This window comes from Caloenas nicobarica, chromosome 2 (assembly GCF_036013445.1).
Source record: "Caloenas nicobarica isolate bCalNic1 chromosome 2, bCalNic1.hap1, whole genome shotgun sequence".
Lineage (NCBI taxonomy): Eukaryota > Metazoa > Chordata > Aves > Columbiformes > Columbidae > Caloenas > Caloenas nicobarica.
The window spans coordinates 104,166,337-104,234,388 of NC_088246.1; the positions used below are offsets into that span (position 1 = coordinate 104,166,337).

The 68,052-nt window shown below is 43.4% G+C and overlaps 2 protein-coding genes across 2 annotated transcripts; one reads left to right on the forward strand and one right to left on the reverse strand.

The window, feature by feature from the left end:
- Positions 1-1,995: 1,995 nt before the first annotated feature.
- CNDP2 (carnosine dipeptidase 2) lies at positions 1,996-17,740 on the reverse strand. The gene is made up of 12 exons (XM_065628425.1): positions 17,672-17,740; positions 14,988-15,077; positions 13,883-14,026; positions 10,989-11,151; positions 9,324-9,412; positions 8,110-8,310; positions 7,488-7,572; positions 6,753-6,913; positions 4,626-4,790; positions 3,930-4,071; positions 3,141-3,288; positions 1,996-2,700 (listed from the first exon to the last, which is right to left on the reverse strand). Exons 2-12 carry the CDS (start codon positions 15,045-15,047, stop codon positions 2,631-2,633), a joined length of 1,428 nt encoding a protein of 475 aa, XP_065484497.1. The 5' UTR covers positions 15,048-15,077; positions 17,672-17,740; the 3' UTR covers positions 1,996-2,630.
- Positions 17,741-30,894: 13,154 nt separating this feature from the next.
- On the forward strand, positions 30,895-43,321 carry DIPK1C (divergent protein kinase domain 1C). Its single transcript, XM_065629589.1, has 4 exons — positions 30,895-31,077; positions 36,713-37,390; positions 41,870-42,034; positions 43,106-43,321. The coding sequence occupies exons 1-4, from the start codon at positions 30,895-30,897 to the stop codon at positions 43,319-43,321; spliced, it is 1,242 nt and encodes a 413-aa protein (XP_065485661.1).
- Positions 43,322-68,052: the final 24,731 nt, after the last annotated feature.

Consider the following 68,052-nt stretch of genomic DNA (forward strand, 5'->3'; position numbering starts at 1 on the left):
TGCACCCAGCAGATGGTGCTGTCAAGTTCTGTGCTTCACTGATGTATTTTGGTTTTCATGTTTAGCTGACATTTTAGGCTATGTCAGAAACTTCTGTATTGTATGATAGAGCTGTTATTCAAGCAACTTCAAAGCAAACTCTTCATACAATGCTTGAGCATTTGAAGATGTAGCAAATGAGATCTCTGCAGCAGATACTAGTTTTCTAAGTCTCCAAGGAGTTGGGTCTGAAGCAGGCAGACTACAGAGACCAAGAGTACTGGTAGTTCATTTTGCCTGCATTGTTCATTCGGTCCAAGCACTCCTGTTTTCATCACCTTCGGCAGGGACAAGAGAGGTTACAGCTAAAGCAAGCTCTACTGTAGCAAGGTTACAGATACCGATGATTTGCAGCTCTGAAATTATACATCTAAACAAAGCCAAATCTCATATTTCCGTTGTCTATCCAAAAGGATTTGCTTCCCAGTCTCTTCTACAAACTCCTTAACACACTTTCTTCTGCTTTTGGCATCCTTCACAATTCTGCCACACTGTACTTATTCAGGAAGTGTAGGATCTAATGCAGTGTCTTCAGTGAAGAACTTGAGCCAATTAAGTAACTCTCAAGCAATTAGTTACAAATGAGATAGGACAACTGCAGACATCCTCACTTTCTTAACACAGTTGATGACATTATCAGCTTCTCTACTGCTCAAATAAGACTTTTTTTCTTTACACGTTGTGAGAAACTAGTATTTCCTCAGTCCAGGAAGTAGATTTTTAAATTATTTTTTAGTTTGGATGCCTTTCAAATTGATAGGTAAAAAATAAGGAATGTAAACTCACCAAAAGCAAGGGAATTGTCTTTTCAAGTAAGCTACCCCAATTTAGACAACTCTGAGGTGTCAGTTCAGTAACCGAGGAACCTGCTTTAAACATAGACCCCCTAGGAGCAGTTACCCTGCATAACTAACTGATCTCAGAATGCAGGTGACCTTCATATCTTTAGGCACGCCAGTCTTGTCCTACATAGAGACTGCATGTTGTAGCAGAGCAGTTCTACTGTCACAGAAAGGTGAGAACCAAGCATCCCACTACCAAGTGTTTGTACAGATACTTGGTGCTAACAAGTACTAACCCAGGCATATGACCCAGGTCTCAGCCTGTATCCCAGCTACAAGTACAAGTGCAAAGTTCAATGGTACCAGATTATCTCTGGCCAGCAACTTCCACACCAACCCATTACAACAAAATGAACAAGGCAGAGAAGCTTTGAAGTCTTCACAGTGAGAAGACTACTCCTAGCCCTGACAGCCATCCACTATTAATATTAGGATTCCAGATCAAGCAACAGTGAAAACCAGATAGACAAGACATTCCTGCCTTCTGCCCTCCAAGGGAGGAAGCATCATATGCTGCTCGCCTACTTGTCAAGCTACAGGACTGTACCATGTTCTCAGAGCAAAGCACCACTGAAATACATACCTAGCCTGTTAGTGCTGGGCAGGGAATTCAGAAATAGTGAGCCAAATCCAGTTCAGATGAGCACATATTAAAAAAAAAAAAACAACCAACCAAAAAACGCTTAAAACATAACAGTGGTGTTAGAGTTGAATGTTTCCACAGGACAGCTTGAAGTTGGATATCAGTCAGTAGTTACCAGGAGTTGAACCAGGAGTTGAACCAACTCTTCTCTCCCCACTTATGCCTACAAATTCCCCACGCTCCCTTGCACTACCAGTCATACTACAGTGTGATGACCTGGCTTACAGACCCATTTTTGGAGCTTGTTTTCCTCCAGGAGAACAGGATTTAGCAACATCTGCCTCAAGTCAACAAGCTGTTATGGAGCCAGAGCCTAAGGAATAAAGATTTGGATTCCCAGGAAGTACAGTCTGTGTAGCCATGTTGCTCATGTGCCTCTACAGCCATAGAAGAGTTCCTCCCAAGTTACCTGAAGTTGCTTTTCCCTCCTAAGTCATTGTTTAATCCTTGGAGACCAAAAGCCAGACTCTCAAGCATGATTATTTATTGTTCTTTTCAGGGAGTACAAAGGCAGTTTTACAAAAAGATGGCCAGTAGTCATTACCACAGTGAATTTTGTTATAACATAACTCACTGTAAATGGAAACCTGCAGGCAGGTATAAACTGTAAGAGACAAACTGCTCTTCCAAATCGCTCAGCAAGACAGATGCCTCACTACAGCTTGAACACATTCCAGTACAGGCCCATAATCTGTCACTTTGACTACTTCCAGGACATCTCCAGGAATAAGAACCTTAAACTTGGCTGGCAGTTCTGCAACTGATGTGGCTGCTTAAACAGTCAAGAGCAAACCATTCCTCCTGCTTTACAGGAAAAGTAGATGAATACAGCAAACCACAACTTTGACATGATAAAGGGGACAAAGATGCAGTTCAGAACTGCTGGCCAGCTAAAGAGCAGTCTGTGCCATTTGAAGTAAGCATTTAGAGAAATATTTTTGGTATACAGTGTTCTTTGTCCAGTGGAACTGCATGCTTCCCTCTCCCCCATCAAAGCAATGGAATGTTGGTAGAAGAGTGAAGCCATAGAAGACTTAGTAATTTATGACATTTTGTAAGAAAATTCAGACTCCTTGATCCACGAGCCAGAAAGTAAGGTGTCTAACTTAGTCTTTCAGCTGGGAAACTTCATAGAGGTATGCACCAAGCATCTTCATCCCCTGGACGTAGTTGTACCTGGAAAGAATATAGTTTCCATTAGCATTGTCTTAGAGCTGTATTCCTATAGCACATGTGCATCTTGCAATATCAGTCCTATGCAGGCAAGAGATGCTACAAGTACAGCTGCTGCAGGCAACAGGTTCTACTCCCAACATCCCTGGCATCTCTTATGGTGAGAGAAATGCCACCCTTGGAGTAAGGGAAAGTAACCAAGCTTTTGGAGCAAAGTATAAAAACTGCTTTTGGTTTCAACTGTATAAAACTAGGAGCAGTACTGGGATCAAGATTCAGCTACAGAGCAGTTATCCCAGTTATCCTCTGCTGGGGAGAAATTGTACTTTGCTTTCCAGAGACTTGACGAAAAGCAAAAGCCCAATTCTTCTTGGTCCTTTTTATAATACATGCCAAGATCCACAGCACCACTCAGCCTGGCCCAGAGATAAATATTCTCTTACCTATTTAGCTTCTCATTTTGAGAATGGGCACCATCATCTGCAGCTCCAACAGGAAGCAACATGACATTCTTGCCTGTTGCTTCTTGAAAAGTAAGGGTAACAGGAATGCTTCCTCCCTCCCTCGTCAGGTCTGGTTCAACTCCAAAAACTAGAACAAAGTGATACTCTAGTCAGTTTGGAACTGTATTTGTTTTTCTAACACAGATCCTTACTGCTGCTTAAGCAATCAAGTACCAACCACTCCTGTACCATGTGCTGGACAAATCTTGCTGTTTTAATCAGCCAGACTGCAGAGGTTGCAGAAATGTGGCATTTCCCTCCCCGTGATGTAGTGCTGGGGCACTGTCACTTTCAGAGTTCAGTTCAAGCATTTACACAAATAATATTTCATCTGAAAGCCTGTTTGTACTCCAACACAGAAGTTAAAGTTACTCTAGTTGCCCCAGCATAACTGATTAAGAAGGATGCTAGGATGACTGAGCTTTGAGGGCTTTGGCTAAGCCAGTGATCTGAACTACTGACAGTCTCAACCTTCCATAAAAGCAGCACCATACCAATGGACTTGTTCCAATATGGTCAGAATAAGCTTGATATCAAGTTTCTTTCCTTCCTCTACCTCAGAATTGAGTTTAAGGATTGCACAACATGGTTCATTACTTAGAGAGCCAAGTTTATTACGTAAGTGCAAAAACTGTAAATATCCTGCGAACACCATCTCCTCAGTATTTCTTGAGGTACTGGAACAAGAGCTCTTTAGTCCTCCCAAAGCCAAGTGGAAAAGCCACTAACCTGTCTTCATGGCCCTTCTGCCAGCCATGTAGTGGGGATGGTCAAAGTCTGACACCCAGGGCTTTCCACCATGGCCTAAGTATACTCTGAATTTGTTGGGGCTCTGCAGCTCTGCAAACTTTTTGCTCAAGTAGCCTTCAACCTATAAGAAAGATTGAAGAGTCTTATCCACAGTTTGCATTTGTATGAACACTGATAAAGACAGTATAGAAGAGCATCTTAGGGACTTGAAGGTCACCACTACTGTGCAGCAATAATTTTCCTATTACAATTACTCCATATTATTCCTATGTACCTCTGCTCTGAAGTCAGAATATCTTTTACATGCAAATTAACAGTATACTGTAGAACTTTTAGCCAAAATGTCAAAAATCTTATGTTTTTGAATACACACTTTGAATACACACTTTTTGAATACACAATCCAAATGGCCTAAGATTAAATCAGCATTTACGCCTGAGCCCTTTCTTTGAGTTAGTTGAGAGAAACTGAACAGCCAGGCCACAACAGTACAGTGTGGGACCATACAGCAATTCCTTTGATTATCTGAGTTGAGCTGCAGAACAGGGAAGATGGTATTATAGCAAAGTAAATAAAGGGAACTGCTTTAGAAACCAGAAATACTCTCCCCCGACGCATGGAAAACAGCAGTTTCAAGACAACTTGTTTTGATACCATCATTTCATCTCAACATACGTGCTTTGTGACTTCTTCAGGAGTCATGTTTGGGACAAGCCTGATTGAGAACTTGCCAATCACTTTCCTAGGAATCACAGTCTTGGCTCCAGAGCCTGAGAAGGCCCCTTCAATTCCATGGAGAGACAAGGAAGGGTATCTCCACCTGTGCATAAGGATATCCTTCTGCAGAGGCAAAGGGAAAAATGCAAGGTTACATACAGTTTGACAAAGTTCCCCAAAGTAATAGTTTCTTCAATCTAATAAAGACTTTGCAGGAAACAGTGCTTTCTCCCATGGAGAAATGCAGCTTATTCAAGACCAATCAGTTGCAAACAGAAATTGTTAATCCCATTAAGCACACATTTTGATACAACAGCTGAGTTTTCAGCACCTTTAGAAATTCAGTAGCTCTAGTTTGACCCTGTTCAAGTTCTATGGAACTTACAGGACACGACCAGTCTGCTTCTGACAAGGACAAATACACCATTTACAAGATGCTGAAGCACAGTGTGTGGGAAGTACATTGGAAGCTCTGGTCCCCACTGCTTCAAGTCAGGCAGGTGCTTTCATCACTGAATCACATGCTTATGATCACAAGTTTTCTAAAAGCCTCACCACTGTGCAGACTGAGGCATAGTGTGCTCCTGCTATTTATATCAGTTGCATTAAATCAACTGAACTCTGGGTTGATTAGAGTCAGCACTATTGCCTTTTTCAGAAACACTTCTGCATTTCCTCATTTTCACCACAGTTGCTCAGTACACTGGATATAGAACTCAGCACATTTGTGTCCTGTGAGCTACAGTATCTCAAATTTGAACTTCACTGCAGAGATTCAGGAGACTTAGAAATTTTGTGGCCTTTATGTTATAGTCTGGTTTGTTCCAGGTACAACCTGCCTCTAATCTCCTCTCAAACACAATTAAACTATCACTCTTCAAATCTTTCAAGCACATTGTTTCTCACCTGGAGATTACAGCATTCTCTCCCATCTCTCCTTAGCCCTGAGACCCTTCTTGCATGAATGCAGCTTAGTTAGAACTCTCTTGGTAAGTTAAGCTAGGATTTCAGTCTAGCTAAGACTGAACAGCTTTAGTTCAGTATCATATATGAAGAGCATCTAGCCAGCTCTTCCTTACATACAAGCTATATTTCATCCACTACTTTATAGGACAAGGCTAAACAAGGAAGTTGTGTGCTCCCAGTTGATATAAACCTGAGCATGTAAAGACAAGGTTGAAGATATAATATTTACACCTATTTGAGTCCGAAGTCTCCATGTGACAGTACAAGGACAGAAGACAGACCTGCACATGTAAACTTGTCTTCTACAACACTTGTTTCTGCTTTTTATGATAGGAGATGTATTTACATCCAGGGTTTAATGCTTCAAAATTATAATGTAATACCTATACCTTCCAAGACACAATGCTGTTAAAAGCATTAATTTGGAGAGCTCCCAGGATGAAGATTTGAGAAGTTCAGGCATGAGTTTATTGAACTTGAGCCTGTTCAAAGATTTGGGTGACTGCCTAGTTCACGGCTACTAAATAGTCCTTGCTTGCCAGGTCTAGGCATATGTTCAGTATGTCAAGCCTTAAGTTCATTACAGCTAGATTGATCTCAAGCTGTTTTCTCACCTAATGAGAAGTCATTGCTATGAGCAACTACTTTATTTCTGATAACCCATTGAACTTCTACAGATTTAGAAATCAGATGCTTCATGTAGATGTGGTATCTGAGCTCTGGAAAAGTGCTAGCAGCTCTTATCTAGCTCTTATTAGGAGAACAGCACTAGATAAAGTAAGTTCTGTACAAGTTTGGAATGCTACTTATACATAGACTTAGGAGCCAAATTAAAGTTGCCTAGACTGCTTGTCTTAAACATGGGATAATCCAGAGTAAGTTTCCAAGCACCTAACACTTTGCAGAGGAACTGCTAATGTTAAGTACACAATCAACCATACAGCAGGTGAAATTATCTTCAAGGCAATCTCAGCATTTTAAAGACAGATGAATTCTCTGCCTCCTGAATTACTTGGTAACTACACAAGTATCCACAGAAGCTTGTTTCTGTCTTCTACCAATACAGACAGCTTGAACTAACACAGCTAACCAGTGTAGAGAGGGAGTAGGACAGCGTACCTTTGCATCATGCAATAGTTTTATTGCTCCTACATCTTTTGCATATTCTGCCAGGTCAAAATCAATCTTCTCATACAGTGCCAGCTCCTCATCAGTAACAGGTGCCACTGCTTCATTAATGCCTGGGATGAGGATTTTCCCTTTCTTGTCTATAAGTGATCCTGTAAACAAGAAGCACCTAATATCAGAATTCAACCAGAAGAAACAAGATGTCATTGCTGGGAACACTTTCCATGGGAAATAAAAGTCATTGCTTTCTGAAAACTCTTTGTAAATGTAATTAAATTCTGACCTCTACCTCCCAGAGTCTGTTCCACTGAGTCTGGAAGGCACTTCTGAAATTTGCAGCTATCCAAAATGTGCACTTCCTTGCAACTACATTTAATTCTACTGCTACATGTTTGACTGGCTGCTTAAAGGCAAGATTCCCAAGGTGTTCAATAAGGCATCTGTAGAAGAATTTGCAGAAGAGAGCTGATTTAATTAATATATGAGCCTGTAGGAAGATTTTAGGGGAAGCTAAAGTAGACAGACAACTTCTTGGCAAGAACTTTGCATATTTCTGTATTCAAGGCATCAGCCAGTTTTATGCATACCTGGCAAGCACCATTTAATTGGTCATTGTTTTGTTAGTGTAAGCAGCCCTTAGGGATGCTCCTCAGTGCAAACTCAGTCATGCTTTAATGGCTCTGACTCCCATTTTAGATGCATCCAGTGAAACCTGCTCTTTCTTACCCATTAGAGTAATGAGATCTGTCATGGCCTCATATACCGAACCACCATAAACTCCAGAGTGAAGGTCTTTGTCACTACATTCCACCTGGTTTGAAGTGAATTAAGATTCAGGTTAATTTTAGCATGAATCTACTGTCAAATACACAGAACAGACTTTTACAGCTTTTTGCTGCACATACTTTGAGAATGCATCTGTTTTTGAAACCAGACCACTCAGTTGTAGTACATTAAAGCAGATCTGCTTTTTATCGCTCTGTGGAGTACAAGCCCTTAGTACTGGCTGTCCCAACCTTGAGGACTTCAGGAGCAACATCTCTTCCTGCACTCAAAGAAATACCTGGATTAAGATATCTATGCTATGAGATAACCCTCCAGTGAAGGTACTGGCTTATCTTGCTTCACACATCTAAAAGCTGCCCCTCCCACCCAATTATCATATAGGAGAGTAAAAGGAAAATAGTAAAAGGAAGATAGAGAGTTAGTAGAAACTGTTCTATTTAAGCAGCCAGTTTCAGCTTTTCTGAAGAAAAGCTATTGGCATGAGAAAGTCAGAGCTACCTCTCTCCTCCAGTAGAAAATTTAGTTTAGTAATACTGGTTTTGCAGGGTATTTCAACACTTACCTCTATGAAGTAGTAGCAGATACCCCTCAAGCCATAGGTGATACAAGGCTTATCCTTGCCCAGCCAGTAGTTGTCAGAAATGCAAACAAAATCCACATCTTTGAAGAAAGTGTCTCGCTGAGCAAAAATCAGTTCATCAAGTCCTTCAGATCCCGATTCTTCCATACCCTCTAGGCAGAACTTAACATTTACTGGAAATTCCTTTGAAAATTAAAAACAAGAACAGATTAAGTATGTGAAAACACTAGACTCCTTCAGCAATCAGTAATTTTTATGTCATGTCCAAAGCAGAAAATTAAACATGGGTAAATTAGTCCTATGACAGTAAAATTTGTTAATTATACATAAAGTATTACAAAGTTTGGACTGTGCTTATGTTGAGGACACTTGCACCACCCTTCATTCGATGGAATTCAAACTCCAAAAGAAGTTTTAACTAAGCTCTAGAACAACTTGTTCACTGTGGGAATGCAGCAGAAGTCTCTTGCCAAAGGTTAAGTCACAGGGCTAGAAAAATTAATATTAACCACAGAAATTGCATGCCACAGCAGGAGAATCAGAGCTACTCTATCCAGTCTACCATATCCTATGCCTAGGTAGCACTTGAGAACACCCACATCTGTTCCTACTCTTCTTCCCTCTTTCAATCAAGGGTACAACTTTAGAACAGTTGAGAAATACCACACTTTTTAAATAAGTGCTCATCAGTTGGGAAGTCCACCAGTCTTACCTTCTCACAAGCAATAACAACTTGTCTTGCAAGATAAAGCAGACATCCTGAGCTATTTCTGATTGCACTTTTTCTTGAACAGAAACAGCAAGTCTCTCAGTTTAGTGTCACTAAGTTAATCTCTTAGAGTTCAGTGGCAGTAAGACATTAAGTTTCATTAAAGGCCAAGCTAGTTTTACATCCTTACATGAAAGTAATCACATTTGATTATTTCTCCTGCTCCAGATACTTGCATATGTATTTTACTTCCCACAAATTGCATTAAAGCAAAAATGTTTGAAGTGCAATCCAAGCATCTACAAGACTAAATTGTCAGCAAGTCAGCTCAACCCTACTGAGGCAGCAGGGAATTTACAGGACTATTGCATCATTCCTCCCATCAGCTGAATAAGCAGCTTTGCCTCACAAGGATTTGTGGCTTGGGTAACATTTATCGCTAGACTCAGCTGTATGCAAAAAAGCAGGATTCATTTTGGGCACATACCTGGTTAGTTTGTTGATAAGCCTCCAAGGCATTCAGCCAGGCAAGCACTGGACCTTTGTCATCTGTTGATCCTCGCCCATACAGCTTTCCTGTAGAAACAAGATACAAATTAACCAGTGTAGAGAAAAATTAGGACAAAGTTTCAGTCATCTCTTGCCTGCTGAAGAAAACATCCTTTTGGATAAACTTTTTAGTCCTGCTTATATTAACTTTTCATTTCTGATTCTTCTGAAGTAGCAGTTTTACATCCTGCTTCATACACCCATGCAGGTGGGGCAGATGCAGGACTGCGATAGTTCTCTCACTTTAGAGCTACAGCTGCTCCCTGGATAGGAGTTGAACATAAGCCTGGAAAAGATGCAACTGCCTTGGGCTGAGTCATTCCCATATCCTTCACAACAATATTTTCTACAAAGACAGCAATAAGGGAGTAGAAACAAGATACCTTATCTGAACAGAAACTTATCCAGTATTAGCCTCAGTTCAATAATTGTTTGAATAGTATGACTTCAGTAGCTAGTGACCAACCACTTCTCTGGATGCTCTAGATAAAAGTGAATCTCACCAGAAAGGGTTTTAGTTAAACACCAGTTTTACAGGCTACAGGGAAGTCCCAGGAAATGTAGCACATGGGATCACAATAAAGGCAGATATTGCTGCAACTCAGAGCTGTGGCTGCAACCCCTAAGCACAGGGTGTAACCAGAGTGACAGAACAGCCCGGACAGTCTGCAAGGTAAGGAGCCATTGGTAAACATGTCTCCTACACTGCCAGGCTGCACAGAGATAAGCCACAGCCTAAGGCAAGTCTAGCTCTTGCTATCAGACGAGATAATCCAGCTTAGGAACTTGGGTTCTCCTGCCTATGGCCAAGTGCCCAGGTAGAAATACTAGTTACTACAGACACTTATTTTCTTGGCAATGATTAACACTTATGCAACAAGAATGTTTGATGCCCTATTCAGATGACCTTTTAACACTCAACACTGAGCAAACGAAACAATGAAGAGGCTGCTGGTAGCACCAGCTTTAAATAGAAAAGAAAGTTTTACTCTCCTCTTGGCTACTGGCAGTGTGTTGTTTCAACAGGACTTGCTATATGATTTCTTCATCCTCATTTACAGGAGAGAGACACTTGTCTGGAAACCAGCTCTCTCAAACACAGCTTCTGCAGTGCTCAGTGCAGGTCAGTATGCACACCCAAGGAAACCCAGGCAGGCTGTTGTACTACTCCTGTCTCCAGGCACAAAGCAGCTGTGTTGGGTGTTTGTCCTCTGTAGTGGTTCAGAGTCCCTGCAGTCTGACATGACCTTACACACTGCCAGTTGTGAACAGGTCAAGAAATTAGCTCTAGAAAGCCTTCTGACAACAAATTGTATCATGGAAGGCAGCATTTAAGACTTTGCTGTAGCTACAAGGAACATAACACACTCCGAAAGTCTGGACTATCAGAAAAGGAAACAAGTCCTTGGAGCAGCTGAGATTTTGCAGCCCTACTTGTTTACCATTTCCCCTTCTGCGTCTTATCTCAACTGTATTAAATAAACACCCACATCTGTTCCTACTCTTCTTCCCTTTTTCAATCAAGGGTACAACTTTAGAACAGTTGAGAAATACCACACTTTTTAAATAAGTGCTCATCAGTTGGGAAGTCCACCAGTCTTACCTTCTCTTTCTACCAGCGTGAAGGGCTCGCTATCCCAGCCATCCTCCAGTGCTGCTGGCTGAACATCCAGGTGACCATACACACACACCGTCTTTTTGCGTGGATCTGAGCCCAGTATTCCCAGAATAATTGGTGGTAGAGGGATCTCTGATCCATCAGGCAGCTAGAAATAGAAGGCAAGAAGTTTTATGTGAATGTAGAATGTCAAAGCAGCACATTTTTATCTGATGAATTAATTACTTTAACATTACAGAGGTTATGAGATTAGGAGCAGAGAAAGCTAAACAAAATTAAGCTACTTAAACTGATTGCCAGAAGCAGTGTGCCAATGAAGGCATGATGGCACTATGCCAATAAAAGTTCCCTGACAAGTCCCAGTGATAGTCAAAATGCTTCAAGCTGCTTGGAACCGTTAGCTTTAAACTAACAATCCCACATCAGATTTTAGCAGAACAAGCTCTCTGCCTGCCAAACTGCCATATCAAATGCGGACTTAACTGCAAGTGATAAACTCCTTTCAATACTGCATTCTGCATTGCTTGTCACTGCCCTTTCATCCTGTCTACAGTGCAGCTCTCTAGACAAATTTCCTGACAGTGGTATCAGCAAATATAACACGTGCCTACACCCAAATAAAGTCAGTGTAACAGTTATATTTCACTATACCAGCCGACGCTGTTAAGCAAAGGGCAGGGTAGTGCTGATGAACTTAAATCAAGAGTTCAAGAGTTGAACTTTGCTTACAGGGTATTCCAAGGGATTAAGCCATTATCATATGCCATTCCCAGTCAGCATATATTTCCCTTCCAGTGAACACATACTCCTAGACACTGTTCAACAGATCAAGATCAGCTTTAACTTTTTGCTCATATGGGCTCCAAGCTCTGATTTTTTTTTTTAAATTAACAGGTTACATTGCTCTTGGCCAGCTGCAGCTCTAAGTGATTAACGCATTATTGCAAGAGTTTGCATTTACAGTAATCAGTATGCAGCACAAACTGCAGCGCAGCAGTAAACCAAGTTTGATCAAACAAGTTCACCAGTTGCTTTACATTGTCCTTTATTGATACACCAGCAACGTCCGTAATACACTGACTAGTTTTGTCTATACTTAATATAAAACTTAACACTAAAGGTAACTTTAATGCAGCTGCCTGAGTTTTCTACATAGAAATAGTACTTTTAATAAACTCTGTAAAATCAGTTCTTGCTCCCCAAAAGTTACACTGATGAAAGGAATAAGTTTGTCTCTGAATTAATTGAAAGACTTTTGACAGGATTTTAAGCTGTAGGTAGCAGCAGAGCCAGAATTATCCGACAGATTGCCTCTCAAGAGGGCACATGAAGTCAACTGCTTCCCTGCTGGAACCTGCAGTGCTACAAACAAGTGTATTCCAGTTGCTAAAAGCAAGAACTGCTCAGAGGGTCTTGATACACACAGATTTCACCCAACAGTCATTAGCACCAATTACAACGACAATCTTCTAAAACTAGCAAACACTCCAGTACAACAGGATTTGGAATGCCACTACACAAATGCTAGTCTAACAATTTTGGTATGAGTCTTATTCTGTGATATGTAGTGACTAGGTACTAGGAGCATATTAAGTAGATGGTTCCCTATGATGAGATTATCATTATTGTTCTCACAAGGACATACATTTCTCAGGTGAAGAAAAGCAGTCCAGCTAGATAAAAATAAGGAGGGGACTCATCCTATGAAGGATCCTTCTGTATCTGGTAAAGGATCCTTCTGTATCTGGTAAAGGATCCTTCTGTATCTGGTAAAGGATCCTTCTGTATCTGGTAAAGGATCCTTCTGTATCTGGTAAAGGATCCTTCTGTATCTGGTAAAGGATCCTTCTGTATCTGGTAAAGGATCCTTCTGTATCTGGTAAAGGATCCTTCTGTATCTGGTAAAGGATCCTTCTGTATCTGGTAAAGGATCAGCGTAATCTTGTGACAAATGCAACACTTCTGGAAGAGCTTGAAAGTCTTCTGGAAGACTTACTGAAACTTCAGTCAGTATCTTTACAGTCTATGGGTCTAAGGTCCAACACCAGCCTGCTATTAAAAATGTGTAACACTTTTGTTTGCAGGTGCTCTGTTCATGTTCAGTCAGAAAATTATTTAAAATACATTTAATATACAGTCCAAAATATAATACAACATGCTTAACTGATTTGGATCCTAAGGTTTACTATAAACAAAGGTTTTAATGGGAAGCTCATCAGACTGTGTGGCAGGAAAGGCATTATCCAACACCCCAACAGGCTACTGCCTTTCTAGGCCACTACCCACAGGACCCTTGTGTGGTAATCCTGACCAGAAGACCAGACATCAAGGAATTCGTGATCCCCATTAGCCTGAGTGCACCCTAGCCTGTGCTGCACACTCAGCTTTGCCTCCTGCCTGTGTTGTGCTGTGGATGTCCTTGGGCTGCAGGATAAACTTGGCAAGTTGACTGTAGCACACAGGCAGCTCCCACTTGGTACCAGCAATTACACCACCTGCATGTCCTTGTCTTTATCTAAAAATGCAGCAAGAAGTTCTCATGTGAATATCCCCTTTGTTTGGCAGTGGAATCAAATAACTTTATTAAATAAAATGCGATAACATTTCCATGAATGAGATCTACACAGTGTGCTGCATGCTGATTAGACGCCTCCTAGATGCTGCACAGCTTGGGGTTCCCAGTATCTGAAGGGACATAAGATTATAATATCCTCTCCCTTTATAGTAGTAGCTCTAATAAACAGCATTTTAAGTTATACTTTCTGGAGTCTAAACATCTTTCTTACTGGGATCATAAGAAGTCAGCACCTCATAGTGCAAAACACCTTATCTCCTAAAGAGACTTTTTCTACTAAGCTGACATGGAGATGCTCACATACCTTTTGTTTCCCAATATCCACAAGTTGAGTTGTGCCTCCCAGTCGCTCAATATCCCTTGCAGCAACCTCCATCATGCGCCTGACTTCGGCCCTCTTATCCGGCCATGCTGACACACTCTGGATTGCCACCCATTGAGCCAGGCGCTATAGAAAGACAGAAAAGCTGAAGGCTTTACTACACATGAATTATGGCACGGGAGGCACTACACAAATACAACACCTTGCAATTCAACTAATACTGTTTTAGACAAGCTTAAACTTGAGGCAAATCAGCTCTGTCCTCTACTCAAAAGTGTACTCTAACAATTAATATTAGATTCAAAAGCTCTCTGAAACCTCACTTCCTACAGCTGCCCCTGTAGTGTAACAAATTCTATGGATAAATATATGACGGCTTGTGCATATTGTGCCTTTCTAGTCACCACTCTTTAAGTATCCAGAACTAGCTAATGTCTTTCAGGCTTCTCAGGTCACCTTAGCTTTTTCTCTCCCATGTGAGAGCTGTGAGAGTAACTGGCACAAGTCAAGTTGAACACTTAGCATAGTTCTTGCCTGGCAGTTTACAATGCTATGCCACTGATTCCTTCATAGGCAAAACAGATCGCAAGACAATGTGCAGTTAAACAGCAGGTTAAACAACAAAGTAGAGAAACACTCTCCCTCTGTACCCCAACATGAACAGTTTAATATGTGAAAGCTTCATTCCAGCCTTGCTTATATTTTTCCTCTCACATCTCAAAAGGGAAGAGAGAGTATAAACCCAGTTTGGCATTCAGGAACCAGCGTCAAACTGCTTGTGCCTCTCAATAAGTCACTGCTTGCACTATACAGTAATACAGCATTTCCTAATAAATCTACCATAGAGATTTAGGTCTTTGAACAGAAATATGCCTAAACTTGAGAAAGAAGGTTTTCTGGCTTGACTCAAATCAGCCACACCTGCTGCTTGCTCTCCCCTCTCCCCAGTTACTTGGCATTACTCTACTATTGGCCATATACATAGGTGCAACAATAAGCTTGAAGGTGACCACCTAACTTTTAATATCCCATAGCTGTCTGCGCTGCAGGACAACACTCAAAAAAAAAAAAAAAAACAAACACTTACCTGAACATAGAGGTCCTGGTGTTCATCAATGTATTTGAAGAGGGCTTCAAGAGCAGACATTTTCTGACCAGAACAGTGCTGCTGAAGAATCTGTGACAGAAAAAGAATTTAGCCTTTACAGGTTTCAGATATAACAGTCAGTACTCAAGCAGTCACAGAAGACTTTCACCCTTCAGTTGTTAACACCACACACCAAGCCACATGAATATAACACTTGGGGCCACTCCCTCTCAGAAAAATCAGAGCCAAGTGACTACACAAAAGCATATTTAATCTCAACACCACTGTTTCTGCCTCTTCCCCCAGAATAACTCTGGAAGTTAAACTGAACAGGCTTGTCTGTGGAGATACTTCAATCAAGTTATGTAGGATTATAGGCAGAATTCAAGTGAAATCTACTCTTTGAAGTTGCATTTTATTATAAGAGCTCAACTAATAGTGTGCCATAGGCTTGAACGCTAGTAGCTAGGTCCAAGAAAGCACACTTTTACTTTGTGCTCTACGAAAGAGGTTAAAAGCAGGCAGTTTAAGAACTATGTTTTCTTCAGCTTTGAAGTCCCAATCTGCCACTCGGATTCCCCAAAGGAGGTCAGGGAAGCCATGGAAAGAGAAACCAGCCCCAGCAGGCCATAAGCAAGTAGTCAGTGACTAGTTCTGTGCTACCACTTCCTTGTTTGGTTTTAGTTTCAACTGAAGTTCATGTGAGAAAATCCAAGACCTCACCACTCCTCAGTTTTCTGTCTTCCTTACTAGTCTAAAGTTCACACTAAAAAGACATACTTGGCCACTCAACCAACACAACAAACAAGCTCAAGCTTAGTTCTCATTATAACTCAAGACACAGCACCTCCTCTAAGCCAGGAAAATAATGAGCTTTACAAACACACCTCTTAAATCCAAATGTGACAACCATGAGAAAAACTCCAGTGTCCATGTAATACACGGAATATGCATGTTCAGCAACACCAGATGCTGTGATTCAGTATTCAGTCAGCTTTATGCCAGATGCTTTAAACTTGTCTTCCACTTTATGTGGAAGTCACAAGACAAGTATGACAGTTGTTAAAACACTTGACTTTTTGTCTTAGGATTTCTTAAACAGCTGACTAGTCTACATAGCTGAAATGAATACCTTCAAGCTGCAGGTTGTCCCACAGAACGTATTGTGATATAAGCACATCCCACCACCTCAAACCTACAAAAGACTTGCAGAATGCATTTTCTTTCAAGCAGGGTTGTACTTACGCAGATTACTGATGTTTGACATACGAAAAGGCTTTCACTCACTGCAGATGGCCTCTATTTAATTTACAGCATCTATCAAGTTTAAGTTTGGACAATGAGTTTTAAGCACCAATTAGAACAACCCCAAAGCACTAGACAGCTCAAGCATTCTCTTCAATAGCCATGGATAGTGAAAACTGAGCACCTTCAAAAGTACTACAGAGACATAACCAACTTAAAGGAATGATTCTCACTAGAGCCTGGTTTCCCTACCAAAGCCAGCATCCTCACATGCAGGCAGCACTCAGGCATGATTCATCTGGAGCTTTTCAGAGAAACCAGCACATGGGCATCAGTCCTGCACATCTGACCCTCCCCTTCACTCAACCAGTTCCTATAGCAACATCAAGGATTTAGCTTCACAGCACAAAGTGCAACATATTACATGGAAGACTGATGATATTCTGCCCAACACAAACAAGATCTGAACTACTGGCCAAGTCAGGGGCTACTTTATGCACTGCCTTAAACATTGTTAAATATACTTAAAAATTAGTGAGGCATTGAGTCAGTCAAGTCTCACTGTAGAGCTGCAAAATAGTCTTCCCCAGAAAGCTTCACACTTGGAAAAGTAAATGCTGCTTACTGCACAGCACAAGGCTGGATGTTATTTCCCCTCCTCTCTTAAAAACCAGGCCTAGAATTTCTTGTAGGTCCCTTAGACCAGAGAACTGAATCCGCCCTACCTCTACGGAAGAGGCTTCACAGTTCTACCTGTTCACAGCACTACAACAGTTGCATTATCAGATAACCCACTATCAGTGCACAATGACAACGTTGCCCTCCTTCCCCACGGGCAAGGTGAGCACCCCAGATAAGAGCGTTCAACCAGCTTAGGGAAGGTCTGTGGGCACCACGGAGCACTCGACACCTCCAAAAGCCACTGAAAGCAGCAGCTGGCAACCCCACGTCCACATTACAGGCCCCGCTCTCCGGGCTGAGGTTGACTTAGGGGTCAAATTCGGGAGTCAATGCGGTTTTGCAGCAAAAGGGAAAGTTCACCGTGGCCCCCAGCCCCGCGACCGCACGGAGGGAACCTTCGGGGCGGGGGGGACACGTCGCAGGTCCCCTAAGGCCAGAGGAGGCTCAGGGGGAGAGAGAACGAGCGCGGGGACAGAGGAGCAGCCGCGGCTTCCCTATGAGGTATGAGCAGCAGCCAGGCGCTGCTGTGGCCCGGGGGACTCGGCCGGGCCGAGACACGAGGCCGGGCAGGCGCCTCCTCCCGCGGGACACCGGGCAAGGCCCGGCAGGGACGCCGCGCACCCAGCACCCGCCCCCCGCAAGGCCGCGGAACGGCCAGGCGTGGCCCTGCGCGCCGGGACACGGCGCCGCTACGCGAAGGAGCCGAGCCGAGCCGAGCCGAGCCGAGCCCCCCCAGACCCGCCTGCGACCCCACTCACCCTCCCCACGCCGGCCCAGCCCCCAGTGGCAATCACTGCCGGTAGCCACGGCGCTTTAACTGCCCCCGCCGGCCCCGCCCACTCCGCAGGCGGCGGTGGCCAATCCGCGGGCGAAGAGAGGGCGGCCCGGCGGCCTCGCGCGGCCTCGGGGCGGGGCTTGCTGCAAATCGGGGCGGGGCCTTCCCGCCTGGCAGGAGCGGCGCTCTCCAGCGCCCCCAGCGGCCGCGCCGATGTACTGCGGGGCGGCGGGGGGGCCGGCGGGATGAGCCGGGGCGGCACGGCCGGGAGGCCTGGGCTCTGCGGGGGGAGCGAAACGCGCCTGCCCGGAGGAAGAGTTTCGGCTTGTGGTTCACTCCTCGGTTTAGCACAGCGTAGATCTCATCCCCATGCAGAATATTGTGTTCCAGATCTTTTTCCATCCTTTATGCATCACCTCTTCCTCGTGTACGTGTCTAATAGCATCAGATATATCCTTGTGAAGATGCACCTGGTTAAACTCAATGCCATGAGTTATGAAGTGATCAACGACTGAAGAGAGCAGTGTCATTTCAGGAAGAGAAAAAACGTCCATAAACTGCTTATAGTGCAGGACCCTTGCCATGGAAGTCACTCATCTGGTACGGGGGGACGTGCTGCGCACCACCGCGGCGTTCGATTACCTCTCCATCAGGCACTGGTCTCAGCCCTATATATCCTGTCCCCAGCTGGGCATAATCGAAAGCATCAGCCTTCATCAGAAGACTCTTTCGTACATCACAGTGGTGTGCATGTATGGCAAACTCTGGAACGTAGTCATACTTCCCAAGCCCTTCCGGGTGCTTGAATTGTTCTATGAGGATGTCTCTGGAAGCGTTGAAATTCATAGAGTGTAGTAAATTAGAATAATGGGCTAACATGTAGTCGTAGTCAAAGACGTATATCTCAATATCTCCCAGGTTGGTCTCATTGTTAGCGTAGATAGTGGCCGGGTTGAGGAGGTTGCAGACTCCTGGTGGAAGGAGGTCGTGGACCAGCTTTTTCATCTCGTGGTATGTGTGTGTCCAGAGTGTCACAGCAAGCCACCTGCGTCTTGCCAAAAAAGTACATCAAGTGCACGTCATAGCTGTGGAAAGAAATACACCGTGTCTGGTCGGCTTCAGCGCCTTTGCCTCAAACGAACAGGGACATAAATAATATGAGAGAAATTTGAGAAATAATAGGGCAGATAATAAGGGGGAATGTAATATAGGCAAACATAATATTGACAAATATAATATGGGAGAAATTTTGGAGATTTTGGCCAGAGTCTGACAGGACAACTGAATTATTCTGGCCAAAGATGGGAGCATCCTTATGACATTCCTACATTTGTGGCTTAGATTAGATAGATTTAGATAGATTTACATGTGGTTTTATAGATTAGATAAGGAAAGTGTAGTATGAACAGTAAGATGCAAAAATGAAGTAAGATCACCTGGTAAAGAGTTTTCTCAGCTCCTAGTAATGGCAGAAAGACATAAAGTCATTCCACGCAAAGAAAAATAAAAGTTCAGGTGAGACTTGCTATTACCCTGCACCTGCCTTAAATGAAGTAAGACCTTATAAGATGGGCACTGCTGAAGCTGCGTCTGTTCATGAGTAATTGAATAGCTCTGATACTATAGCTGTTAACCACGTGTGGATATAATAACTTGATAACTAATACTTTTTTATGGACATTCTTAAAAGAACTGTAAAAACGATGGTTGGCCCCAGGCTACAGTAAAATTATTTTTTTACCTGAATTGCTGAGGGAGGTTCACCAGTCAAACCTATTGGGCAATGTGGTCCTCAGTGCTACAAATATTAGTAAATGTGCTGGTAATGCTCTGGGAACAGAGCACGCTACTATTTGTATTGGACTCAGCAGAAGAGGATAAATTTTATGGGCCAAATCCAACGATGGAATCAAACCCACTTCTGCCAGGTTTGTCTTTGTTGACTAAATGTGAACAGAGCTGCTTACGTCTGGAAATTTCCTGGCCATTGACATTCCAGATATGTGAACATTGACTATTACCTCTGGCTTTCCAAACCAAGTGGTAGGAAGAATGTGGCCTCAGAGGCCAAACTCATTTATAGGAGTAGCACTAAACTAAAACATCAAGGTATCATTTACTGTCTCTCTTTTCCAGTCAGCACTATGGCTCCAGAAGTAACCCTGCTCCGACCTCCAAAATAAGCAGGGCTGCTTATGTGACACATGTGATTTCAGGGTGCTGAATATTTAGGTATGCTCACAGCCTTCCTGATCTACATGTATGCCATATAGTAATTAATGAGTTTGATCCTCACAAGCATCCTCCAACAAAAGATATTCTGTTTTCGTTTTTTTAATAGGTAATTAATCAAAGTACAGGGCAGATTACAATTAACCTGGGTAGCAAGTGTTGATGTTTACATGAGAGAGCACAGTGTGGGGTGCCTGTGTCCCTGGTCAGAATCCTGTTGGAGTATGCCATGTGCTACATTGGACTATGCGCCCAGCTTTTGCTGTTGTGGACAAAGATGTGGAGCCAGGGGAATGCTGCAATTGAAACAAGAACTGAATCTCAGTCTAGAGTCCTGTTCCTATGATCCTTCTTCCCATTCTTGCACAACAGGGCTCCAGTAGCAAATGGGGCCCACGTGGCTCAGCAGCTCACATAATAATAAACACTGAAGGACCCTTCTCCCTCTCCCTGCTCCTTCCCTTCCTCTGCCTCACCACTTGCTGGCTGCTCTTTTTGTCATCTCTAGTGTCCTCTCACTATACTGATCCTGGCAAGCGAAGGTTTATACTCCCAGGGCACGTATCACACTGTGGCTCCACACAATCCAACTCAGAACAGACATCTGCATTTATCCCCCATGAGTCCTGCAGGTCGGGCCACTGTGCAGCAGAGCGCTGCTGCAGGGTGGCTCTGGGCTGCGGTGCTGGGTTGAATTTCTGGCATGGTTGGCACAAGCTTGAGGAGCTCTGCTCTGTGCCAAGCAAGGGCGGGTTGGATGCTCAGGATGGTCAGGGTTCTCAGGGCTCTTCTCCTTCCTCACTGATCCCTACAAACGTCTTCCTGCCTCCAGCCTCTTGGCTCAGTGGTTGATGCATTGAACCTTTCTGCAACTCCGGTAGCCTCTATATCAATAAGGGTGTAACTTTCTATTAGAAATCACACTCTAAAGCTTGTCGTGACTTCAAATCCTCCAGTGTCTTCACAAAGTACCAAAACTTAATTACTCTAAGCCTTAAGTAGTCACTAGCTGCTTAACTAAGCCAATTCAGGACACCATAGATCTTGAAGTCTCTTCTCTTAGGCACTAGATTTACCTGCAAACCATTAAAACACAAAGTAGAATATAAGGGTCTTGCTATGCACTGCTGGATAACTCTTCACTCCTTTTTCCCTGTCTTTATACAAGGTGGCTTGCTTTGCCCTTCCCTGTACATGCTATTTTGCTGAGTCTGCACACTATATTGCAATCTCTGTTTTCTGTGTCCTCTTGTCAGGATGCAGCAGCAACACGTTGGAAATGTCACTGTCAGGAACCTAAAATAAACCTGAAGACCGGCTAACCTGTCTAGAGGGCTGGAGAGACTGGCTCTAATTAGAGAGAGTGGCAGAGAGCCAGACAAAAAGAAACTCTTGAAAATTTAATGTGCAGATAGCCCAAATATTAATGTGCTTTTGGCAGCGCGCTCTCCATTGCGCTGCCCTAACGTTGCCCAGGAACAGGCAGTCTTTCTATTTTGGGGATCTGAGGCTCAGAGAGGGCAAGTACTGTTCCCGCTTCTGATTTTGAGGCACAGATGGGAGGGAGAGGCTGCTAGTAAATTGTTCTTGCCCAGCACCTTGGAGGACTGGCTGGCAAACTGTGGAGCCAAAATCTCTTGGAAAGTCACGGAATGGGAATGCCAATTGATTCCTTGTTTGCTGAAGTGTTAGGCCAGCTGTGCCAGTGCTCTAAAAGGAGTGAAAAATGCACCTACGTCCCTTTCTTCAGTATCTGCTCCTCTGCCTAAGAGTCACCAAACCACTCTGTGTTTCTGCCAGCTTGTCCTCATACTCTGCATTAATACAACAAGGCAATGGCTAAAATGGGAAGGGTAAGACTTGTGTCATGTAACAAGCAGGTGTAACAGACAGGCAAGCAAAGGGTCAACAGCCCAGCTAGATGCGGCCTGACTGCAAGTGAGAACCACAGCCCTTGGAAACGGCTTCAATACAGCACTTTTCTTTGGAATGACCACAGAGCCCAAATGCCAAAGCCTTTACCCTTTTGCAATTTAATCTCAGCTGCTCTGTATTTCATCCCAACTTTTCAGCCCAACACCGTGCACGCTTTGTCCACGCTGAAAGCACATGGAAGGTGTTGTGTGTGTGAATAGATGTAATTTCCAGTTTCTCCTTGAATATATTTTGGAGTGTTTGGAGACTTTATTTCAGTCTTTTACAAGTTGTTGATTTGCCAAAGTGAAAGAGAAATATTAAAGAGACTTGGCCAGCGCTGTATGATCTCCTGGAGGAAATGGAGCTTAAGTGCTTCCCCAGCTGGAATTTTTCTCCAGGGTTGCAGCTCTGCAGGACAGCTCTTCAGTGTCCGTTGTGGTTCCACCATGGTTCCTTTCCCCATCCTTTTGTGGATCTCTTCTCTTCCCAGATTGAGGACCATGTCCAGAATAATGCAATCCATGTTTTTAATTTTGAGAGACTTGCTACGAGTTTGTTTGCTAAGACTATATGTGTGTGCATCTCTACAGCAAGAGCTGGAAACACTAGTGATATGCAGGAAACAGGGAGTCGCAAAAGCAAGGAATATTGAATATTGTCTGGCAATGGCATCTCTGTGTGTTCCTCCTTTTGTATAAGGTAGTGTAAATCAAAAGTAATTCCACTGATATTGGGTTAGAATTAGACCTCTCCTTGTCTGAAGAAGCCACTTGCTAAGGATGTAGGAGAAGGACTTCCCTCTGCAACACACCAAGTCCTCTGAGCAGAAAGATGGCTGACAAATGCTGTTAGTGGTAGATAACTAAGGGCTAAGTAGGCTGGAAAGGGTAAATAATCGGATAATAAAGAGAACTGAAAAAACCATAAGTGAGGAGGATAATGGGATCGTACTGAAGAAAAATGAATGTCAGACAGAAGGATGACAACACATCACGTCAGAAAAAAACTAAGAATACTAATGCCAATTTAATCATAAAAAGTTCTGGAACAAAAGCTTCATTACACAAAGGCATTTTCAAGCTTCCGTGAAGTTCTGCTTTAAGGAAAAAAGGCAAAAGTTTTACTATCCATTGCACAAGTGCAGATAGGGACAACTGGGTAGCTAACTTAAATGGGAATTTTTGTTATCACACATCCTTAAAGCTGAAAGACACTTACACTGCCACAGCCAACTGAAAAGCGTAGGATGACTCTCACTAACTGCAGTGGCCATTGGCTCCAGCTTATATCAAATTAAGTTGGTTCAAAAGATAAGTTATTGCCTTATAAAGTATTTCTCAGTCAATTGAGTTTCTCATCAAAAGACAGCTCACAAAAACCAATGTGGCCTGGCAGGAAGAGCTGACTCAATGCCAGATTTTAAAACGGAATAGGGAGCGATGGAGAGGTATCTTACATCTCCTGAAAGACACATCCATGAGTAAACTCTACACACCAGCTTGACTTTGATGAGGAGCAAATTTTTCCCTGTCTGTTCTTTTTGTGTGAGGAAGCGCATTGCAAGTAGGGTGCAAAGACTGTGCCTGAGGAAGAAGCTATGGAAATCAGCTCGTGAGGTTTCCCAGCTACAGACAACTCTGCTCGAAGCAGGAGGCAGCACTGTGGCACTCCTGGTTTATTATACTGGCTTCGGATGCCCGTGTGGCAATGACCCCCTCGGAAACAGGCCTGACCACCAGAACTACTGAGGTTCCTGGAGGATGCTTCTATGTAACAGGAGGAATGTCACACAGCAGTGGCTCTGCCGCTGCTCAGGCAGCTGGACAGGATCGCACACGCAGATTTTTTGCTCAGGAGGAATACAGAGGAGTCACTCGCACTAATGGATATTTAACCTTGGTATAATTATGAGCTGTATGTTGGAAACAGTACAGCAACTAAGTTGTCTACTCTTCCCTAAACGAATGTCATACAACATTGGATGCGTGCAAACTAACAATACATTACCTAAAGAAAAGCTAATTACTTGCAAAGACTGATGGAAAATTGAATTCCACTAATGGATTGTTTTGCAGTTTGTTCCATGCCCAGCCATTCATCATTCAGAAAGAAACTGCAAAGAACAGCTTCAAGGAAATAACTGAAAGTAATTAAGTTTTTCAGAACTGACACAGAAAGTCATCCATGGTCTTACTAAATCCTCTTTTTCTTTTAATATATATTTCAGGTTTGGATTTTTAGAATAGGAATCTAGAAATGGACATACCTACTTGTAAATGAGCTATGATCGATCATATGCAATGGCTACATTTAATTTGTTTTTTCAACATAGAGTACTATAGTACACAGCACTTTAGCCAAAAGAACAAACCAAAACAATCACAGAAATGCTATAAATTCAGATTTGCTTATGTAAATGGAGAAAAGCAAGACAGATTCTCTCTAGAATGTCTGTTTACAGTTTACAAAACCTTTCATGTGCAATATCAAAACTATCCACTTGGTGGTCACTTGTGCCTACGATGGAGATGCCTTTTTCCATCTCCAAGAATCAGTTATTTGCTTTCCACTTCTCTTCTAGCAATAGAGAGCATGCAGACCTCTGGAAACAGCTGGGCTGCATTTTAAACACCATGGCATAACAAGATGCAAGATCAGGCTGCCAGTGAAAGAAATTTAAAATCAGCCTGGTGCAAATTCCTAACATAAACTAATTTCAGAGAGTCTGCAGCCATTAGAGCCGGACCGCTTTTAATCTATATGACAACATGGTAACTTTTCTGACAGTATCAGCCATAGAAACATCTTCTTAGTCAATACACTGGAATGTATAATCTAATCACTGAACTAGAAGATATGACACTTAACTCACTCTTTTGAGCTATCATGTCTAAAGAACCATAGCCCTGTGAAAGTATGTTGCATAAAATAATCTGCCTGTTTAAATGACTTCAGATCACTCGTGTAAATAAAAGTACAATGGAAGAGGCCACAGGGAATTAGTTTATGAGATGATGGGGGGTTTTTTTCTTTCTACATAACTTTATTGCAACTTCAAAATACTTCTGGAATTGCTTCAGACTCTCATAAAGGGAGGCTACAAAGAGCCAGATTCAGTATTGGTATAATGAGTTCACTTGGCCTGGACTTGGTGCACAGAATAGAAGCTGCATATAGAAAGACTGGAAAAGAATTGCAGCATTTTCCCTTCTTTGTTCTCCCTTTCGCACACTGTGGACAGACATACAACATGCCACACAGTAGCAGATTCCAATGGAGAACATCCTCTTAGGCTAGAAAAAATTTTCTGAAGTCACTGGCGCCAACCCCAGGCAAAGACAATTTAACTTATAATTCCAGTTACAAACTGATTAAGCTTCATCTTACAGCTAATTAAGCTATTTTTCCCTGTTGGTGTCTGGTAGCATGAATAGACAAATAATGCAGCAGAGAAGAAATATAGGTGTTGGGCATCATCTTTTATATGTGGACAAAAATTCCAGAATATTTTTACATCTTGATTGTTCCATCTGATCTGAAGAAATACAAGTAAATTGCAATCTGCCACAGTCATTGCCAAGGTATTTCACTGACTTCTCCAGATGATTCTGTTTCCAGCTGAGAGGGAAAAGTTGGCATTATGTTAATAAAGAGATTAATTGGGAGGGGACATGTGAGAAGAGCAGGACAATTAAAATTTGCAGTGTGGAATTTAGAAAGTTGTAAAATGGAAGAAGAAAACAAGTAGTATCTTTGGCTTTCATGGGCAACTATGCCTAAGAAATACCTGCTGAAAGTAAAAAAGCAAACAGTACAAAATATATTATATATTCTTTATTCTATATATACATGGGAAAGCTTTTTTTCTGTCTAAACACTTTCTCTTATTTAAATCAGTGAATTACTTTAGGCTTTTCTCTTGTCCACCAAGCTCTATTCTGTATTTTGTATTGTGCCAGTTTTCTACCCCTGGTTTGCAACCTGACCCAATAAACTCGCTGCACACTGGTGCAGTAAAACTTCTGTGAGCAGTTTGCAACATTCTTTTTGATTAATGGCAGAAATGAGAAAATACATTTGGATTCCTCTGGTAGACTCAGTACTCTGCGGGGGAATTTTGCAGCCTAAAGGACATGTTCAAACATATGTCAAACCTTGTGATGTTTTTTAGTAACTCAACTTTGCTACAGGAAACCAGAAAGAAATATTTATACATTAAAATGTATTTTCAAGGTAGCTTTGAGCAGTACTTGAAAGTTTCCTGAGCTTCTAGAAAGAAAACAGGAGATTCATTTGTGCCCTGTGAGTGATTAGCAGAAACATATCCTGTTTCCATAGACAACCTAGCGCTAATGACAGAAGGCGATGAAATCAATCAAATAGAACAAAAACTCCTAATGAACCAGTTTTACATTTCATTAACTTGAGTGCCAAGCTAGTTCTTAATGACTGATTTATTTTGTTTCTTTTAAACTCTCATGAAGAACTAAGTAATTAGGAAAACAAGGACTAACAGCTTAACACAACTGGGGCCTGTGCGACGCACTTTGTGTCTGAAGGCAGCGAGCCACCTGTGGGCTCAGCAGCTCCCCGAGACAAGGTCTCCTCATGGTCCTGGCTCCAGGAGCTGCTGAGCTCACATGTAGGTGGACAGCAGAGGCAGAGCCCCTTCCAGGCTCCTCCAGCTGCCCCTGCCAAGGCGTCTCACTCCTGGCTGCCAAAGCCTGGGGTTATTCCAGCTCCGAGCTGTCACCAGCCATGCGCAATTTTGTGATGTGCCCAACACGGCAATAAAGAGGAGACCCCAACTCGATGTTGGCGTCATGCACTAAGCAGTAATTCAAACCCTGCGGCAATTTAATTGGGTAGGAACTAATACAGCTAGTCCAGGATTATTTTTACTGCCCTTGATGCCACTTGCTTTAATTCAACTTCTACCAACTAATTTCCATCAAGCTTAATTCTCAGTTAAAATTCTCAGTTAAAGTGAGAATAGGGGTATAGCTTCCTTTAGGAATATGGTAAGGCAACATGAAATAACCACATTTTTATATATACAGGAAGCAAATTTTGTCTGATGCAGAGGATGTTTTCTAGGAGAAAATGCTATGGGACAGAGAGACACTTAGATACATATTTTACAGTGGATGGCCTGGAAGTAAGTCTGTAAGTCTGAAGATCCTTGAAGTTTAGGGAAATCTAAGACTAGCTTTGAATTTTGCAGCTGGCAACAGATTGTTATTAAAGACTAAACCCCCCGACCCTAAAACACTCAGGCTTCTATCTTTTACTGAATCCCAGCTTTCTGGGTCAATTTTTGATCTGTTCTGAAGACGTCTATGTATATGTGCATATGGAGGTAGGTACGTACGTGAGGCTATGTGTACACACACACATATATTTACCAGAATTATACAACTTTTCACTCTCACTAAAGTCAGTGAGATATTTGAAAGTTCAGAGACTGAATAACTAGATACAAACCCTTTCCCCTATCTGAATGATATATAAAAATCTTCTGGTAAGACAGTGCTTTACTCCCCGCAAATGCCTCCTGTGGGCTTTACCATAAAATGAAACTGTTAAACCTAGTGTGTCACGCAACTTGCACTTGCTTCATCAGCTTCCTTTCACTTCATACTCTCATTTTTCATTAAAACTATTAAAAACTTTATTAAAACTATATTAGAAACTATTATTTTTTTCTTAGTCTATTTTTTCTTATTCCATAATTTCAAAGCATCAGACATCTGTATGTTAAAGGTAGAATTGCACTCACTATGTGTAGCAGCTGTTCCCAAACCAAAGGGAAGTGTGTGGGCTCCTTGCACATGCCAAAACCCAGCAAATTTTAGCTGGTACCTTGGGAGGAAATTAAAAGCGCACTCAGAAACCTACGGGTGCTGCTGGCAGTGCCAGCTACCCCGGTGCCACTGCCAAAGCAGCAGCAGAAGCATATGGCGGGGGTGAAAATGGGGACAGTATTGGCCTTTTCAACAACCGTTGCCATCTAGATTACCTTGCCCGTAATCTCACATTGCATTCTTCATGTGCAGAGCTATGACACAGCTGAGCCAGTGTGACAGCTTTGTCCCCAGCATCCCACAGCACCTGACCCTGCAGCTGCACCGCCGGCGCACCTGGCAGCATCCACAGGACTTTCTTACCTCTCTGAAAATAATGTCAGCAAAGAACAGCATTACTGTTTTCTGCTCTGTTAGTGAGTTGAGTAAACTTACCGGGCGGTGAGACACATGGTTCACTGAGAGAAGGGACTGGACTACTCAGGCAAGAACAGGAAGAAAACAGTGGAGGAATGGTGGAGGATGAAGAGGGGAGAACATGTTTCTTTCAGTAGCAATTCAAGCAGCTCAGCTATGACACCTAACCAGACTTGAAGTCTCCATACTTCGTTCCTGGCTCAAAGTCAGCAGTAATTAAGATTTGTTTCCAGAAGTGTAGTTAAAACACAAATTATACATATAGAGAATCTCAGGGACATGAAATAATAATACATAATATCCTTTGGGGAATGCTGACACACAGAGAAATCCAGATCCACACTTCAAAAAATAAAGTGTAAAGTATATATAGTTTTGGTAGTGCCTGAACTATTACCCAGCCAGCTTAGGACGAAGCAATAGGAAGATCTTCTGATGCCTGAGTTTCCTACACCATCTGTGTCCCTCTTCCATGTGGGACACATCTCCACCTCAGGATTGTTTCAGACATCATTACAGCAGATATGCAGCTTTTCCTCCCAGGTGGCAGCGGCAGCTGGTGATGGTTGGCTGTGTTCAAGCCTGGCTGGTTACTGGCTGAGTAACTGGCCCTCTTGCCCTTCCTCACTCATTGTCCAAGGAATTTCAAGATGAATAGCCAAAACTGGTCAGAGATGGAATCTGAAAGCATTTTGTATCTGACTTAGAAATGGGATGGAAATTTTCAGTTCCTAGTTGCCCGGTCAGTCTTTCCTGCTTGCTACATTCCCAAGAAACTGACTGTATCCCCCAGTGCCTCAAAAGCAGCTTCCTCTAGGAATAAAAGGATCCAGGGTGGGGAAAAAAATACAAAAAGGATGGGCATAGACAGCCTCTGCATGCGAAGAAAGGAGATGGAAGAGAGAGCAGGCAAAACACACAAACAATAGAAGAAGTGGCTACTGATAATGATCCTGCCTCTTAGACTCTTCAGGGATGAAAGTGGTTTTGCTCTTCTTGCATCTCCCTCCTGAGTCTCTAGAAAGCCGTAGTATTTTCAGCAATGTTTTTATCTTTCCATTTTCTTTTCTGCCATAGCCTGCTATCAACTTAGAAGCTGAATTTCAAGCCCTGCTCTGCCATATAGGAGAGAACTGTACTGATCATGCAAAAGGTGTGGATAGCAGCAAGTTTGCTGCACCTGTGCTCATCTTCTTGCTGTTCTGAGAGGTAAAATTGTGTCATGTCGATAGACACATCTTTCTTTTTAACGCCTTGTACAGGGAGATATTTTTCATTAAGTTGAACATAATGATACAGAACATGTATGCCTGAACCCAGCTCTCCAACAGTGAATTTTCTGCTTATCTCATTAAATTAATTTACTAACAAAATGTGCACCAGAGCAACTTAAACAAGATGCTCATTAAAAGAAGTCTACTGAATTATTCTGCAGTTCTCCATCTACAGGCCAGATTCTGCTATTCTTAGACATTTGGGTAAATAATTTACCCTATGAGTGGTTTCATTAACTACAATTCATCTCTGTGCTATGAGATTGCAATTAGCCTTAGGTAACCATCCATACAAAGGAAAGAAAATGAATCTGGTCCTTTTTCATCACATCTGATGGCAAGCCTGGATCAGATACCCTTATTGCACTGGGCTGTACTTCAGAATACAAATTTTCCCATTGAAAACTGTGATGGTGAGATGCTGTCAAATGGGAGTCAAGGGAGGAAAAAGTGAATGCATTGGTCTAAACAGAGACAGTGAACATCTGCACCTGGGCTGAAGAAAGGATGCCAGCATCTTGCTTGCTGCACAGGAACAAACATCTGGGTCTTCGACCTCTTAGAAACGTTAACAAAGGCAAATATATTAGAATCTGTGGCATGGAGCTGACCCCTCCTCAAAGAGGGACACTGCCACAGACATTCTGCCAGAAGGCGGGGAAACAAGTTATCGTTCCCAGCACTCTTGGAGCCAGCGCACCCTGCCCTGTTTTGGCACTGTGTTCAATGGGGCCGCTCCGCTGCCTTTCTCCAGCGGCTGCCGAGGGAAACAAGACATGGGGGTGCCGGGCAGGGGCCAGCCCGCACCCCCGCGGCCGGGACGGGGGTGGGCAGCGGAGGCCGTGGGAGCTGCTGGTGAGTCAAGGGCTAACCCACCATTGGGGGTTCTGGGGAGGTGCGTTAGTGAATGGGCACCTGAGTCGCTTCTCTCTCGTTCTGCTTTAGCCCCAGGTGGATAACACTGGAGAAGTTACTCCAGAATAAACAACCTTTTATTTTTGTTTTTTCCTCCTCCTCCTCCATTTGACGGGATGCGAAGCTTTCACCAGAAGAAAACGGCCGTCTCCAGGATGCCTCTTCCAAAGTGTCGGGCAGCCGCCTGGGCGGGGAAAGGTTCCCACAGCAGCCTCCATCACCCTTCAAAACCTCTTTTATTCTCGGGTGAGAAACTCGAAAGAGGAAAGGCGGGGGGGTGGGGCGGGGGGTGCGCGGGCAGAGCCCGCCAAGTGCGTGCAGTGGCAGGGGCCGGTTGGCACAGGGCAGAGCAGACAAAAGCCGGCGGAACTACGTGGCTTAAATTCGAAAGGAGCGCTCCGGGCTCCGTGAGGGCAGCGCCGGCCAGGGGAGGGGAGCGGGGCCGGGGCCGGGGCCGCGGGCAGCCCGGCGGAGGCGGGAGTCCCCACGCCGCGGGGGCCGGGGGGGGGAAGGCGGCGGCGGGGCGGGGGGTGTTTGGCGATGGGCGCGGGCGAGGAGCGGGACAAGCGTGCGGAGCGGGGAGCGCGGCGCCCACCGCCGCTCGCTCGGAGCTGAAGCGGCCGCCCGAACCCAGCCCGGGCGCGACGATGAGGGGCATCCCAGGCTTCAAGAGGCTACGGCTCAAAATCTGGCGGCGATGCACCCTGGTGCTCCTCCTCCTCTGGGCTGCTTGCTGGCTGGTGGTGAGCGCCTCGCTGTTCCTCCTCCACAGAAGCGTCTTCTCCGAGCGCTGCACGGACGAGAAAAGCCACCGGATCCTGGCGAGGCTGGTACGTGCCCCGGCGGGACGCGGGGCATCCCCCGGGGGCTGCCCGGCAGGACGAGGCGCCGGGAGTCCGTCAGGGCTGCGATGAGCCCGACCCCCGCTTTCGGGCGCTGCTGCCCGGCTCCGTCCCGCCGGAGCTGCCGCATCACCGGCGCGTCCCCGCTGCGCCCGGGCGGGCGGCTGCCGGCGGCCCCGGCGGTGCCTGGGGGGCGGGCGGCTGCCCCCCCGCCTCCCTCCCCGGGGCCAGGGCAGGTGCAGGCGGGCCGGCTGCCGGCGTGGCGGGCGGTTCCGCTTCCCAGGCGCTTTGGACAGGGCAGCTCGGCATCCCGCACGCTGGCAAGCGGGAGGAAACCTCCCTCCGTGGTTTGTTTGTCTTTTTTGTTTATTTATTTAGTCGAAGAGGTGTTTGTACAAAAGTCGCCTTTCGGAAGTGCCGCACAGCTTGTAACGCCTCCTTTACGCCTGGCAGGGGCTGGCATTTAAGATGTAGTTATTCAACATTCAAGAAAGGATTTGCGAATATCCATAGAACTATCTCTTGCTCTCTCTCTCTCAAAAAAAAAAAAAAAGCAGATGTAGAATTTTGTAGGAAACACTTCGAGAAAAGGAACAGCATGGATTAATGCTTCAGGTTTAATTTTGTTTCTTAATTAAGGTATTCGTAATGCCAATCGTTACGTGGAAAAGGAGGAATCCTAATGGAAATTAAGTAATATATTACTGCAGCAAGCAAAACCTGATCATAGATATTCCCTAAATTCTGTATAATAAAGGGAGAGAAACCATAGGCATTGGTCCTGACAGTGTGTTTTTAATGGCAGTGAGGTTCAGTTTCTTTACCCCAGCGGTCAGGTTGAAGTACAGCTGAGCTCGGGATTGCAGCTGAAGGAATGGATCCTGCCCACTCCTTGCGTGGCTGGGAGGAGCACAGAGGTGCAAGGAGCTACCAAGCTCAGGGAGGTCCAGGCCCTCGCCATCAGACTTCCCAGGAAACCGATGGGCAGAGACTTGTTGCTGTTCTTCAGCTGAGAGAGCGTTAGGCATGACTTCAAAAGCCCTGGCAAGGATCAGATTGCAGGTGCAACCTTGGAAAGTTCTGTCACTGTGTGATGGTTCAGTTTCAGACCCTCCTTCCACAGGAAGAGTAGCTGAGATTGCTGTGCTCATCTGTTTCCGTAGGTGAGTCTTCAAAAGTATCATTAAGGTTTGTAAGTGACAGTTTTCACAGATGATGTTAGAAAAGGGTCTTCCTTGCAGTGGAACGATGAGAAAACAAGCTCATCTTCGTAACCCCCAAAATAGGTCTTTATACATCTTCTGACCATGGCACGAGTTTTGCAGTTATAGAAAGTGCAATTGATCTATGAAACAAACAATCTGATAATTTGAGTCTCACATCTTTCATTCAGTGAAATTCAGCTTCCAAGAAAAACTATTTTACTAGCCATCTGTCATATTTTCAGTAGGAGATAAGATGAGCTATTTCAAGCAAGTGGGTGAAAATGGCATGGTTGTATAACCTTGCAAGGTATTTCTGAAGGTTTGTTTCCTTTTTTTCTGAGTAAAATGTACAACTGTGCAGATGTGGACTGCACAGGGAAGGCTGAAGTAGCACTGGGCATTTTGAAGAGACCAGCTTCAACTCTCAAAATACCCACTTTTTCCTAATACTAGTGTCATCTTCATTTACACTGAACACAGTAAATCATAGCAATCTATTTCTGTTTTCTCTGGAGAAATCAATTAAATTTGATGCCTTCCAAAACCCTGTTCAATATTGCATTTACACAGGATACTTGATAAAAAGGCAGGACGCAGTCTCAGGCCTGATCTACACAAAAGTGATGGTGGTATCGTAAGTTATTTAAATTTATACAAAACCTTAGCAGGGTTTACATTAATTGAAACTTTTACATGAATTTAAACCCAGCCTTTTTAACTTATCTTGATAAGCATAATAAGGATATAAAAAAAATGTGTAGCCAATTTTAAACACAAACAGATGAGTGAGTCCAAACCATGCTTGTGTTTGCATTTTTGTGTAGTACAGCTGCTTTTCTATAAGGCTTTTGGCTGAGTATCACTTTCATATTTAATTTTAAAAACCTGGCACTTAGTGACATTCAAAGGGGCTCATTAGTAGATTTAAAACTGCCTCATCGACAGACCTCAAAATGCAGTCATTAAGAGAGGGATGGAAGTGTGGAGGACCATTTCTGTAAGATTTCTTTGGGGAATTGATTCTTATCTTTCTCAGCAGTCATCATGATGATATAAAATCTTGTATGGTGAAGTTTGCAGTTAGTGCAAAGGTTCTTGGGTTGGTAAATAATAAACAGACAATCTTTTCATTGCAGGGTAATCTGAATCACCTATTTAAATGTTTCAGTCCACCAAAATGTTTTTTTAATATAGTAAAATGCAAGCTAATACACTGGGGAGCACAAGAGTACAAGCTATGCCAATAGGATGGACGACTGTCTTGTAAAAAACTGTATGAATTCAGAAAGGACGTAGGGGTCAAATAAGTGCTTCAACATGAACTACCAGTGCAGACTGTGCATAAAAGGCTGATATAATCTCTCAAAGTCTCCAAAAAGGAAAATTAGGGAAATGCTGTTGGCTGTCTTTTTGGCACTAGACAACATAGTATTCTGTTCTGATATCTGTCCTCCTAAGGCTGGTGGGGTGAAAATGGAGAGAAGAAAATAGGGAGGGGAAACAATACAAAATACGCTTATGGGGAAACATAAAACAATAACATTTGGAATAATGGGGGGATAGTGAGGATGTGAAGGTGCAGTCAGACTTTGCTGACCTTCTGGGTTATAATGAACAGGAAACTGAGGAGATTTTTAAAGCCACTGAGTGACTCACGACTCACTACATTCTGTGATTAGAGACACATTGAAAGTTGTTCAAACTTCTTGATTGCTTATTTGAGGAAGCCTTTTTGAAATTCTCTGTTGCATTGGTGACCAGCAGAGAATGTTATTTCTGGAAGGCTGATCTGTGTTTCATCACTGTGAGACCAGGAACTCCTTGGTTAAGTCCTGTTTCACAGATCTCAGTTTGCAAAACACTGTGCAAGTTCAGCGTAAGAAGAATCTGATTCGGAGACTGTTTGTCAGATACTAGGTTAATAGTCAAAGATTTATGGGTTCAACTGGAACAGCAGACAAGTCCTAAAGAGCAGCCAGGTTCAAAAATGACTCATCTCCTATGTCTGGGAAACGTGAGACTCCTTTTTCCACGACTACTTTTTCTCGTTAGTGCCATTAAGAATGATGTGGTGGCAACACAAGAAAATAAGATGCACGTTCACATGTTTGACTGGAGTTTTTCTGAGCATGTGTTGTTCCAGACACAAGATATCCATACACATGGACCATCTAATAGTGAACTTGATGGACCACAGTCAAATTGTCCACAGGGGTGAGTGTTCACTCATGTGGACCCAATTACAGGACTGAGTCCTATGCTCTCTTATTGTAGCAGAAGAAGAGTTAGGTTGTGGTCTTCTCAGCAGGAGAGCAATGATTTTAAATGTGATTATACTTATGCTCCAAAGAAAACCACCCTAAATTCCTTCTGTTTGTAATTTTCTTCCTAAAATTCCTTTGAGTTCCAGATGGTAAGAACGACTAAACTACTTCTGTTAATGAAAATTACATTTCCCATTTTAAAAGGGAAAACAAATTTGTATTACATTCATAGGGGTAGATTTTCAAAAGCAAGAACATTGATCTGTGTGCTCTGAAGTCTGCAGACAGCCCAGTGAGTCTGCTTGGCCATCCAGATATGGATGTGGATGCAGATGTGTGTTTCACACATATACATCTCCCTGGACTCCAGGTCAGGGCTTTCATGCTAGAGTTGGCTTACCTAGCTGGCATGGAATGTTCTCATTTGGGCTGTGAGGACATCAGAGTATAAACTTTTAGGCCTGTCTGAACTAAACCTCAGCTAGCTGTTTTAGTGAATTTATCACCATTCCTGGATTTTGGACTTAATCCTCCACCCATTCCCCAATGTGTTGTTTAAGGTTGGACTCTGAATGTTGCCTGGCATCAGTATATATTCCTCTGGTGCACAACTCAGAGACTGCTCTAAAAAAATACATCGCTTGAATCTTACGATCATGTTTCTTGTGTTCGTAACAGCATATAGTCACAGATGAGGTGGGGGTCAGGAGGCCATTGCAAGTACTCCACATGCAGGGGGAGCTGCCAACTTGTTTAAATGAAGGTTCAAATGCCAGAAAGCAATGAAGAACGCTGACACTATCAAGCCGCCTCCCAGATGTTTGGCTTTCTACACCACTGCAGGCTATTCCCCTTTCACCAGAGACCTCTGATCATCCCCTCTACTGATTCACCCAAAGCAGTCCCTGCAGCTGCACTTCTGAATGCCCGTAGGAATATATTGACTGCCTACACTTTTGGAAATTATGGTATGGAAACAATTATGGGTTGAGGGAAGGACTGGTGAGGGAATCCTTGCAGTTCTTGCAATGAAATTGCAGTGACCGCTTAACTATCGATCGGCAGTTCCCATTTTTTCACAGGTTGATTTTTTTCCCAATTAAAAAACCAAAGTATTTAAGCAATTAATATCAAAATTTCACTTCTGATAATTACATATAAAAACTGGAAAAGTAATTCTGTCCTATGGCATTTACATATTTTAAAAGTCTGAAAGTTCTTGGTCCAGGAGGCACTGAGCACAGCCTCTGTGTTCCCTGGTAGTGCAGAAGGAGGTTCGTACAGCTTCATTCAGAGCATGTTGAGTGCAAGGCTGAAACATGCAGGGCTGTGGCAGGTCCCAGCAATCCAGCTACCCATGGATTTTCCTGTAGTTTAAATGGCGATGTCTAAGATATGCTGCCCTGAACCTTCCAGAGAAGTCCTGCATACACTGGGAGTTATCTCCTGTGCCCTAGAGTGTTACAGCCCAGAATCTCACATAGCGTAGCCAAGTGAGTTCAGAGCTGCTCTCACTGAATTCATATGTGGCAAGAACTTAAGAGTAACAGGTTGTCCCATCTCAAGAGGATGGGACCAGACTTTCCACTGGTGCCCAACGATACGATGAGGGGCAATGGGCACAGACTGAAACACAGGACGTTCCATCTGAATATGAGGAGAAACTACTTTGAGGGTGCCAGAGCACTGGAACAGGCTGCCCAGAGAGGTTGTCAGGTCTCCTCTGGAGACATTCAAAACCTGTCTGGACACATTCCTGTGCGATCTGCTCTGGGTGAACCTGCTTTAGCAGGTAGGTTGGTCTAGATGATCTCCAGAGGTCCCTTTCAACCCCAACCATTTCTGTAATTCTGTGATGATTCTGTGATCTAGTCCATTTCCCTGCCCCTGCCCCAACAGCCTGTCCTTTACCATCCCAACAATCTGTGTTTTGAAGCAAGGCTACCCCTAGTAAAAGGTCTCTAGAGATTTCTGAAAAACCATTGCATCACCCAACAGTTATACAAAGTGTGTGCTTGTGGTACCACGACTGCTGCAAGCCTCTCATGCTTATGACTGTTGCTGATTCTTTGCCTTTCTTCTGCATGGTCCATGGGCATATGGCCCTGCTATGAATATTCTGCTGAATATGAATATTCTGCTCTTTCACTCCAGTGTCTTGACTACAGCAGCGGAGCCCTGACTGGTGACCTCTGTGAAGACCTGTGTGTGGCACAGAAGCTGGTGTACAAACACTGCCTTTACTACGACAGAGGTAAGAAGGTCATCCAGGCTGACTGGAGAGGCCAGCCCATCATCCTGAAATCCAAAAAGGAAATCTTCTCCAGCTACCAGCATCTCAGTATGCTAGAGGAGGTGGAAACACAGGATATTCCTGAAACAGAGCTTCTGCTGATGGTTGCATTGGAGGTCAAAAACGTCCTGGGGCTAGAACTGTCTAACAGTACCATGGGGCCTTTGTGGACAAGGAAGAAGGGACCACGTTGGAAAGCACAGGTGGCTAGCATGTGGTCCCTGCTCCAGCAGGAAGAGTATATCTACTTCAGTTTGCTGCAGGACTTCAGCAAGCACGTGCTACGAATTATTGGCTCTTGTGGACACTTTTATGCTGTGGAGTATCTCACAGCTGGACATGCCTGGCACAAAACTCTTTTTCCCTTGGAAAATGTTGTTGGTCCCTCCCTTGCTGGCCACAGAAGCAGGGTGAGAGCCATCATTGACATTGCACTCAGCTTTCTGGACATGGTGCAGCATTTTGATAATGATTTCTCTCACCGACTTCACCTGTGTGACATTAAACCAGAAAACTTCGCTATCAGGCACGATCTCACGGTAAGTTGGGTCTTTGGGGTGAAGGTGCAGCAACTTGAGGTCTAGTCTGAAAGTGGCTGTGTAAAAGTGACATTTCCCTCCTCGTACAGCTTTTGCCCAAATTTTTGCAAAACTAATGCATTTACAAGTGACAGGGGAACTTCTCTACTGCTTTTCCTCTCTGTAATATGTGCAGCCACGTTTCAGAGCACTAGATCCTGCTGCTTGCTTTGAGAACTGCTTGCTCAGTTCTCATTTGTATCAGCTCCTCAAAGGCACCATCACCAACAGGGTCCCTTGACTGTGGTGACGGACACCTCCCGGAGGCAAGGAGACCTCAAAAGCTGTAAATGAAGCTGTAATTTGAGTCACGGCAACTATATCTGCTAGGGATGCTGAAAGGAAGAACTGTTTTGAGTTTGAAATGTAAGGCTGAGTTCTCTGAGCTGGTACAAGGGGAATTCCCCACAGCCAAACACGCACATCTTTGTGCTTTAATGTTCAGCTTATCTGGTCTGGAAATGACCCAACGATGGTGACATGCAACTCCCTGGTGCTGTTACTGTTTGCCTTTTCTTTGTACAGCTGTAATTCGGACCCGAATAGCTATCCATGTTTTCTAAGTGGTGATGTAGCTCAGGACCACATTGCTGAGTGTATCATCCATTCATTCTGACAGAAATTCCACTGGTTTCGGTGGGAATGGTGTGTACGGACTGGAGACACTGTGCACTAAGTAAATGTTTGGACCACGCTCACAATTTGCAGCAACATCAAGGGAGTTTCTGCACTCTAAGTGAACATAAAGCATTTTCAGGGACTTGAATGCTGTTTTCAGTACTCACCAAGTGTTAATATAACTTGCACATTTTCAGAGTACTGGGCAAACATTGCCCAAACATATAGCCATTAAGAGCAATTAGAGTGCTTCCCCTTCACCCTTCCCTTCCCTCCCATTGTTTATTCAGGTGCAATACAGCAGCTGAACAGGGAATGAGTGAGGAGCTACAGCAAGAAACTAAAACAAGCGTACCAGTATTTAGGCAAAGTGAGGTACGGTGGGGATTCCTCAAGGTGGACTTTGCCCATGTTTTTCAGCTACACAGGGCTGGGTCTGCCCGTGGCTGAGCACACACCAGAGCATCTGTTTTACAGCCTATTTACAGGAAAAGAGATTTCATTTAGGTAAAGATAAAGGATATTGGAGGTGTCTTCCCTTAGGAGTCCTTTTGGTGAGGCTTGCTTCTCCATGATCCTCCCATGCCTTCTGGGATCCAAAGAGACAACAGTCACCTTCTGGTATAGGAAAGTACTCTAATTTAGTATTTTTAGGAGAATTTTTTTTTTTTTTAAGTGAGTTGTCACTCACGCATGGCTCTCACAGTTGTACATTACTTTCAGCCTGTTATTATCATCTGTTATCTCCCACCTGGGCTGGGAGACAGGAGATGCCCATGGTCAGAAAGCTGTGGGGGTGAACGGAGAACTGATGGGTGAAGACGGAAGGAGAGTGAGAAGCAGAAACTCTAGGTGGTTTTATCTAACCAGTTCTAGAACACAGCCAGGAAGCCTCTTTTTTGTCCCTTATGTTTGTTTTAAGCATTTTTTACACTTGTCTTGTGCTCTGCAGAGGATACTACCAAATACCTATAATAGTACCACTATTCCTCATCCCAGTAACGGGACTGCTAATGCCCACAGAAATGTTCCTGGAGTGCAACAGTTTTACTTTAGGGATTATTTTCAAATGGTGAGGATAAGCCTCCAGCCCTCCATCCAGCCATCACGTGCTGTTCCTGCGGCACAGAGCAGAGAGATCACTGCCTGGTAGATCACCCGGGGGAATTTTAAGCTGTGATGAAGTACGTAAGTGGCAGAGTGGGAAGGAGGTCTGGGTGAATATACAGTGCCCCAGGAGAGCTTCCTCTTTTACCAGTATCTCAAAGACAACTAGAATGATTACAGCACCTTAAATATGACTTTAAATCAGGCCAGGTGCCAAGTTGGGTCCTTCCTGCATTTCCTTGAGCACCTTCATCATCAATTATAACCATAACAAACCCCACCAAAATGTAGAATCATAGAATCATAGAATTATTTTGGTTGGAAGACACCCTTACGATCATAGAGTCCAACCGTAACCTAACTCTGGCACTAAGCCATGTCCCTAAGAGCCTCATCTATATGTCATTTAAACACCTCCAGTGATGGTGACTCCACCACTTCCCTGGGCAGCCTGTTCCAGTGTTTCACCACCCTTTCCATGAAGAAATGTTTCCTAATATCCAATCTGAACCTCCCCTGGTGCAACTTGAGGCCATTTCCTCTGTCCTGTCACTTGTTGCTTGGGAGAAGAGACCAACCCCCTCCATGCTACAACCTCCTTTCAGGCAGTTGCAGACAGGGATCAGGTCTCCCCTCAGCCTCCTTTTCTCCAGGCTGAACAGCCCCAGTTCCCTCAGCCGCTCCTCATCAGACTTGTGCTCCAGACCCCCCACCAGCTTCATTGCCCTTCTCTGCACTCTCCCCAGCACCTCAGTGTCTTTCTTGTAGTGAGGGGCCCAAAACTGAACACAGGATTCAAGGTGGGGCCTCACCAGCACCGAGTACAGTGGCACAGTCACTTCTCTAGTCCTGGTGGCCACACCATTCCTGATACAAGCCAGGATGCTGTTGGCCCTTTGGCCACCTGGGCACACTGCTGGCTCATGTTCAGCCAGCTGTCAATCAACACCTCCAGGTCATTTTCCTCCAGCTGTTAATAGGGAGCATGTCACCCAGATCTACCCTCACAGGGTCTGGCTGGATGCCCACACATTTTTGTAACAGAGATACTTCACTGAAATCACTGAGCCCTTTGGCAACCGCACATTTGGAAGCCAGGGATGTTTTTCCTAGCAGAGCAATTGATCACATTGTCAAAGCCTCAGTGCTGGCAGAGACCCCACCAAGAAGATGATGCAGCCATCCTAGGACTGGGGAAACCCTGCACAGCTTTTACTGTCTCTTCTCCACAGAAGTTCTTTCTGCAAAACTGCAGAAAGCTTAAGGAAGTAAAGAAGACAAGAAAAAAAACCTTGCCTGTCCAAATGCGTGAAATTCCTTAGGCTACATCATCATTATCAACCTCTCCAAAAAACTGAAAAATACTTGCATCTTTAAGCTATGCCTCATCTCTTTAAGATTTTCCCTGGGGAAAAAGGACTAGAATAAAATGAAGATTAGACCTTGTTCTTTCTTTTGCCTATGGAAGGTTTATTTGGTCTTCTACCAGACCAGACATCTTTAGTTCCTGGGGTTGATCCAGCTGCTGCTCCAGCCATGCAGTTCAGCTTCTCCTCTTATTTGGGAGGTTGAATCTTAAAAATGAGCCTATCGTTTGAGCCCAAGTAACTCTGCCCAGGTCTCAGACATTTCTTTGCCTCCATGAAAGTGTGTATCAGCCTCTGCAAGGGAGAGTCTTTGACCTTGACTGTCAAGTGTTAAGCACAGCTCTGAAGGTGTGCTGATTGCTGCATCCATCATGATGCAGACAGGTCGTGGTCATTGTGGTCACCCACAGTTTGTCTCATGTCAAGCAGCCACCATCCCATTACTGGATTTCCTTTCTTTCACTGCTTGTTGCTGTGATTTTTTTAAGTGAAGTATTCATGAGTGGAGTGGTGCTGGCAGAAACGGAGACTACAGAATGGTCTCAAACCTAGCATGAGCAGCAGCTCTGCAGACCTCTTTGTGCTGCGTATTCACTATTTTGCAAGTCTTGTGTCAGGGTGAGAAAATTGATTGATCCCTTCAGTCCTTGCTTTTTCTGCTGAGACCAGCTGCTGGCTGGACTCTGTTACAGACCATATTTCTGAACAAGCAGAACTAGAATCATCCACAATAAATGAGTCAATTCATAGCGAACAGGACCAGGCAAAGCCAGTCCCAATTTTCAACAACCTCAGGGATTTTTCTTTTGATAGCTGAGCAGACTCAAATCCACGGAATGCAATGGCAGGTTTGCAGGAGCTATATCAGGTGCAGGTACTTCTGCTGCACATCCCACGGCTGCTCTCCACAATGATAAAGGCAGGGGTTTAGTCTGAATGGTGCATTTGAAATGATACTGTCTGGCCTGTGGATAACTTTGCACTGTCATATAATTAAAAGATAGAGGTGCCGTCTGCATAATCTGCAACAGTGGGTAGCTCAGTCTTCAAGTTGCATAATCCCGGTTTAAGGCAAATCAATCTAGTTGACCCCAGGGATGCATATTGTCCACAGATAATTTTCCCTTTCCTGGTGTTGTAAGCATTGGCTGTTTTTATTTTAAAAGTGGTATTTACGAGACTACTGCAGCTCAGTTAATCAAAATAAAGCCCTTTCATTGTGATCCCAGTTCCCCACTGGCAGGTGATCTCAGCACAGCATTTCCAAAAGCAAGCAGCAAAGAACACTTGCTCAGCTCTGTCCCGCAGGCTGTGCTGTGCCAGATCTGATGGTTGTTTTGATCCACAGGTGGTGGCCATTGATGTGGATATGGCCTTTTTTGAACCCAAAATGAGGGACATTCTTGAGCAGAACTGCACAGGAGATGAAGACTGTAATTTTTTTGATTGCTTTTCAAAATGCAATCTGAAAATCAGAAAATGCGGAGCACAGAGAGCCAATAACAACTTGCAAGTGAGTAGACACAGCTGCTTTATGCATCCATTTCTTTTAAAATCACACTGACTATAAAATGCATGGTATGTACTAGGAGACTGTGAGATGAAGGCAGTCATCTTTTTAAACGTGGCCACATAATGTTCCAGTCCTTCTCAGAAATGCCGTCTTGGGGCATGCAAACAAATCTTTATATTCACTAGTGTTTATTTGTCCTGTTTTTGTGTAGCTGTTAGCCCAATGCCTCAGATAGGAGAGTGGAATAAGTAGGGGCAGGGGATCAGCATTACTATCACAGAATCATAGAACAGTTTGGGTTGGAAGGGACCTTCAAAGGTCATCTAGTCCAACCCCCTGCCATGAGCAGGGACATCTGCAACCAGATCAGGTTGCTCAGAGCCCCGTCCAGCCTGGCCTGGAATGTCTCCAGATATGGGGCATCTGCCACCTCTCTGGGCAACCTGGGCCAGTGTTTCACCACCCTCATTGTAAAAAATTTCTTCCTCAAGTCTAGTCTGAATCTCCACTCCTTTAGTTTTAAACCATTACCCCTTGTCCTATTGCAACAGGCCCTGCTAAAAAGTCTGTCCCCATCTTTCTTAGAGGCCCCTTTTAAGTACTGAAAGGCCACAATCTCCACTAATGGTAAAGTCATGGCTGTCCACTTGTAAGCAGTGAGGCGCTATGGCTGTGATTCTCCACACTTCAGATGCAGTAAGAGGATGCAGTGGAGAGAGGAGCTTTGGTCCTGGGATGAGGTGTCTTATAGCTCACCCCGCTTGTGCTGGTGGGAGGCACTGGCACAGCAAGGAGGCTGGGGGAGCGTAGCTGGGTCGCCTTTCGGTTGCTTCTTCCACCCCCTCACTATCACCACTTGTTATGCAGAAGTGCAAGAGCAGTCTGAGAAGAAAGAGTGGGATCTTCAGCTAGAGCATAGCTTTTGTGGATGCTCCTGTTCTATACTTTCCTCTTTGAATGGCTGGAGGCGTTTTAGATTCAGATGACATTTTGCCACAGTCCCAGAGAAGCAGCAGGACATTAGTTGTGTTTCCTGGAAGAAAACGATCTGCTTTTTTCCCCTTTCCTCAGGTAATCTGTGACAAAATATTCCGTCGCTGGTTTTCCCCAGATCTCCGAGGACCGCTGGCTTCCCTCCCGCTGCAGCTGCAGCTGCAGAAAGCTGTGCAGGAGTGTGCCCAGCCGGGGCACCTGGACGCTGCCGGGCACCAGAGGACTCCGACATCTCTCTCCCAGTTGTACCACCTGCTTCGGGTCACTCAGCGAGAACTGCAAAGGGTGGAGTAGACACAAAAGGCAGAACCGCAAAGGCCACAACCCAGCCGCTGCTAAGGGACGCTGTGTGCCAGGCAGCCTCTATTTTCTTCCCTTCATCCCTCCAACCCCTCGTATTACATTTACAGCGCAGAGATTGTTTTTCTCCTATGCAAATGAAATTCATGGCTGCAGGTGCAGCACGTCCTGTTAATATCCTTTGAAGTGTGAAATTGTTTTTCATTACTTAGATTCTGTTCTCGCTTATTTTCCCGAGCTAGCGCTAGCCCTCTCCATCAGCATTCAGCACATGGTTTGCTTACCAAGAGCTGTAGTCACTGCTCGGATAGCATTTGTCCGAGTGCTGTGCTCAGAGTGAGGATTCGTTTACGTACAGATGGTGCTTTGAAGAAGAAAAGTCAAAGTCAGCAAAATTAATATCAATAATTAAAATAATCAGTGGGTGGGTGCGGAGAAGTATGTGCATGGTGTTTGTTTTAATTTCTCTGTAGAATGAGGGTTTTTTTTTTAAGGCAGAGTGTTTTGTGTGAAAAAAACAACCTCAAATAGGGAAATGTATTGTCACATGAGTGAAGAGCTGCTCTTGTACAAAGCAGTCCTGCCTGATGTCCCCGGATGCATTTTCTCTGGTGCGTTGCATTACTTGTGCTGTAGCTAACTTTCTGGGAGAAATTATGTGAAGGTACTTAGGACTTTTCTAGAGCAAAATAATTATACCCTTGTTGAGTTCCCATGTGGGTACTCACATTCTGCAGCGGAGAGGTATGAATAATGCCACTGAATTTCCCCATGTGAACAAGCCCTCAGGCACTTGAACATCAGAGCACTTGATAAGAAGCACGCCCTTTGCCAGAGAGCAGAATTACCCCGGAATGCCAACAATCTGTCCTTTACACTGAACAGAACAATATCCAGACTAGGAGTTTTCTTACACAGTAATTTTTAAAGAACAAAACGGAATTTTTCATGGAAATTATCTTGCAATCAGTGACGTAAATAAAGATTGCTAGATTAATTTAAAAATCATTAACTTTGCCTTTCAAATGTGTGCAGCTCGGCTGGGGAGTTTAACACATGGGTTCAGAAGATGTTGCATGCGTTTAGGTCCAACACTAGGTAATAAACCCATGAGCTGGTTTTGGCATGGAGACATTAAAAGCCCCGCAAACAAAAATAAACCAACAGCCTGTGACAACCCTCAGCTCAGAAGGACTCTTCAATACGAAGACTGACAATACTGGTTTGTGGATGTGAGCCGCATAACAGCACCTAATCTTTTTTCTGTTTATGTCCCTCAGCCTTATGACAGCCCTGAAGTCTGTCAGTGCTAATTATGCTTAAACTTTCCATTTCTGGAGTGGTTCTTTAAAGTGATACTAAAGGTTGCCTGTGACCAGAAAAACTTGAGATGCTTAGGAGACCCTGACTCCTATCCAAAACTAGCTCAAATATTCAGACTAGTGCTAGGTTATTTTTCTACTTCTTTCAATAAACCACCATAATTTCAAAAACCAGTCAGATCCTCAAGAAGATCAAAGCGAAAGCAAGATTGGCTGCCTTGCCTGGGGCTGTACTGAAGACAAGCTGTTGCTAAGCCAGAGCTACAGCTTAGGAGCTCCTGACTGGTAAAGTCGTGCTCAGTCCACACTTCTCCTCTAACCAGGGAGATAGACAATGTTTAAATATTTTAAGATCATCCTTTGCAAAAGCAGGAAGGCAAAATAGAATAAGAAGAAACCCAAATTCCAGAACAAGCGCTGTTACAACGTCATGGAATTGACAGAGATGAAAATAATTAAGGCTACAATCAGATTTTGGTAAAGGGTTGGGGACAGATAAAGTACCAGGTAGAGAGAAGATGAGGAAAAAGAGATGAAGGAGAAATAGAAAAAAATGAAGTAAAAAATATGGCCCACTTTATGAAAACATGATTTAAGATGTCAGATTAAATAAACAGTCATTTAGTCTGTGGAAGAAGAGACTGAAGAGAAGCATGGTAACACTCTTCGGAAACAGAAAGAAGCTAATAAAAAGAGAATAGGAGTGAACTGCCCTGTCCAGGTTTCCTTGGTGGATATGATGAGCAATGAGCTGAAATTGTACCGAGGAAAATTCAGGCTAGACATTTGTTACAGGCTTTCTAGTAGTAAGGAACAGTGGAAATACGGCACAGATTATTCAGGAAAACTTCAGTCTTCTTAAGTTGTGATTTTTAACTACAGGCAAGAGTGAGTGCCTGTCAGGAATGGTTTACATGCAGTTACGTCGATGATCCTGCCTTGAGGTAGCCTTTTATCTCCTGGTCCTGTGACTCTGTTATTACCAGATTATATTTGTGCTCTTGCCACTCCCTTGCAAAAAAATCCGACCTTCTGAGACGTGGGAGGTAGGTAACTCTTTTTTGCCTAACACGTGCAAATCCATGCGCTGCCCTGGAGAAGACGCAGGGATCTCCGAATGTGCAAATGATGCTAGAGAGCCTGGTGGTGTGATCAGGGCTCGTGTGCTCCCCGCATGACCTCTCTGCTGAAGGCACTGATCCTTGTTCGTTCAGGAGTGACCCAGTGTATACCTCAAACACTGCTGGGGAACCTCACGATCCTATACATTATCGGTTTCTGTTTCCCTGGTCCCATTAGTTCTCTTCTCCTTCCCAAGCCCAGAGGGCACTATCAGGGAAAAGCAAGCATCATGCAGACATTCGATGCTTTGCAGCAGTGTCACACCTCAGCACGGCAGGGCTCCCCTTCCCATTTTCGGGTTTGCATTTCAAACGGGATAAATAACTGTTGGACGTGATGTTTCACTTTCAAAACAGGTGGAAAAAACATGGAGAAAGAAACTCAGTGGCAGCCGAACACTGGTGGAATGTGACTCTGCTCAGAAGGTCCTTCTCCTTGGCAGGATTGAGGAAGGGAAGCTGCCTTTGACAGATTTCTCCAAAACCCCCAGGGCCTGGCTGCAGCCACCTCCGCCTGGCAGGAGCCTCCTTCCCCCACACCACACAATTTCTCAGGTCATTAAGTTTCACTTCTTCTTTTCAAGACACAGAGAATAATCCTCAGAAACCTCTCAAGAGCGACACAAATGGGTTATTTGTACTTGGCTGGGCTGTGAGATTGTATATCACTGACGCAGCCAGCGCTGGCTGGCTTCAGTAACACCTTCAGCGGTGAGTGGAAAGACAAGGGGAATCTGACAGGCTGTGTGAACACAGGGCTTGATTCTTCACTGCCCCCTGTGCACCTTGTAAAGTCACTCAAACCTGGGAAATGGGAGAGAAAAATACTACCGGTGAAGTCAACTAAATATTCCAACTTATTTAGCAGAGGTACCAATGACCAAAACAGAAATAAAACAGTTGTGCCTTTACATCCCTGAGACAGAAAGAAGAGAAAAAGAAGATGCTGGTTTAGTTGACATTTACCTTAAGGAGGCAAGCGCAAACCGCATTAATTTACACCTGCGTTTTACGGCAGAAATATCTATACAGGTGTTTGACAATGAAGAACCAGGCTCACATGTCCCCTTCCAACAAAGCCCTTTTCAAACTGTCTCGACAGTGCTGCCCACCCAAAATAGCCCTGCCATAAACAGAGGCCGAGCTGGCACGTCCTTCAGAGGCCACGGCCAGGTCGGGCAGGTATTGAATGAGAGTCCTGTGGGCTGCTGAACCCAGCTGTTGGCACCGTTTGTTGCGATGTGACGTCCAGCATGGGAAATTCTGCAGTGAAACAGTCCTGGGGTATGGTCAGAAAATGAGAAGTTGTCAAAAATTATGTCATGCACCACAAGACTCTAATTAAAAAAAAACCCTCAAGACAGCAAAACTCTCAGTTTAAAATGCTTTTAAATCGCTTCTGAAAATGTCTAACGTACTCAATTTTGACAGTTTCTCTATGGAAAAATCTGCAAGTTATTTTCCCTGTTTTACTTAATTCATACTGATAAGGTTTGCAAAACAAAAAGATGAAGATTGAAGTTAATCACAATTTTAAAAACAGTGTTTTGTCTGGTCTATGAAGCAAAGCTTGTTAGTACCCTCATCACTTTCTGATGTTCACTCTTCAGCCCAATTCAGATAAGAAATTTCATGAAAGCTCAAAATCTTTTGCAGGGACTTTTTCACCCAGCCCAGGTGGTCAGATCCAGAAAAGAGGATGTCCACATATAGTTTTTGAAGGTACCTTTGCTTCTCACTCTATTTCACATACTGCTTGTGATCTTAACTTGGGCTGCAATGACTTCTGCTTGATTTCTCTGACTTTCAGGTATCTCCAAAACGTCTGCCTGCTTGCATTTGTGTTTGTTATCTAGTTCACCGCAGCTTTGCGACATCATAGACTATGTAAGATTCTTCACACAGTTCATCCCTTCCATAGAAGAGATGACTCCTCTTATGTAGGTTCACTAATAGCATTTGGCTGCACTGGGAATGGCCACTTAATCCAAGAAGGCTGTTCCTGTTCACTTGATCTCAGTCCCATCTCTTTGCTCAATCAGTCTGTTCTTGAATCCTTTTTGCCCTATAAAAGTGGCATTATCTCTTGATTCATTTCTACCACTTGCTTCATTAGTGCCTTACTCAGCAACTTTCTGCCCATACTTATGGCTCTCTGTGGAACAAGAATGGCATTAAGTCATTGTTTATTCCTTCTTTGCATCTCAGTTAGCAGCATGTGCTTCAACTCCGCAATAATCTAAATACACTTTCTATTCCCACATTTTACAAGAGGTGAGTCCAGTCAGAGGTCCACTTCATAATCTTTAGGAAAGGTAAATTCAACCCTTTGCTTACAACTACTTCTTAAATGCAGGTTTTTGTCCAATTGGCATTGTATGGTCTGCTAGAACATCTGCAAGCAATAGTCCTGCTTTAGGGTAACGTGAAACAGAGCAAAATTCCCTGCCCCAAAGGATTTACATGGCCTCCCTTATGTTTTGAGTTTGACTTAATGGTGACTAACCCAGAACAGCAGGTCATTGCTATAGCCACTGTTATTTATGTAGATGCTACTAGTCCTTAGCATGAATTCACTGACCCTGCTGTCCACAGAAAGCATTCAGATACATTGTTCAAGTCAGCAATAGATAAACGACAGATATGTGGGACAGGGGGAAAGAAAGGGAAAAGCTTCTTTTCTTTTGATTAGAACCATTGACTGAAGAAAACACTTCCTACAGGTGAAAAACGGGATAAGGAACTCGAAGGACTTAGGAACATCTCATTGGTTGTTTTTTTTTGTTTTCCTTGGTTAAAAAGTGTAGACCCAAGCTGCTCTATTTATTTTTTTAAGTACATTAAAAAAAAAAATTAAAGAAGTCACATACCATATTGCCTGTCTTTCAGCAGATCATACTGTTGTTTGTAATGGGCAGGATGGTATTAAATTGCAGCTTTTAACCAGTATCAGACTGTAGCATCAGAGCCTTGTGGTTGTAATGTCAGTTTAGACATCTGGGCAACCAACTGTTCACCACAGTAGAAAAAAGATCTAGAGCTACTGGAGAGTGTCCAGAAGAGGGCTATGAAGTTGGTGAAGGGTTTGGAGGGGAAGCCGTATGAGGAGCAGCTAAAGTCACTTGGTCTGTTCAGCCTGGAGAAGAGGAGACTGAGGGGAGACCTCATGGGGCTGCAGCTTCCTCACCAGGGGAGGAGGAGGGGCAGGGCTGAGCTCTTCTCTCTGGTGACCAGTGACAGAACCCGAGGGAATGTCAGGAAGATGTGCCAGGGGAGGTTCAGGCTGGACATGAGGAAAAGGTTCTTCCCCCAGAGGGTGGTGGAGCACTGGAACGGGCTCCCCAGGGAGGTGTCACGGCCCCAAGCCTGACAGTGTTCAAGCAGAGACTGGACAAGGCCTCAGACACATGGTGTGACCTGTGGGGTTGTCACATGCAGGGACAGGAGTCGGACTCCATGATCCTTGTGGGTCCCTTCCAACTCAGGACATTCTATGATTCTACGATTCTAACTGTAACAAAATGCATAACCAGTATCGATGGAAGCAATCAGATCAGGCATCTTGGCAGATGCTCTCAGAAGCCTTGTACAGATGAGCGATTAAATCCCTCTGTTGGGGCTGACCTGCAGTGAGTCCAAGCAATAAGCAGAGTCACTCTGCCGGAGCCTCTGTCACTGCCACTTTCCTGGATCCTCCGTGAAATCAGGAAAAGGCCACTGGGCTTTCAGCAGCAGAAAAAGGCAGCAACACGTAGAGAGGGAAAGAATGAGTTGCTTGGAAGAATGAAAATCCAGGACAACTGAACTCAGAATGGAAGATAATAAGAGACCTCGCACTGAAAAATCAGAGAACATCAATAAATGGCTTGGGAAAAAAAAAACTCCAGACACTTCTATTATAGTTCTTTAAAATAAAAAAGAACAACAGAACAGGGACATAGTACAGGCATCTCCAAAGCCATTTGTTGTATGTGTCTAAAGATCCGTCAAGTAGACTGCAGAGCTGTGTAATGCTGTCTGCAGCCTAAAGGCTAGACAGAGTAAAATAACTTAGCAAAAGCTTTTAGAACTACTATTTACATAAATGCAGAAAACTGCCCTGAGTAGTAACAGCCTATGTCAGCCAAAAAAGGAGAAAAGAGTGCTTTTCTCAATAGAAGCTTTATTATGTCTGTAAATTAAAGTATGGCAAAATCTTGAAATCCCTGAAAGACTACAATCCATAATCCTGTGGTTTGTTTCAAGTTTTGATCATGCAGGCTTGGGCCCCTGAGCAGCAGAGTGATTGCTGAGCTCCTTTAAACTCTGTGATTATTGGTGCCTTCTGCAATATACTTCAAGCTCCTTTTTTCACTAAACTGGGGGCGCTTTTTCCTATGGTAAGAATGTGCCTAAGTGGTGATGGCAGCCAGAAGGGTGTGCATATGATCCAGTGCATAATCACTTCCACAAGCATCTGCTGCTCATGCTTTCAAGCTACACGTAATCCAAGCTGGAGACTATTGTGAATACCTCTCATTTTCCCTTGCTGGTTCCTCAGCAGTTTGCTTATAGCTAGTTAGAAACAGAGACCCTCATTCTGCTTAAATTGGCTATAATTTCTCTGAAGTTCGTGCTGCAGCAGGAAAAGACCAAGCTCTATCAAGTTCAGGATGGTTTAATTCTCTTAAAGGTATGACATGCAAAGCTGCAAGAAAGAGCAGAGGTTAATTTTTATTTCTAAAGGAGAAAGTTTCTGTCTAAATGTAAATAGCTGAAAAAATAGATGTTTCAACCAACATGCTGTGTACATTTATGAATTAACATTTGTCTGTATGTGCGTAATGTAAAGCCCTCTCTTCTTTCCCATTCAAAAGAAAATTTAAAAAACAGAACGTGTTTACTACTCCAAATTCCACAGCTATGCCAATTACTTCTCTCCCATTTCTATTCAGATATTTCAGGCTGCATCTTTGTCCTTAGGAAATGGATTTTTTCCATTATCCCAAGAAAGTTAATATCTGGAAACATACAGTTTCCAAAGATTATTTTTTTCTCTCATTCAAGGGTTATTAAGCACCATTCTAATCTTGCAAAGAGTTATCAGTAGCTAAATATTTATCACATGAAACCAGTGCCTGATTAATGGACTCAATGTCCAACAATAACTGAATAAATACCCTTGTAATCACCTCAGGATCCAGAATTTTGCTTTTAATGGGATGATACCAGTATTATCCTATCTGATTCTAGATTACATATGTACAAGTAAATGCTTCCCAATGTTGTATTCAGAAATGCTTTCACACGGATTAAGACTGCAGCTGACTCTTGGCAAAACTGTGTATCCAGGCTGGAGCACAGAGGAACAAAAAAGTAACCTTTGCAAACTTATATCTGTGGTCCTTCTTTTAGTCATCATATTCAATTGTTTGTGGAGTAAAGGCAGCGTGTGTGCACACAGATACTCATGGATCTGCTTGTTGAACTTGTAACTTCATAGAACAAATGCTCAGTGAATAGTTCGCAAATGCTTGGTATTTTTATTTTTCCTATTACATTCCATATGAATTGGGAAAATGCAAGAGTAATTAGCAACATGAATGAGCATCACACAGTGTAGAGAAATAATGAAAAATGAATGGAACGCTTGCATTTTTACCCATCGATTTCACTGAGCTTTCTTACGTGATTAAAGAGTTAAATGTGTTGGATCACATTCTAGTCTCCAACTCTTAGAAAATATCAGATGAGCAGTATTACATTAGCCATAGCCATATCGCTGAAGAAGCATTAGATAATGCAAGTGTACGACATGAATAGCCATTGCCATTTCATTAGGTATCTCTCAAAAGTGAAGAAATGAAGCCAAGAGCTGGACAGGACAGTGATAAGCACTGCTGAAATGCCTGCAAATGGACTCTATGTTAAATAGCAGGGACAGATCTTCAGTCCCACCTCATTCATTTTGCTTTTGTTTTCCCTTGCATATGCATTTACATGAATTCACATGTGATACTAGCATGTTTTAAGGCTCAAGTTGGATTTACACCAGCATAACTCACTGGCGTTTCAGCGTGTGCTCTTGATTCATGTCAGCAGGAGAGCAGGACCTCCTTGCATTTTAAAAGGGCAGAGGCAGGGTAATATGAGCAATAAGCTCATTCAATAAATGTGAGAATGTAGAAGTTTTGCTATAGCCCAGAGCTTTTTTCTTCCCCTAGCTGAAACCTCTGTGGGAAGGGCAACACATGGCTGCACTATCTCAGAAGTCATCCAGGGGTGCTCCTTAAGGACCACGGCACTTTCCATCACTATGACTCCATAGATGATGGCTCAGCAATGGCATCTGGCACCCTGGCAATGGGGTTGCGGCTCTGCTCCCACCTCAGCCACCTCCTCTCGGCTTTAGGGCAAGGCAGAGAGCTCAGGGCCATGGGTTCTTCTTCTCTTCTGCACCTGGACGATGAGCAGATAGATCAGACCAACCTGCTGGTTGAAGGCTGTAGCTTAGCCCCTCTCCTCCGACAGTGCTGGTCATTAGGTAATGAGTTACGAGTGTCCACTGTCCCAGTCCTTGAGTGCAAGCTTACTGGGAAAGAAAAACCACTTCCCTAATGGATCTTTATAGAGTGCTGGAGGGCGAGTCTCTAGCACCATTCCCAGTACTGAGATGTCTCCTCAAGAAAAGTCTCTCCTAAGTCTCTACTGTGAGGACAGACTGAGAGAGTTGGGGTTGTTCAGCCTGGTGAAGAGAAGGTTCCAGGGAAACCTTATTGTGGCCTTTCAGTACATAAAGGGACCTTTAAAGATGCATATAGACTTTTTAGCAGGGCCTGTTGCAGTAGGGAAAGGTGAGGTTCAGGCTGGACATGAGGAAAAAATTGTTTACACTGAGGGTGGTGAAACACTGGCCCAGGTTGCCCAGAGAGGTGGTAGATGCCCCATCCCTGGAGACATCCCAGGCCAGGCTGGACGGGGCTCTGAGCAACCTGATCTAGTTGCAGATGTCCCTGCTCATGGCAGGGGGTTGGACTAGATGACCTTTGAAGGTCCCTTCCAACCCAGACTTTTCTATGGTTCTATTATTTTGTGATAACTGGGGCTCTTCCCAGTCCCAGCACAAGAGTGGGGTGCTGCATGGGGAGCCCCACTGCTCGCTGTCCTGCTCCTCCAGCGTGAGCTGCAAGAGCCTTTCCCACGCCGAGACTGGTGTCTCAGAGTAACACTGCATTCATGTCAAGAGGGGCAGTGAAAGAAAACAAAACAAACATGGCAACATTGGAAGTTTCTTCTCTTTTGATTTCACCCCATTCCCACAGCTCCAGGATTTTGACAGGCTCACACAAACTTTGCTGAGAGAGACTTACTCTCATAACATAGCCCACTGCCAAAAAAATGCAGGGCCGAATTTAATACTATCTGCTCTTCCATGTGGGAAACAGATAAGAATTGTCTGAATAATCACTACAAAATAAGGCAGTTTTTCTGGAACGCATAAAAGAAGAGAATGAATTTGTTGGGCTCCATATTTTCATAATATAGACAGCAAAGCAGAGCAAGGCTGTGTCTACTTTGTAGTCCAGGAGTTCACAAAGCTGTCAGCCAGGTCAGATGCTGTCTCTGGAAGCAACGGGGATTTCAATGCAGGCACACACACCTGCTAGGGCATTTGGATAAAAGTCTGGTAGCCGGAACATGCAACTACACAGCTATAAATATTTAAACGAGCTGCTCTGAGTATATATTCTCAAGCTGCAATGATGCTGGAGTGCAGAGCAGAGCTGGAGCAATGCCAAATCAATAGATATGGGCTTTTAAAAAGTGCTTGTATGTACCTCTGTAGACACTTCTGGTACTGTGAAGCACTATTAAAATAAGATGATAATGGTATCTTTTCATTAGAAGAAGAAAGCCACACCAAAAAAATACAGCCTCTCTGTTGCACAGGAATAGGAAAGACTATTATAAGAGGCTGGTAGAACTAGGTGCATATAGCTGTAAGAAGTGACTGCTGTCTACAGTAAACAGAACCCTGTAAAGAAAATGGGGCCAAAACTCTCTCAGAAGCTTGTGGTGGCAGGACAAGAGGCAACAGCCACAAGCTGGAACATGGGAAATTCTAACTCAGTATTAAGAAATAGTTTTTTACTGTGATGACGGTCTAACACTGGAACAGGGTCCCAGAGAGGTTGTGAAGTCTCCATCCTTGGAGAAATTCAAACTTCACAGGACAAAGCCCCAAGAAATCTAGTCGAATTTGGCCTCCTTTGAGCAGAGGGTTGAACTAGGTGACCTCCATATGTTAGAGAAGTTTAAAAATCAGAGAAACGTAATGGTCTTTCTTAACTTTTATTACTCAAAATGCCCAAATGTTTGGGGTTTTTTTAAAATGGAATATTCTTTATGTGAAGGAGCAAAACCCACATATTTGGTCTCTACCCAACAAGTATCCCATCCAGTTGTTTGCAGCCATATTCTCCTCTAAACTGAAGCACAGATTTCACACTCTGGCCTAGTCAAAGCCAACTCAGGCTCTGAGGAGGCTGGGGAATGGTGAGAACAAGAGTTTCGTGAATGTCAAGAAACTTCAGAGTGGCATCGTCAGCAGGATGAATCTTCTGCAAAATTCCTGAATCCAAAGACTTAATCTCCGTCTGAACACCCAGGACAATATGAACATGGTTTAAACATTTTGCTGTCTCTCTCAGGTTAAGTGGATCAGGGCCTCATTGTGCCCAGAGCTGGACAGGACCTGAGTTTGCATTCACATGTGGACCACTCTGGCCTGCTCTGTAAAAGACCTTCACGGGTGAGAGTGGCTATCAGTATAATCTATGCCCGCTGCAAGACCTCGGCGTGAGAAATAATAGGAATCAAGCCCAACAGTTTGTTGCGCTTCGGGGTGACTTAAATTCTTCCTCCTAAACAGAAGCTCAGTGCTGAGAAAATCCCATTGCTTCTCCTTTACCTCAGGCACAATTGCAAGACTAAGGACGAAAAGAGACCAGCCAAGCACTGGAGGTACAAAGTGTTTTAAAAGTAGCTGTCATGTAACTAGCAGAGAATTACAAAATAAATTCTGCAGAAATACAAAAATAAATGCCTTTTAGTTGTTCAGATGAATAAGACATAACAAATTACTAAATAATATATCACTATTTTTAGAAGCTTGGATATTATTGCTTTTTCTCTCCAAAGAAGTAGTATATGTGGCAGATACAAAAGGGTTGTTGTTTCGTGTTTAGGGGTTTTTTTTTAAAGCATTATGCCAAGTTACTGTTTTCAAACGTATGTCAATGCTGGGAAGAAATGGGCATGTATCCATCTTGCCTTCGCGCCAAACCATTTAACCAGAACTGGGAAGACTGACAAACTTTCTCAACCTCTCTCTCTCCAGTGCAATTGTATAAAGCAACATTCTGCAGATCTCTCTATGAAAATGACCAGTAAAAATATCATGCTGCATGATATTTTTATCATGCACATCTATGAAGTGGAAAATTATTTTTAATGTACTCCTGAAGAAAGGTGACAGGTAAGCGGCAAACATTCTCACGGTCATTATGAAGGGTTATCTGTCAGTCCATAAATCAATAGCTGGCTCAATGCCATTTGCTGCTGAATGGAAACTGACTGTTTTTGCAGAGTTCTGCTCCCAGCAGCTGAGCATCAATGCTAAGTAGTGTGTAGCTATTAGGGAAAAACTGAGCATGACAACACAAATCATGGAACCCCTGATGAACATCTCTGCACATGGCTGCTTCTTCTAATCACCAGCAGAATTTAATGAGACACCTGCAGTTTATAGACAGTCTTGTTCCAAAATAAATTGCCCTGACAGCACAAAGTCTTCTTTTAAAAAATATTCTTCAGTAAACCATAAACCACAAAGAGCTCATTGTCTCTAATAACATGATCCTCATTAATTTATAATTGTATGAAACCATAGCGTTCCACACATGATCTACAATAGAACTGAAGTCAAAGGCTGTTAAGATCTACTAATTAGCATGGTTTTCAACCATTTTAGTTTTCATTGATAAAACAGTGCTGGAGATGTTGAAACTGACCCCTTGCAATGCTGCAAAAATACTAATTCTGCATAAATCGACCCATATCAGGCGAAGGAGAGGACTGAATGCATCCCATGGGTCTCTGGGTGGGAACAAGCTCAGGCAGGCTGGGATTCCTCCTCTGCTTGAAGCTGCCACGGCATCCAGCTGAATGCAGCCACAGATGCTCCTGCCTCATCTTCCACGTCCATTGCAGTGAAGAGGCAGCTTGGACTGCCAAGGATAAACGCAATGTATACCTTGTCATACCTTATCACATTTGCAGAGAGGAGACAATAAAAACCTTTATTTTCTGATCAGCGATGCGTTCTTTCCTGTATGGCAGAAGAAACTGAGCATGGCGTCTTCTAAAAAGAAAACAAAATGAGCTCCTCCAAATCATGAACTTAGAGAGAGAAAAGGCTTGTTGCTGAGAATTAGAGATACTGTCATCCACCAAGTGAGCAGCTGGAACCACTGACACAAATTGCTGCATCTGTGGTGCATCCCAGGGCTTTATTGTCTTGGACCAGAACGTGGTGTGGCCACAGCAAAGCAGCCGATCGAACTCACTTTAGTAGGTGCTCACGCTTCCCAGGAATTTGGCTATGAGCTGTTTTGTTACCATCGATGACAACATTTTGACTTTTTAACATCTGGGATGAATACTTGAGGATCTTTCGTCTAATTTTGTTGCAACCTGCAAATATCTGAGAGCTACCTTAAGACTTTCCTTCAAAGGGTCCTCAGAAATTGTCAGCACATTATAAATTGTCATCTGTGCTAACACAAGCCTGCTGCTTGTAGGAGCAAAAAGCAGATTTGTGGCATTAATTAGTAGAAGAGCATTTAACAGCAGCATTGACAAAAAGCAATGGAGATTTCCTTCTCCTCGTCTTTTGTTGTCAAATATAATCTGTTTGTCAGTGGTTGCTTCTCCCACATTTCATAACCTCTTCCCTCCACGCACAATAGCTGCATTTCAGACTATGCCAGCTGGTGTAAATAGACAGATCTCCAGTGAGGTTAATGGAGTCGGGGCTCTTTATGCAGTCTGAGGATCTGGTGCTGAACATTTTAAGCTGGCTGTGCAGTCTCATCAGTTATTGAATGGGACATGTCAGAGAGCCACTCTGAGTCAGACAAAACAGTTGTCTAACGGCCCTGCTACCAGGAAAGCCACAAATGCTCTCACAAAAACAGTTCTGGTGGAGCTGATAAGTATCTTTCACAATATAGTCCTTACGGGGAAAAAAAAGGGCAGCGCATTCTTATTCCTTTCACATTATTCAGAGATTTTCTCATCATCAGAACGAGAAAATGTCAGAATAAGTTTATCTGAAAAATTATTTTCTAATAAAGTAAATGGAACCTTCTCATCTAACGGTGAAAGAGAATAATGCTAATGGAATTTTCATTAAAGAAAAATTCTGTTCAAAAAGAATTCTTTTCTCATTGGGAGAGGAAAATTAGCAGTCAGATCCTCGCTGGCTGCAATCTGGCATCATTCTAGTGACAGACTAGCATCTCGTCTAGTGTTGCGAGTGAAATTACATAGTCAAGTTGTGCTCTGACATATGCATTCGTTATGCACTACCTCATATTTGCTACTTGTTACCTCAGGGCAGAGAAATAAATCTCTTTTTGATAATGAGAAATAAGCAGGCAACATCTAACAGCAAACTTCTTGAGGGTTCGTTCTTAAAAAACAAAACCAAAATAGCCTACAAAAAATACACAATTCAGGATTTAATCAAGCCTCAGTGGTTCAAATCCTCAATCTTATGGTCAAGGGAAGTTTTGACGTGCTCAGTTCTTGCTAAGCACAGAGTCATTTATGTATCACCTGTACCTCAGGGGCCAACGCAGGGGATGCCCTCTGCCACCACAGCCAAGTCTACAGCTGTACAAAGGGTGAATTGTGTTGTCGGCTGGACTATCCTGGTAAACAAGGTCACCGACTACATCTAAAAGATGCAACAAACATCCTGCTTCCAGATTGCATGAAGGTAACCTATTGATTTGGATTTTTTCATGTTTTATTGTTTCCCCATGCTTGAATTGCCTCTGCCACTGTCATACCCTAGGACACAGAGGCTGAGAACCCCACAAACATTTATGCATTTATCCTTGAGTGATACCTCTGCAAAGCAGAGCTTTGCTACTATTCATTTTTCCATGTATTTTGGAGACAAAAAGGAGTAGGGAGTTACACTATTATTTGGATTATTGACAGTCATGGGGAGCTAGTCACATCGCAGGTGGATACTCCAACTAAGTACTTATGTACATCTCCCAGCACAAGTATCTTCTAAGCCTCGCCTGATCAGACATGCTGAAGGACATAAGATGCTTGGAGGAAAGGTAAGAGTGAAACCCTGATCTTTGGGCTAACATTTTCAGACCAAAGCCTCCAGCCCCTGTGCATGCCTTGCATTACGACCATGGGCTGGCATCCTACCTGCCCAGAAAATCACCCTGAAGAACAAGGTAGTGCTGGGGCTAGTGCCTCTAAAGCATCAACATCTGAGGGGAGACCTTATCGCTGTCTACAACTACCTGAAAGGAGGTTGTAGCATGGAGGGGGTTGGTCTCTTCCCCCAAGTACCAAGTGATAGGATGAGAGGAAATGGCCTCAAGTTGTGCCAGGGGAGGTTTTGATTGGATATTATGAAAAAATTCTTCATGGAAAGGGTTGTCAGGCATTGGAACAGGCTGCCCAGGGAAGTGGTGGAGTCACCATCCCTGGAGGTGTTTAGATGAGGTTCTTAGGGACAAGGTTTAGTGCTAAAGTTAGTTTATGGTTGGACTTGATCTTAAGGGTCTCTTCCAACCAAAATGATTCTATGATTCTATGATCTCGGTGGTCTGCAGCACTGGAAAAAAAATCAGGTGGTGTGATCTCCTTGGAGATCTCTGTGTTTCTCTCTTTCAGTCCTTCCAGAAGGGAGGAGAGGGGATAGAGCAGGGCCTGCTCTATGGCTGACTGCAATACTATGGCTGCAGGGACTAGAGGTGAGGTAGACGGGCTAGCTCAGACCCTGAAGTCACCGTCCCTCAGGTCAAGAGCAAGTTTGGTGCAGGCTCATTGACTTCCCTTTGCAGGCTCTAAGGGTGAGGTGGCATTCGGCAACATTTCAGAAGGAAGCAGGTGATGAAATGTGTGGAAACACACATGCAGCGGGCATGAACAGAGAATCAGGTGAATAAACATAAAATACAGAACCCAGGGAACAGAAACCCTTTTTTCCTGTCAGTCAAATCACAGCCACGGGGCCCAAACTGATTCCATTAGGAAACTCAGAATACCTGAGAGGCACAGGAAAAATTTGACACTTAGCAGGAAATCTGCTCACAGTGAAGCCACGAAGGGAGCTGGTGAGATAAATTACTCGAAGGCATGGAGCAGAGCCAGGGAAAACAGACAACCATCGACCAGACATTGCAGAAGATTCTGGGGATAAATCACTCTAGAGAAGCGCAGTGCTCCTTAGGATTGGATTCAAGGGTATTTGAGTATTATTTCTTGTGTAAAGCCTTCACAGCCAGCTGCTTTTGATTTTTTTCTGGCGACTTTTTAAAGACTGAGAAATACCAATCAATCAGAGCAAATGTTTTGTAAAAAAAGTGTATCTGTTTTGAGAAATATCCACAGGAACATAAAAATGACACTGAATTGGTGTATTTTTTTGTCAAGTTGCCTACTGGGCTTAATGTCTGGGGGCTTTTGTTCTGTGGTTGCTCAGCAAAAGGGATGGTCCTGCAGATGCCAAAATTTTCACACCTAGATATAACCCTGATTCGTGAGCTGCCTCAAGGTGTATGACCCTACAGTTTCCAGACCATTTTGCAAAACTGGCGTTGTAGAAGCCCCAACTCAAATGATGATTTTCAGAGAACAGATGCACCATTTGGGAACCGGGAACTTTGAGCAAAAGGGGACTGTGAGATGCAGAACATTTGGGATTCCTCTCTTGCTGTGAATGATGCTCACCATGCTGCACAAAACAAACTCCCAATTTTAGTGTCACTTTTTTGTGGTATTTTAAAATACAGACATGCCCCCATTAACAGAGCATTTAATAGCTTTGAAGTATTTTTAATAAACAAAATCTTCGCATTTTTCAGCACTGAAATCAAAGCATAAGTGATCCTTGTAAACATTTTATTTGAACCAGCGTTAGAAATCAGTTTGGCATTTGTTGTATCATTTGGCCCCTTCCTATGTAAAAACTTCCTATTCTGTTTGGTATATAATTCTATTTTGATTACTGTAATTTCGGTTGCAACTAAACACACACATTAAAAATCAGCTAGCCTTGAATGAGTCTTCATAAAAAGCTCAACACTGTGCTGCTCATTCTTGATAATTGATGCATTAATGCACACCTGATTTAAAATGCATAGTACAAATACAAAATGCTAGTTATACTGAACCGAACCGCAATCAACACCTTCATGGCTCTTCAGAATGTGGTGTGGTATTCTCCAGCTGTAGCCCAGGGGCTAGTAGGCTTCATTTAAGCCCTTGTTCTTTAATCTATTCCCAACGACCACCTTCCCTGGGAGTGGGGCAGGAGGTTTAATATGTCAACTTGGAGCAAATAGCACTACAAGACCGTACGAACTCAAAAAAACCTGAATTCTGAGGTCCAGCTCCTCACTAACCTGATTTCTAAACAGCTCCTCATGATGAGTACGTCCTCCCATCCAAAACTCATCAGGCCATTATATTGGTAAATGATATTAGACGATGTTATAATTTTCTAAAATTGGTGCACTAACCTTTTTTTTTTTTACAGTTATAATTAGATATGGCCCACATTTGCAGATTCAGGGCCTTTTTATTTCTCTGGGATGCCTGATCCCCAGTGTACAAGGGAAGCCCTTCACAGGCTTTGAATCAAGCTTGTGATTCCCTAACGCAGCTGGCACGACTCTGTAAGACCACACTCAGAAGCAATTGCTAGATCAGATCCTTCATCTGTACTTGACAATATTCAACTCATATGCACAGTAGGTGGGTGCAGGAATTTGATGGCTTTCAGATTGTGTGGGGGGAAAGGAAAAAATAGGCTTTGTTCTCTATTTGGTTTGAAAAATAATTAATCTCTTTTATATTCCTTTATGTTACAACATGGATGTGGAGTGAGAGAGATGTAGATTTTAATCTTTTTGCTGAAGCAAAATAATTAAAAGGTTTCACAAACTCGTTTATTTCCACATGAAATATTCTACTTCAGACATGTTTGAAAAAGTGTTTCAGAAGTTGGTGATTTAAAGCAAGCAGCTGCATACTGATAACAGGGGTAATATCTCACTGCAGTTTTAGATCACAGGAATCCACTCAGCAAAGGAACCAATTTTTCTTTCTAATTTTGAAAAAAATTCCCCACTGGTTAGAGTGCTAGCCTGAAATTAAAACACGTCTGCTTTATTTTGCAAGAGAAACATTATAAAAATGGGTTGAAAGAACTGCAGCTCTTTTAGTATCTCACAAACAATAATTTACTGTGAAGAGAAAAGCTACTGAATTCTTCTTCCTGTAATTACTATTCATCTGTTATGTACGGACAGAAGATATGCCACTGTTCATATGGATATTTTAAATACTGACTGATTATGATGTCTATGCTTGCTAGAGAAGTTATCGTCACAGACAGGTGACAGCAGTGGGTTAGATGTGCTCCCAGCGCCCACTGCAGTGCATCCCGAGCGGTCCTGAGCAGTGTCTGTCTGCTGGTCTCAGAGTGGAGATTCTATCACCAGAAACATCTAATGCAATAAGTGCTTGCAATTATTTTTTTCCGCATGTAATAGCCTGTTCTTGTACCTTAGCCCCTGACAGGTCAGTTTTATCAAATGATAAAATGTTTTATCACATGAGTCAATGCTTAAATGGAAAATGTGTTTTGGGAGAACTGGTGATGACTTACAAATTGGATTGCTCCATCCATTTTTCTGTCCTTGGACTTGCCAAACATGAAAACAGTCAGATCTGGGCAGTGTTTACATTTGATGTCCATCTAGAATAACTGACTGAGTCAAGGAATTATCTCAGACTGACACTTCGAGTCACCAAAGGGTTTTCTGGGCCAAAGAGTGCCAGTGGCGGGCAGACCATTTCTAGTGGGGCTCCTTGGTGGTCCATCAGGTTAAAACCATCCTCTCTCTGCTGTGAGAAGTTTTCACCTACAAATGTCTCCTGTGACATGTGGACCCATTATTTTCTTGGCAACTTTTTAAAACTGGGCTTTTTCAAAATAATTTCCTCATTAACTCAATAGTTGGATGTTCAGAGTTTGGCAGGCTTGGAGAAAAAGGTCTGCAAGAGAATTCAGGGTTCAGAAAGTCACACTCGTGTTATCAGTATTTTAATTTGCCCTGAACTCAGACTTAAACCCAGAAGGAATCAATAAATATTGTAATCTTCTGTAGATCACAGGCCATTGACTTTCATACACTTACCCTTTGTTGAGCCCCAAAAAATATTTGTTTGATTACTAATTTCTTCCATGTGAGATTTGATTGTTGATTTGAAGACATCCAGACATGGAAAGCCCTCTACTTCTCTTCATAGTTTGTTCCAATAGCTAATCACTCTCACTTGTTTCTCAATTAAATCTCTCTGATGGTGGCTTCCAGCCATCTGTTCTTATAAGGTCTTTCTTACAGCTTTGGGTAAGTCAGGGTCAGGCATTGGCAAGCTATGTCTGCTCAAACAAAATACTCTGCAAGAACAGTTGACAGCATTTTTAATTATAAACTCCTTATATATTTGTTTAAATTAACTGAAATTTATAAAAACACAGTGAATTAGTGTAGTGTTTTATATAGTATTTCAAAAGGCATTGAGCACTATATGAGTATATGGAATTATTTTAATATCTCTCTAGGCAGGAATTACTGCAAATTGGCAAAATAAAACAAAAAACCCCTAACTATTTGGTTTTTTGCTTTGTATAACAAGCATCTGCATTCTTGTCTATCTCAAGTGTCTGTTTATGAAGTTAGAGAAATCCACTGCCTAAGGAGCAGGCCAGAACAGTCCTGGAAACTCAAAAGAAATACCAGCCAACAGTCTGGCTAACTAAAAACAGTGAAATAGAACTCAAAGCTTCACCTGTCTCTAAGGAAACTCATAGGGAAAACCACAAAGTCCCAACTACGGCATTCAACAGTTGCATTTTCATTAGAAAACGGTTTCCTCTCTGCAAACTCTACCCTAAAATCAAGATGGACAGAAAAACTGAGGTCTCAGATGCCCAGAAGAAACAGGAATTATTCAAAACCACAGAAAACAGCAGAGAGAAGAAGAAAAAAACCTGGGTCTGCATCCGTTGAAGCCAGTGGAAGCTTTTCTCTCAATGCTAACATACGCTTTACTGCTTGGACTGAAAAGTTTCTTCTACACAGTCCCCTCAGACTTGAGAACAGTTGAGGTCACTCCTCATGTGTCACTCCCCATGTGAGTGTCACTGTGCTGGGGTGGGTCCATCTGCTGTCTGTTTCCAGGCTGGGTGCCGAAGGTTGGCACCATAAGGACATAATGAAAACCTGTAAAAAGCACAAAAATGCTTTGCGAATCCACCAACCTTGAAGGCCAGTGATGTAAAATCAGGCAGAGAGCCCATGGGTAAGGGCAGAAAAAGTAAAAATATATATTAAAAAAAACCCAAAAAAACCCAACAAAACAAAACAACAACCACCTTCAAAGTACTGCTCTAGAAAGCTAATATCATCTTTCTAATATGAGTTTGAAAGTAGACCACTACAAAACAAACTAGCTAAGATTTATTTTAATAATTGAGAGAGCGGTCTAACTTCTTGTTCTCCACCACGGAAGAATGACACTGCACTTAACTAATGGCTGTGAATGAATCAATTACACAATTACCATCAGTGTGCTTATCGGATTATGCTCCTTCACACAGCTAAAGGAAATCAAAGACAATCCACATACATTAATGTGCTGCACCTTTTCTACAGGATATTCTGGCATCGCAATAAGTGCTATTTGTAGAGAATGCCTGCAGCGGATTTAAATTCTGCTTGGGTTGAATAAAGGAAAGATAATGTTACTTCAATCCCTCAGAGTCATCTGGGTTTTGTTTTGATCATATTTCAGGAATGCTTCCCATACATACTGTAAGAGTATTTTTGTAACATAAAGTTCTTCTTTCTAAGGTCATATATTTTAGTTTCAGTGCAGCCATGCTGATAAATGGGAGATGAAGGGGCATGAGAACTTACTTCTCCATTTAATCACAAACTCTAAGCAATAAAATGTACTCCCCAAGCACTAAGAGTAGTTTGGAGCCAAATCTTACATATGGCGACTCCCACGACTTTTAATTAGCAGAGTCAAGAACTACAGGTTTCATCTCTGAGGCTACCTCTATGCTCCTTTATGAGGTTAATCCTGAGGGTAACCAAGGCTGAAGCACTCTTGTATCCACACCACAGCTCTTTAGGGCACCCTGGCAGACCCTGAGCATGGGGTCTACACCTAAGCCCCTGCAGCCCTCACCCAGCTTCTTTACATTACACACACCCAGGGCCCTAACTATCTGGCCCCACGTAAATGGCTCTTCTTGGCTTACATTAATATTATATCTGGCCCCACGTAAATGGCTCTTCTTGGCTTACATTAATATTTACCACTGACACAACACAAAAAGGGAAGAGGTGGGGAAACCCACTCCTGAGCGAACTGGCACTGGCCATTGGCATCCAGAAACTGAGGCTGAATGGAGCAAACAGCATTTGCACCTTCAGGTTTCCCCGGTCACTTGCACAGGTGTAGATTTTATTCCATTGCGAAGGTCAAAGTCCATCAGTATTGCCTCAGTTAAAAACACCTTTGCATTCCACATTCCCATGCTTTGCTCGTATCTATGCAGCAGTGGACTCTCATGGTCTTAACGCTCTGTGAAATCTCAGTCCAGTGTGGGATATCGTGGAAGCCACCATGGAGCCAGGCCCACCATGAAGACTGCAATAAGACTTGCCATGGCAGCAGAAGCACAAACAAGGCTGTTTTTCTAAAAAGGCAAAAGAAACCATGCTGAACCCAAGGAAACTCACTGCAGGGCATTTTGTGAAAGGTGGGATTGTGTCACTAGAGTGGGTCTGAAGGATGGCCCCTTTAAAAAGGCAACGAGGGAAGAAAAAAAAGCTTGAAAACAGAGAAATTAGCTGCTTTGTAGGGCTGTGAAGGGCTAGTGATCAGTGTCAGTAGTGGATCCACCTTCTTTCTGTTTTCTCAGCCGTCATGTCAACCATACACCTACTCATCGGGTAGTTCCGGTAGTGCCTAATGGGAGCCAAGACGTGCAGAAGGCACAGCCATCACTAACTTTCTTGTTAGATGGCTTCTGTGTCAACATTAGCTGTGGCAGGGACCGGGTGGTTTTGCTAGTACAGCCATCTCCCCATCTCGGGATGCTACAGGATCACTTTCCAGATATCCATGTACAAAACTGGAGGAATGTACCCATTGATCTTTGGGCACAAGAGGATGCTAGAAGGAAGATGATGGTGCAGCCAGGTGAAGAACATCATGCATCTGAAATTAGCAGCATGTTCCCCTCACCCATGCACCCTGGAAAAGCCACTGCTCTCAGGTCTCTCTCTCAAAGGTCCCTTCAAAGCAAATCTTGCAAGAGTAGACAGCTGGCAAACTTCTTAGTCCTCCCTGGACATTTGCTCAGGCTGATACAAGTGCGGAAGCCAAGTCAGGGGTAAGAAAACACTGACTAGTGACGGATTTCTGGCTGGGAAACATCAGACATGGGTAAGACTGTGGGAGAGAGCGAGCCCTGTGGGATAGGCTGGTGCTGTCTGGGGCACAACAGGCTGCTTAGAAATAGGTCTCTGGCATGTACTCACAGACAGAATTAGCTGCTGCCAGGCCCAGAAGGAAATCAGCTCCCTGTGGCTCATGTAGCACCATCAACCCACTTGGATAAACATTGTGAGCCTGGGATGGGGAGATGGAGGGGTGGGCGTCAGGGTGTCAGGTGAGGCAGTCAGCCAGGGCCTGGGCACCGAGCAGAGTCAGCACCTTACAGCAAACAGTTTGCAAACAAATGAAGACCATTCCTGTTAAGGTATTTTCTGATGTTGTATAAAATGGCTGTGGGAAGCTCTGGCTTGCTCAAAAATGACTTAGGGGCTGAGTCTGAGGACGGGATGCAGCTGCACACATGAGAACACTGGGCACACACAAGCTGCATCCTGCTGCTGCTGACTGGGGACACCCAGGTTCAGTGGCTGTCTGACCACCAGTATGGGCATAGGAAACCATGCTGAGGGATGGGAGAGATGGTCCTGCTGTCTGACAGGGCTGGAGCCGTGTTGTCCTGCCTGGGTGACCGGCCACCATGGGGACACCCGCTCACAGGCCAGGCTGGTCCTGGCACCGCTCAGCTGGGCTGGTGACCCAGGGTGGAGACACCTGGGGCAAGGATGCCCTGAGGGACTGTGGCCGTGGGTGACGCACTTGGGAGCAGAACAGGAGGAAAAGCAGCAAGTGGCAAAGAGCAGCAAAACACCATCATGGATAGGAGTGCATGGCCTTGTGAGACAGCGCATTGTAAGCACAATCAAGAAGCCATGGAAGCTGATGTGGCGAGGACAAGGGTAAAAAAGTCACAAGCATATGAGCAGAATACCTATGCTCACAGTTTTATTCAAATCAAAATATTTTTCCCCCAAGAGTAAAGGTTAGAAGGAAAAGGTAAAAGAAATCTAATGTGTATGGCTGTGAATTAAATACCTCAGTAACAAAAGACCAAAATGGGAAAAATAAAGCTTATTTCAATTCACGTTAGATTCTCTTTTGAAAAGACACCTGGCTCTGACACTCTGAATGCATTTAATCACATCTGTCCTATTAAGCAAGTGTGAACAATTTAAACTGTATGAAAATTGTTGCTGGCCCAAACATGACTCACTAGGAATGAAAGCCAGTGCCATTAATTACTTTCTGTAGAGGATTCCCAAAAAATCATTATTCACACTGAAGTCCTAAGCACATTGCAGTTCACGCGGCAGAGGTGGGAAGCCCTTAATTCGGATGCAGGCAGAGAGCTACACCTTTGGACTGAGCACGCATAAACTTGTGGGAGAGGGGAGTGACAAAAATGACACAGCATTCAATGTGATTAATTAACTAACTGTAATAGGAGTGCCACCATAATCAGAAAGGGAGATAGGACTAAATGTACAAAGAATTCAATGGAAATCAGGTGACCTATAATCATTTATAAATGTTGACACTTACCAGCTCTGTTCCTACATTTAGCCTGTGCCTCCAATTAAGTGTCTCACCTGTCTGGTCGAGCATAAGCTCCTCAGAACGGCAAGTGTCATTTCCAGTGATGAAATGTGACTTCCAAATTCTTACAGACCTTCTGAGCTTACGTGACTGTTACATCTAAAATTATAATAAAACATATTGTATCTTAATGAATGGTGTGTTACTGTGCAAATATTTTATCCTATGTTCACAAAAATATAAAAAACCTACTTGGTGCATTCTGTGCTAAACATTTTTTTTGTAATGAACATGTTAAAAGCTGCTGTATTATTATTATGAATTATTCTGAAAATACTCACCCTCATTATGCAGTAGTAGGCATGTGCACTTGATTTGAAGGAGCTAAACTTTGCATCAAATTTCCCCTGAGTACTGTGTGAAACTGCACAGTAAATGAGTGTTGCTGTAACTTAAACAGATACTAACTCTTCCGAGACATGAAAATAAAAATGTTGTGGTGTTAAAGTGTAGCCCTGACAGGTCTATTACACTCTTCACAAAGTCTGATGGTTTTCTTATAACAGTAGCTGCCTTAAAAATTAATGATGCATACTTTCAATATTATCTCTTTACTTATGCATAACTCAGTAGGTTCAGATGAGATTCCAGCTAGATAGGTAAGTCCTTGATATATAGGGGAATGGGCTCCGTTCACCAAAAAGCTTTCCTTCTGTGTATCTTTACTCTTCTACTTAATCTACGGACTTTCTGTGAGATCTTCCACTGTGTTCTCTTTTCTAGTTGCCAATAAGACTGCTTTAGATCTCCATCTTGGGTTAAAAAGTCCATATGAAAGCATAAAAATAGGGGGGTTTTTACTGAAGTTTGGAAAAAAAGCTAAATATTTTAAGCTGTGAAGCAGAGAAAAAGCCTTCTTCTATAGCACCTTTCAAACTTTCCAGTAATATTTGAAAAGACCCACGTA

Bases quoted from the DNA above. Each gene is read 5' to 3' on its own strand.
- CNDP2 (XM_065628425.1), bottom strand. From the start codon at position 15,047: ATGTCTGCTCTTGAAGCCCTCTTCAAATACATTGATGAACACCAGGAC. The intron at 9,413-10,988 runs GTAAGACTGGTG...TTGTTTCTACAG, and splicing joins CACGCTGGTAGAAAGAGAAG to GAAAGCTGTATGGGCGAGGA. The intron at 8,311-9,323 runs GTATGTGCCCAA...TAATTTTCAAAG, and splicing joins CTTATCAACAAACTAACCAG to GAATTTCCAGTAAATGTTAA.
- DIPK1C (XM_065629589.1), top strand. From the start codon at position 30,895: ATGAGGGGCATCCCAGGCTTCAAGAGGCTACGGCTCAAAATCTGGCGG. The intron at 31,078-36,712 runs GTACGTGCCCCG...CTTTCACTCCAG, and splicing joins ACCGGATCCTGGCGAGGCTG to TGTCTTGACTACAGCAGCGG. The intron at 37,391-41,869 runs GTAAGTTGGGTC...TTTGATCCACAG, and splicing joins CTATCAGGCACGATCTCACG to GTGGTGGCCATTGATGTGGA.